The sequence below is a fragment of the Ochlerotatus camptorhynchus genome, unplaced genomic scaffold, assembly GCF_037179485.1.
Source record: "Ochlerotatus camptorhynchus isolate MF236.1 unplaced genomic scaffold, CSIRO-AGI_Acam_v1.1 ptg000781l, whole genome shotgun sequence".
Taxonomy (NCBI): Eukaryota; Metazoa; Arthropoda; class Insecta; order Diptera; family Culicidae; genus Ochlerotatus; species Ochlerotatus camptorhynchus.
The window spans coordinates 30,339-102,427 of NW_027041246.1; the positions used below are offsets into that span (position 1 = coordinate 30,339).

At 39.3% G+C, this 72,089-nt stretch overlaps 2 protein-coding genes and 1 pseudogene across 2 annotated transcripts; 1 reads left to right on the forward strand and 2 right to left on the reverse strand.

The window, feature by feature from the left end:
- The first annotated feature begins 7,279 nt into the window (after window positions 1-7,279).
- Window positions 7,280-17,122, forward strand: LOC135715016 (homeobox protein 2-like). The gene is made up of 2 exons (XM_065238427.1): window positions 7,280-9,490; window positions 16,853-17,122. Exons 1-2 carry the CDS (start codon window positions 7,371-7,373, stop codon window positions 16,929-16,931), a joined length of 2,199 nt encoding a protein of 732 aa, XP_065094499.1. The 5' UTR covers window positions 7,280-7,370; the 3' UTR covers window positions 16,932-17,122.
- A 15,252-nt stretch (window positions 17,123-32,374) lies between these two features.
- Window positions 32,375-40,792, reverse strand: LOC135715019 (uncharacterized; annotated as a pseudogene).
- A 27-nt stretch (window positions 40,793-40,819) lies between these two features.
- On the reverse strand, window positions 40,820-44,993 carry LOC135715020 (uncharacterized). The gene is made up of 5 exons (XM_065238430.1): window positions 44,934-44,993; window positions 42,041-42,136; window positions 41,846-41,976; window positions 41,378-41,779; window positions 40,820-41,308 (listed from the first exon to the last, which is right to left on the reverse strand). Exons 2-5 carry the CDS (start codon window positions 42,105-42,107, stop codon window positions 40,820-40,822), a joined length of 1,089 nt encoding a protein of 362 aa, XP_065094502.1. The 5' UTR covers window positions 42,108-42,136; window positions 44,934-44,993.
- Window positions 44,994-72,089: the final 27,096 nt, after the last annotated feature.

A 72,089-nucleotide genomic window follows, 5' to 3' on the forward strand; every position in this document is an offset into this window, starting at 1 on the left:
AGTACTTGGCACTGATGAAGTCTGCAAGTAGTAGACGAAATGCGCGTATCTGTCAAAAGATAAGCACTTATAGCGGAATTATAGGAAATAAACCAACACTCTCAAAGCTCCACTTATATAGGGGTAAGAGAGGCATAGTGAACAGGTGGGGCATAGTGAGCATCCCGTGCACCAGCTTGGACTTCCGGCCGTTCGGAACAAATGGGTTGGTAGTATGATCAATATAATGATATTGAACCTACTGCCAGTCGGTTTGTTTCATGCAGCTAGATATCCAGGGCCAAATTGCGGGATGTTCACTATGCCCCACCTGTTCACTATGCCTCTCCTCCCCCTATTTATATTTAATTACTTTTAAACCAAAGATTAATTTAAAAATTTAATTATTAAGTTTATTAATATACATGTATACAGGGTGTTTGGTTCCGGGTTTTACATATTTTCAGGGTAGATAGGGCTCCTAAAGTTATGAAAAAATCCCCATGAAACATAGGGTCGGAAATGACTGCTAAGAGAGTTATTCAACATTTTATATTTTTTTGTATTGCCAACTTTGGTTAGCTATATTTTTTTTAATCTTAATGTGGTTTTCTGATTTCAACAAACCAAATGAAAGACTAAAGCCTTAGCTATCAATGCTCTTTCGAAAAGAACTCGATTAAAGTTAATTATCATACATTAAAATTGAAAAGTATGTTGAAAGTACCAAAAAAACTGGTGAAATTTCATACATTTTAGTGTTTTTAAGTTGAAAATTTTCATTTCTGTTTATTTAGTTGTTCTACAAAACATTTTCCATGCAGTTCCCTAGATTTGTGCCTTTGGTAGTAACCTTGTAGGCTTTATGGTTTCTTTGTAATTATTGATTTAAAACAGCCATAAAAACTTGTGACGTTTTCATAAAATGCGCTATAGTCACCCTATTCGTTCGTACGTTCGGCTGTTGCAGTGGACTACGCACATGAAAACTTGGTAGAATGTTATTGTAAATGTTTAGATACATTCTTAACTTTTGATTACCGCACATCTCCTGCGCCCAAAGAAAACATAACTGCGGAGATGTTTCGCGGTATCGAATATAGCTCAGTCTCAGCAGAAAACACAACGAGAGACACCGAATCGGCGAATTCTGAGAGCGGAAGGGAGAGAAGTAGGTAGTGGTAATAAGTCGATGTCCTTTTTATTTCATAGCACTCGCAGCTCAGCTGCGGTGCTGTTTCGATGGAGGAGTGTGGAGCTCCGCTGCTTCTGTATACACACTTAGCTTTTTTTACAGGAGTTAGTATTTTTACTGGATTTTTGGATTACTGACTCGGTTAAAATTCAAATGACTGTTATTCGTAAAGATTGGATGAAATCGAAAATTTTTATTTTTCATCATTACACGTGGTTAACAGAAGTTAGTCTGTAAATTTTCGTAACACATTTTCTCAACTTTGAATTTTTCACTGATTTTTTAAATTTTACCGAAGAGTTCCGCAATTCAAAAACTAGGTAAAAATTACTGACTCGATAAGTGTGTACTGATGTATGGTTGGTGAAGAGGTTGGCAACTGGAGGGTATTCTCGGGCTAGTGAATGCCACCCATCCCCACTTATAATTCAGTAATACACTATTCATTCATTTCTGTTTGATATGTTTGCAAAGTTTGCAAACAGAAATGAGCATTGCAGTTTAGTTACCAATTTTCCAAGTCATAGACTTCAGATAACTGTTCAAAGTCCCAGATTTTTTTATAAGGAATCATGAACAAAAAAGAAAGCAAAGACCACTTTGACAAACGCGATCGGTCTGAAGGGATCTTTACATAGAAATTGTTTTAAGGTGATACGATTGAGAACCTCGGGCTCTGGTTCCACTTCGCTTTTTTCAGGAGTCCATTATCTGCTACCGGAAAACATACGATAACAAAACTGTGATGACAATTGAGTGCCTCAAATCACAATAGTGTCCGAGATTAACTCCCAAGAAAACTCGAAGTGGCAGTGAAAGTGCCTATGATTTGTGGACGCTGAACCATACCACCTTAAGAACTCAGTATGCCTTAAGAACTCAGTCACAGTAATTAATTGAAAGCTTTCTATGTCAACCAATCACTATGGGCAAAAATGGGTCCAAAATTACCCAAAATTCAATATCTCAACAGCACGCTGAATTCCGGCCATGAAAAACAACTTTTCCGAAGGGAAATCGTCCGGGGAATCGATTGCACCTAGTCCCATAGACCGGAGAGCCTTGTAGGTATGTGTTTTGGACCATTTTACCCCATTTTCCCCTACTTTTTGGAGGAAATGTTTTTTCACAGCTCTATTTTTCGTGAAACATAAGTACTTTATGCATGGTTTTAGAATACTATGTCTTTAAACAACAGTTCATGAGATATTAGGGGAATACGGGGTACACTTTATAGGGGAGTAAGGGGTAAAATTGAAAAAACAATCAATGTTTTTTAATACAAAATCCTTTTTTTTAATATCTTAATATTTTTTTCTTATAAATACATTTAATTTACTTTCATTTGGTATTTTGAGTTCCGTCATCGGCCAAACAGTTTAAAAGTTATATTTTTTTGCAAAATATCGAAAAAAAAAAATTTTTTTTTGACCGCCCTAATATGTAATTAGTTACCCTAATGACAAAATAAAAAATAAGGGTCTAATATGTTGCGATAAGGAACAAAACTACCAATTTTTACAAAATTCTGAGAACCACTATATCGTTTTACTGTATACAGACAAAAAAATTGAAAACTCTTTTAAAACAGATAGCAGTAAATTAAAACTTATTTAACCCCAATTAACCTTAAAATTTCAAAAAAAAATCTCATTATTGCAGGCAACCTTTGGGTTCATTCAAACAATCGCATCGTTCAACATTTTTATGACTTAAAATAAATTCAGCGAGGGTTCACTTTTACCCCTTACTCCCCTATAAAGTGTACCCCGTATTCCCCTAATATCTCATGAACTGTTGTTTAAAGACATAGTATTCTAAAACCATGGATAAAGTGCTTATGTTTTACGAAAAATAGAGCTGTGAAAAAACATTTCCTCCAAAAAGTAGGGGAAAATAGGGTAAAATGGTCCAAAACACATACCTACAAGGCTCTCCGGTCTATGGGACTACGTGCAATCGATTCCCCGAACAATTTCCCTTCGGAAAAGTCGTTTTTCATGGCCGGAATTCAGCGTGCTGTTGAGATATTGAATTTTGGGTAATTTTGGACCCATTTTTGCCCATAGTGCAATGTATGCATTTGTATTTTTACAAGCACAGTGATACCATAGAGGTAACTCTAAGACCACTGGGTCCCGAAGAAAATCATTATTATTTTTGGCTCACTCAGTACCAGAACAACGGTCCCAAGCAGTCCCAAGCTATTTCACTCACCCCTGCATGTTCTGCATGAATCCACACTCCCCTGATGTTATCTGTCAAACTTTCATAGCGAATCAAAACAAACATAGTGTAGTAATAGAATTTCAACTAGAATAGGGTACGTTAATCGTTTGCTTGGGACCAATAGGCTACTAAAGTGGTGAGCCAATTTAAAATTGTTAGTTTCGTATTGATTGTTGGTGATACTCTATGCCCAGGGAAGTTGAGAAAATTTCCAACCTGGGAATGGAACATACTGAGTTCTTAAGGTGATACGATTCAGTGTCCACAGGCACTTTCACTGCCACTTCGAGTTTTCTAGGGAGTTAATATCGGGCACTATTGCGATTTGAGGCACTAAATTATCATCACAGTTTTGTTATTGTATGTTTTCCAGTAGCAGATCATGGACTCCTGGAAAAAACGAAGTGGAACCAGAGCCCGAAGTTCTGAATCGTATCACCTTAAAACAATTTCTATGTAAAGATCCCTTCAGACCGATCGCATTTGTCATAGTGGTCTTTGGTTTTTTGTTCATGATTCCGTTATAAAAAATCTGGGACTTTGAACAGTTATCTGAAGTCTATGACTTGGAAAATTGGTAACTACACTGCAATGCTCATTTCTGTTTGCAAACTTTGCAAACATATCAAACAGAAATGAATGAATAGTGTATTACTGAATTATAAGTGGGGATGGGTGGCATTCACTAGCCCGAGAATACCCTCCAGTTGCCAACCTCTTCACCAACCATACATCAGTACACACTTATCGAGTCAGTAATTTTTACCGAGTTTTTGAATTGCGGAACTCTTCGGTAAAATTTAAAAAATCAGTGAAAAATTCAAAGTTGAGAAAATGTGTTACGAAAATTTACAGACTAACTTCTGTTAACCACGTGTAATGATGAAAAATAAAAATTTTCGATTTCATCCAATCTTTACGAATAACAGTCATTTGAATTTTAACCGAGTCAGTAATCCAAAAATCCAGTAAAAATACTAACTCCTGTAAAAAAAGCTAAGTGTGTATACAGAAGCAGCGGAGCTCCACACTCCTCCATCGAAACAGCACCGCAGCTGAGCTGCGAGTGCTATGAAATAAAAAGGACATCGACTTATTACCACTACCTACTTCTCTCCCTTCCGCTCTCAGAATTCGCCGATTCGGTGTCTCTCGTTGTGTTTTCTGCTGAGACTGAGCTATATTCGATACCGCGAAACATCTCCGCAGTTATGTTTTCTTTGGGCGCAGGAGATGTGCGGTAATCAAAAGTTAAGAATGTATCTAAACATTTACAATAACATTCTACCAAGTTTTCATGTGCGTAGTCCACTGCAACAGCCGAACGTACGAACGAATAGGGTGACTATAGCGCATTTTATGAAAACGTCACAAGTTTTTATGGCTGTTTTAAATCAATAATTACAAAGAAACCATAAAGCCTACAAGGTTACTACCAAAGGCACAAATCTAGGGAACTGCATGGAAAATGTTTTGTAGAACAACTAAATAAACAGAAATGAAAATTTTCAACTTAAAAACACTAAAATGTATGAAATTTCACCATTTTTTTTTGGTACTTTCAACATACTTTTCAATTTTAATGTATGATAATTAACTTTAATCGAGTTCTTTTTCAAAAGCATTGATAGCTAAGACTTTAATCTTTCATTTGGTATGTTGAAATCAGAAAACCACATTAATATTTAAAAAATATAGCTAACCAAAGTTGGCAATACCATAAAAACATAAAATGTTGAATAACTCACTTAGCAGTCATTTCCGACCCTATGTTTTATGGGGATTTTTTGAAAACTTTAGGAGACCTATCTACCCTGAAAATATGTAAAACCCGGAACCAAACACCCTGTATATATACTTTCACTCAGAGTTGTCAAAGCTCACGGAAACTCATGGTTTAAACAATTCAACTATTGGTTATTATCTGCGCTTTATGCTCTCGGAACCCAACTATGGCGGTTTATTATGTTGTGGGAGAGCTTGGCATTAAACCCACACACTTAGAAAAAATTACCGACTTCGGTAATTCATTTACCGAATTCTCAACAGCTGAACGGTCGGTAATGTTTTCGGTAATCGAGAACATTACCGAAAAATCTGTAAACTGAATCAGCAAAATTAGCTGTCAAATTTACCGAACGATCGGTAACATTTACCGAAAAATAAGCATGATTTGTAATCGACTTTACCGGAGAACTGTTATTTTGAAGTCGATATGGAAAATGAAATTTACCGAAAGATCTGTAGTTTTTTAAAAGGTTACCGACTCAACTGTAATTCGCTTAAATATTGTTTCAAGGTATTTTCTTGGTTTTATCAATTGAATTAAATAATTTTTCCTTATCCTTTATTTTATTTTATTTCTACGGATATGCTTTTCGTAAATCTAAAAACCCAAAACTTACTCGTAGCGCTGGCGGTCACTGCAATCCATGCAAATATTTGGCTCCAGTTGTGGTCAATGTATTAAAGTTGAAAATTGCTGCCGGTATAAAATGTCTCTTCTTATATGGTCATTGATATGTCGGTGCAGTCCGGTAACATAGCCTGGTACTTGCGACCGACAGAAAAAATCGGCCATCTGTAACAATGGGTGTTTATTTAGATAACGAAATACCATTACTTACGGAAAATATCTACGATTTGCTCATCTTTATGCGTTGCAGCTGGTCCATAAAAGCCTCCATCATTTCACTTTTTGTTTTTCATAACATTTTCCACTTACACACTTTTTTTTAAAGGTCGAAAACACATTACGGCGGATTTGACGTTTCTCGCTGTGAAAGCTACCGAACTCGGTAATGGAACGCTTTGTTTACCGAAACTTCAGTAAAATATTTCACCGAAGTCAGTGATTAAGCTGATTTACAGATCTGCCGGTATTTTTTTTACCGTTTTCGTTGAATTGAAATGAAATCACCGAAATTCGGTAATTTTATTTACAGTTTTCAGCAATATAGCGAGAAAATACCGAAACATCTGTAATTTTTAGGATTACCGATTTAAGACGGTAATTTTATTTACCGAACTCAGGGTCTCTGTTTAAGTGTGCATGATATTCTGCTCATTAAGCAAAACCGATCCCTCTAGGGTTATCGAGCATCTCATAACCACAACACTCCACGGCAAAACATTATTAAGTTTTCACTTGGTATGTAATGAACAACAGAAATACGCTATAATTCATATAGTTTCAGTGGCTGATGGTTAATTTTAAATATATTGCACATCTTAGTCCTTGTTACTTTTTATGCCTTGTTGATAGTGACAAGACTCGGATTTGTCCACCGAGGATGATCTTGAAACAAGGAAAAATGAGTTAGTTAGTCTTCATCTATGTGATTCCTAATCTTCTATTCGTTGTTCCCTAGTTTGAAGTGGTTAAGACTAGGGTTCTGATGCATGGTAATTAACTGGGTCATTTCTTAATTTTGTTGCTAAGGAATCCCATTTTGACTGACAAAGGGGCGCGCCTTTGGAGGGTGTTTCAACACTCCGAAGAGTATAAAGAGGACCTTTCAATTAGAGTCGAATCCTTGCGATAAATGCGAGAATGACAACTGTAAAAAAATCGAATACTTCACCAGTTCTCAATAGTGATGAAGTAATACGACATGCACTAAGGATCATACTCGAATACCATTCCCTCAAATTTCGATACCCCGAATGTTCCTTTAATCATGGAATAAACCACAGTGTTTTTGGTGAATATTTTTTTGTCATTGAAATTTCATACAACCATACCTGAAGGATTTTTTGTTTCTGTTAAAAAATATGTTTTATTTATTAAATTAATCAGAATATAGAAATAAATAAAAGTTTAAATTAATGTACATATTCTTTTCACAGTGTCGCCACCTCTACCCAAAGGCAGTATCCTATCGGCATAACAGAAACAGAGGCTTCGCAGAATATAACCGCGAATACAACGAACCTGATCAACATTAACATCAACAATGGCGGAAACATGACTGCAATCGCCACTGGTGAAAATCATGTAGTAGGTAGCGAGCCAACCTCTGATATACAAACTGAACAAATTGATACATCATTAAACTCAAATATTACCAATACTAACGCTAATATGGAAAACAATGAGTCATGTGCGACATTTACATCTAATTACTACACCATTCCCTTAATTGCATCCGAAGTATGCACAAATCAAAATTGTGATTTAAATGTTGGGAGCACCTGTAACTACTTAATGTCTCATGTCCCGAATGTTCAAACATATACTAGTCACAATCCAGCAATAATAACCAGCTCAACGGTACAAAAAAAAAGAACTTCAGAAAGTATTATGGAAAAAAGCGAAAACATTAACAATCGTACGGTTCTGCCACCACCAGTATTTGACAGTATTACAAATGAATTAAGCACTGCCAGCGATAAAACAGCTTCTGCTACCAAGTACCGTACTATCGGGAAGCGTTACCACAGAACTATTCCTAGGCAGTTTGCGGCTGTGGATCCGATCATTAATCCACTGAAAAGTAGTCGTAATAATATAATGTCATCTGCCCCAAGTAATATTACATTCAACAGCGAAACTAACAGCAAACCTGAACGTTTAGATGCAGCATATAACGGAAATAAGCGATTATCTTGCCAATGTCCAGTGCAGCATACACCTATGACATACTTATCTTCTCATTCTCTAGGCGTAGGGCAAAACGAGGTTACGTCGACAGTACTAAGTGGTACTCAAATAGGTCAGATGCCTACGATGAAAAAGCGTATTTCTATCGATGCTGTAAGACATGTTAACATACCGCATCATGCTGCGTCAGTTCAAACTAAACCCGTTCAAGCATCTTCTGCTCACTGTAAAGGAGGGACTCTGAGGAAAAATTATGATAATGGTCAAATTGGTGACAAAAATGTTTATTCGAATAGCAACTTTAGTAAAATGCAACTTTTTCTGGCAAACGACAAAGCTATAGTTGATGATCAACCACGCGTAGAGAGTCAGCCAAATCTAAAAAAGCAAAATTCGCTTCCTAGGAGTGCAACTCTACATGATACAAACATTAGTTTGGAATCGATACATAGAAATGAAACAGAACAATGTGAACACAATCAAAATGCTGTCATGATGGACACAAGCATGCACATTTCAACAATTATGCAACAATCGAGCTCTTCTAACGATCGTGAAGTGCATAGAAAATCTTATAATTCAACAAAGTCTGAAATGTGTATTGAACCGAACCCCGAGCTTCCACCGAAAATGTACAAGCATAATACCAGTCGTTTATCTGGAGCACATCAGAAATCATATTACAGTAATTCCAAAACGCATGCCATTTCTAAGCCTTCGAGCGACAGTTCTAAGTTTTCGATTCCCAATTCGAATGCTATAAATAATTACAAAAACGCGAATAAACTGCGGAAAAATAACTATTCCAAGTCATTGCCAAGACATGTTATTTCAGCCAGTCACGATTATGCACAAGCCTCTAGGAGCACAACACAGTTTAATAATAGTTTACAGAATAGCAACTCTTGCTTCAATACTTTGCCAAAGAAAACAAACAAAATAAGTACTCGTAGTTCGAATTTACTAACAGAAGTAGTGAATAAAGTTCCATCAGTAATTAATATACCATCACAATTACAACCACACCAGCGATCACTTGTTGGTCACTACGTTCCTGTATCTGCAGATAGCATGCCGACGCAGCTTACATCTATAATTTCTAATAATAGAAGATCACAAGAGACAGCCACAAGAAGATCATCAAACCAAAATCAGTCGCGTAAATTGCTCGATCAAATGAACATAAATGAACATTCAATGAAGAGCGAAAAGCCTTTGCCCGTTTTGTCTACCTATACAAATTGTGCTAACCCAAAAGAACATTTTCTCCCAAACGATAACAGTTTGGACGATGACTATTTGAGCGAGTGTGAAAATTGTAAATCTGCACATGGTTCACGTTACTATCTGGAGGAAGAAGAAGACGATGTTCCACAGGAAACCATGACACTACAACGGAAAATGCCAGAAAACGAAGACCCAGATCAACAAAATTACTATCGTGTTTCTTCTACGCTTCCAACGAATACAAGTAGAAAAGCACCGTAAGTATAGAGATTTTCACGTCCGGTATTGGTGCGATATGTGAGAGCGTGTTAGTGAATATCTGAGGAAAATACATAACAAATCGATGTCAAACTAATTTTGACAGATCTATTTTCATACATTTTTTAGGTTAGCTAGAGGAAAATAATAAACAACTTTACACGGCGTTGCTCCCGCTAGTGTGCGTGCGTTAAACGTCACTTATCTCTATGGCTGTATTACTAATACAAACACTATACGGCAGGGGGATGACACACATGAACTGGATTAGGTTTTGCACCGTCGGGGTTAACCTCAATCTGATGACATTTCAATTGTACTATTTACTTGGACTTAGTTGATTTTTTCTTGGGTCGATTTTCACGACAATTTTTCAGACTGCAGTGAGATGTAAACCACACTTCTGCACTGTCCACGAGCAACATCCTTTCAGTTTCCACTGGTTGGTACCACTGAACTGTCATCAGATTGAGGCTAACCCCGACGGTGCAAAACCTACACGAAACGAAAATCAATTATTTTATTCATGTGTTTCACTTATACATTTTTGCCATTACATCAGCATTATACATTCCATAAGACAAACCACATAGGTCCTATAAGAATGCAGAAAAGGTATGTGTGACCGCTTATACATCTCATTCAACACATGATCTTCATTAACTTTTTGCAAGGCGTCTGCTTATTAGTTGACTTATACATTTTATGAATAATCAGCAATAGAAATTTGCCAAAAGGTATAAGGAGATTTCTATCCGTGTAATAAGGTTTTGCACCGTCGGGGTTAACCTCAATCTGATGACAGTTCAGTGGTACTGTTTACGTGGACTTAGTTAATTTTTTCTTGGGTAGATTTTCTCGATAATTTTTTAGACTGCAGTGAAATGTAAACCACATATCTGCAATGTCCACGAGCAACATCCTTTCACCGCGCTTTTCCTCGACAATTTTCAAGTTAAAATTCGGAAATTTTAGATTTTTTTTTTAGAAAACACGACTAAGTGCTTGTAAACAGTACCACTGAACTGTCAAAAAGGTTCAGCCGATTAACCACAAACGAAGTGACAGACGACTAACTGGCGAAGAAATCCATTAAAATAATGTGGTTCACTGTAATAGAATTTTCTTGGAAGCTTGTGCCATCATCCACCAGATGGGTTAGTTTTTTTGTTTTGATTTGAACAAAGTTGATTTTGTGTATAATGATTCTTTGACAGCACAAACGAAGTGACAGACGGAGCGGCTCGAAAACTTTGGTGACTAACCTGCTATTTAAATTTTTCAGTGTACCACATGGTAACACCACTACTACTGGATTGTACCACATGGCAACCCTACTACTGGATTGTACTAGCATTATCACCAAATGTATTAGAATGTTTTGTTTCTATCTTTTTCACTCTACTCAAAACTGAAATGCATAAAAAAATGACAAAATGATACACTCTTTGCACACTGTCAAAGAATCATTGTACACAAAATCAACTTTGTTCAAATCAAAAAAAAAAAAATAATCCATCTGGTGAATGATGGCACAAGCTTCCAAGAAAATTCTATTACAGTGAACCACATTATTTTAATGGATTTCTTCGCCAGTTAGTCGTCTGTCACTTCGTTTGTGCCTATAGTAACGCACACGGTTCCCGCGCTGACTGTTCCTTACTTTCTCACTCTAATCAAAACTTCCTTCGATGAGTGAGAAAACAGCTCCCCGTCAACGCGAGCGAGAACGCGAGTTGCCAGATCATTGCACACAAAACCAACTTGAATTAATTCAAAACAAAAATAGTAACGAACGAAACTGGCGGTGAGGGGCGGAAGTTGGACTAAAATTCTATTACCACAAACGAAGTGACAGACGGAGCGGCTCGAAAACTTTGGTGACTAACCTGCTATTTCAATTTTTCAGTGTACCACATGGCAACACCACTACTACTGGATTGTACCACATGGCAACACTACTACTGGATTGTACTAGCATTATCATGAATGTTTTGTTTCTATCTCTTTCACTCTACTCAAAACTGAAATGCATAAAAAAATGACAAAATGATACACTCTTTGCACACTGTCAAAGAATCATTGTACACAAAATCAACTTTGTTCAAATCAAAACAAAAAAAATAATCCATCTGGTGAAGCTTCCAAGAAAATTCTATTACAGTGAACCACATTATTTTAATGGATTTCTTCGCCAGTTAGTCGTCTGTCACTTCGTTTATGCTTGAACTCTATTATATCTACTACTTCAAAAAGAACTATGTTTAGTCAACTGTGTTCAAAGTTATTAGCAAATGAGCAGTTCGTGAGCTCTCGAGAATTAATCAAAAATTCGTGAATGAAAAAAAATACACAATAATTCATCATTACTCGTCATTACTAAAAAAAAAATTCGGAAAAATACACAAATGTTTAACTAATAATAAAAATACACGATAATTCGTTATTTGAACGAAAAATTCGAAAATATTTACAATCAAAATGCTGAATTCGAACAAAAAGCGTAAATTTATTATTTTGTATTTTAATCCGATCTCGAATTACATATGAATCAAGTTTATTTTAAACGTATTTAATGTTAAGCATGATTTTCTATTTATTATTATAACTTATTCTCGAATGCGTGATGAAACAAACAAAAGTGCGCGATTAGGTTAAATCACCAATCGTGCGCTTTTATTTGCATAATCGCAATCACATGATCCGGATGCATTCACATTCGTATGCAGGGATCCTTCCTTCATCCAGGGACCAGTCCTTCACCATCTCCCCGGTAACAACGTGCGAATGTTCATTATTCATCAGCTCCAGTGTCGCTCGACCACTGCGCCTTTATCACCGCCAACCGTTCGCGCTTGACCAGGTCCCACCGGACAATGATTCCATTCTTACATAAACTGATCATTGTCAGTCAAACACAAACACGTCTGTCGTGACCGGACCGAGGTTTCCAGTCTCGGCCATGGTTACACGAATTAGCGAGGCAGCTCCCACGGGTGCGCTGCTTCTATTGCGGATGCTGCTGCTGTTTCTGCTGCTGCTGGTGGTCCGTCACCTTCAAAATTCGTCACAAGAATACCTTCTACGACATTTTTTGACATTTAAATGATCATTATTCCTTGTATTTGTTTGGTTTACATGTATGGATTATCAAGTGACACAGATGCGTCCTTTCAACTTGACTAGTCTTAATGTCATCAATTTTGAAATCTAATTTTGGAATGTTCGCCTCTTGGTGGAGGTCTGAAATTCTTGTGTCAAAGGGACGATCAAGGATCATCCTAAGCACTCTGTTCTGAGCAACCTGGATTTTGTTCCTGTGAGACTGAGCACATGATTCCCACACCGGAGCTGCGTAGAGAATCGCAGGTGCTATGATTTGTCTGTAGACAGCCAGTTTGTTCACCCTTGAGCGGCGGGATCTACGGCAAATCAGCGGATACAGAGACCTAACCAAGGCGGAACACTTGATTACGGTTTTCTCCACATGCGAGCGGAATAGGAACTTTTCGTCAAACAACATCCCGAGATAGGTTACTTCGGCGGACCATTCAACCCTTGTGCCATACATGATTACAGCACAAGAAGGAGCTGGTTTTAGTTTGGGAGATTGCCGATGGAGGAACATTATTTTTTGGGTTTTGGATGCATTTATTTTGATTTTCCACGTGGTGGCATAATCAGCAAAGGCGTCAAGGCATCGTTGAAGCTTGTTTGTTATTTCACGAGGCATCCTTCCCTTGACGGTTATAGCACAAACGAAGTGACAGACGACTAACTGGCGAAGAAATCAATTAAAATAATGTGGTTCGCTGTAATAGAATTTTCTTAGAAGCTTGTGCCAACATCCACCAGATGGGATAGTATTTTTGTTTTGGTTTTGCACAAAGTTGATTTTGTGTACAATGATTCTTTGACAGTGTGCAAAGCACAAACGAAGTGACAGACGGAGCGGCTCGAAAACTTTGGTGACTAACCTGCTAATGCAATTTTTCAGTGTACCACATGGCAACACCACTTCTACTGGATTGTACAACATGGCAACACTACTACCAACAATCAATACGAAACTAACGATTTTAAATTGGCTCACCACTTTAGTAGCCTATTGGTCCCAAGCAAACGATTAACGTACCCTATTCTAGTTGAAATTCTATTACTACACTATGTTTGTTTTGATTTGCTATGAAAGTTTGACAGATAACATCAGGGGTGTGTGGATTCATGCAGAACATGCAGGGGTGAGTGAAATAGCTTGGGACTGCTTGGGACCGTTGTTCTGGTACTGAGTGAGCCAAAAATAATAATGATTTTCTTCGGGACCCAGTGGTCTTAGAGTTACCTCTATGCTACTACTATTGAACTAGCATTTTAACCGAATGTACTAGAATGTTTTGGTTCTATCTCTTTCACTCTACTCAAAACTGAAATGCATAAAAAAATGACAAAATGATACGCACTCTTTGCACACTGTCAAAGAATCATTGTACACAAAATCAACTTTGTTCAAATCAAAACAAAAAAACTAACCCATCTGGTGGATGATGGCACAAGCTTCCAAGAAAATTCTATTACAGTGAACCACATTATTTTAATGGATTTCTTCGCCAGTAAGTCGTCTGTCACTTCGTTTGTGGTGCAAAGAGTGCGTATCATTTTGTCATTTTTTTATGCATTTCAGTTTTGAGTAGAGTGAAAGAGATAGAACCAAAACATTCTAGTACATTTGGTGAAAATGCTAGTTCAATCCAGTAGTAGTGTTGCCATGTGGTTCAATCCAGTAGTAGTGGTGTTGCCATGTGGTACACTGAAAAATTGCAATAGCAGGTTAGTCACCAAAGTTTTCGAGCTGCTCCGTCTGTCACTTCGTTTGTGGTTATAGTGGTATCATCTGCGAACAGAAATAACACGCAACCGTTACCCAAGGGAGGAATGTCGGAAGTGTAGATGCTGTATAGCAAAGGGCCCAACAGACTTCCTTGCGGAACACCTGCTGCGATGGAAAATTTGCTTGAATTGCAACCATTCAACGTTTTTGGCTCAGCTCTGGTATTATCTTCGGTCACAAGCTAATCGATGCACCCCTCGAAACATAGGAAAATCCACGAACCCCTCATTTTATCTGTCAAACTTTCATGGCAAATCAAAACAAACATTGTGTAGTACTAGAATTTCGACTAGAATGGGGCACGTTAATCGATTTACTTGAGACCAATAGGCTAGTCAAGTAGTGAGCCAATTTAAAATCGATAGTTTCGTATTGATTGTTGGTTATACCATATACCATGGACTTAACAAGCAGTTAACGATCGCAAGGAATAATTAAAGTATTTTTTTTTCCTTTTGTTTGTTTTTTCCGTCGATCTTGTTTTCCGTGCTGAGCACCAATGCTACCGACGTGCCAGGAAGGCAGCTCCCACACCTGGACCCTACCTATCGACCCATCAACTCATGAACCGGGGACCAACGGCTTTACTTCCCATCCGAAGGAAGGCGTGATCAGAGATGTTATGCCTCAGAACATCCCGGCGGCGCCGACTGGTATTGAACCCAGGCCTGCTGGGGTGAGAGGTAATCACGCTTACCACTACACCACCGGCGCCGTTAAATAATTAAAGTAGTTAAATATGTAATTAATCGAATAACCTTAATTACAGTTATTGCGTGCCCCTTATTATGCTGTCACTGCACCGAAATATCCCATAACTAAGTGTCAACCTTTGCGTGAAAATACCATGTCCGCCATGTTCCGTAGTCGCGAAATCTCATTCGTCACCGTTGCTTTCTTTTTCACTTTCTGAAACATTCCTAACTCGGAACTGAGAAATCTTATTGCCCATCCAATGCTCATGTAAATCTCGATGATTATACCACAGACAAACAGACATAACTCTTAGAAGAAAATTCTACAAAAAATATCGTCAAGCGTATTTTGCATGTGCACTAGCACCATCTATCATCCACATTCCCAAGCATTGATGTGCAACCAGAGCATCCCTCGTTCATGCAATTTTTCCACCAGTTGCTTTTCCCTCGTTCTGTCAACGCATCAGCTGTGTTCAATAAAAACAAAACAGATGAAAGTCAGTGATGTCGGTTCTACGAAATTTTCCATAGATGGAATTCTGCAGAAATACGGATCCGTAGGAAAAATTCACAAAAGCTAAGGACTATTTTCAGGGATTGTTTGTTTAGTGTGCTTTTTCTTTTGCTGTAAACAAGTTTTTAAACGGGGTAATGCATCACTGATTATTGCCCTTTCTACCACCGCTCATCACTTTAACACAGAGAACAGACGTCCAAGCTCGGTCAGAAACTTGTGTAAGTTAAGTGGAAACGTCGCCGTTACGTAGCGCTAGCATATCCTGATTTCCGCTATAAATTTTGCACTTTCGGTCAATTTGGCACTAGTATCGATAAATTTTCTGTTGAAAATTGCCACTTGGCGCTACCAGCACTTAGTGTCTAGTGTAAGTTTTGCAACGCCAGTGTCATCATGTTGTCAAAGAGGTTTTTTAAGTGGGGAAGTCGCCGTTAGTGGCGCTTAAGTCGAATAAGAATCTTTACACAAGTTTTTAGAGAAATTTTGTTCGAGCCTCAATGTCTGTTCTCTGTAACTTTAATGTGTGTACAGCAAAAAAATATAATATGTATCAATCAAAGAAATTCATGGTGAAGTATGGAACTTCAATAACTGGTAAAAGGGGTAAAAGTTGATAGAATATTACAGTCATCAACATGATTTGCTCTCGAATTATGTGATAATCGTCCAGCGTAATATTAGGAACGGAATGACTAATGTGCAGCACTTTTGATGTAATATTCAACAACTTTTTTTCTGTATTCGTCAGATGTGGTATGTGTCTCCAGTGGGATGCCTTGACCACTTATCATTTTCAAGAGCTGACATCTACTAACTAGACGTGAAAAAGAACTGGCATCACTGATAAGTTCGAAATGGGGTGGCTTGCTCAATGCTTCAGTGGCGCCACCATGACAAATGCAAGCACATTCCCAACTAAAACATTATTTGCGATGAAAGTGATTGTGAGTGTTATGTCTGGTTGTCTATGATTATACTGTGACGAACAGACGTGATATGTTGGCACAGCGTTTATCCCGTACAATACTCCGAATCAATTTTTGACAAATTAAGGGGACCCTACACGACTGTTTGTATTGACAATAATCGTATTGTCAATATATTCTATATTGACGTCAATACATCGGTATTGACAATATTTCTGTATTCACATCATCAGTATTATTGTCAATACTTGTAAGTATTGACAATATTTCTTACCGTGTGGTGTTTGCTTTACGACAAAATCTAACACTTCATATTAAAAAATCATTTTCAGGAACACCAAAAACCGAGAAACATGGTTTACCACAATACCGGCTAGCTCATCGTCCGACGAAGAGGACATGGTAGAATAAGGCCTACCAAAGATGATCAACAAAAACCGGTTTTCTGTAAGTGTTCATCTGATACATGGATTTTTTCAGTACTCACATTTTTGTGCTGGTCACGTATGTTATATTTTGTGTTTATTAGCTTACTTTATTATTACCTTGTAAATCAAAAAATTGAATTTAACTTTAACTGATAATATATGTGACAATTCGACATTCCACAAAGCGACTCTGCTTTAAAGAAAGAAAATCCAAAAAAAATAAAAATTTAAATAGGGGAAATGCAGGTAATGTCGGCCTAAGTGTCCCTAATTTGGGCCCATACATAAATTCATCAATCGACTAAATTTTCAATAGCAAACAAAAATATTCATTAGTAACGTCCCAATAACGCGTTCATCTAGATAAAATTGATAAATAGCAAATTTTCAGCAATGGGCCAATCTTAGATCCATAGGCCAAGATTAGAGACATTTCCCTACTCTGCCGTTGTTTTAACTACGGGTAGATTACGAGTAAGAGAGGGTAATTAATTGAGTACTAGCTATACTGAAGATCCGAGAGATGTCGCCCCTTCAGTGGTAGGAAAATCATTTTTGCAGTATGGAGAATATCAGAAAATCCACGATTTGTGGCTAAACATGCATTCACAGAAGGAAACAAATATACGAGTATTTACTACCCCTACTCTGCCGTTGTTTTAACTACGTCGAGGTAGATTACGAGTAAGAGAGGGTAATTAATTGAGTAGTAGCTATACTTCAGATCCGAGACATGTCGCCCCATCAGTGGTAGGAAAATCATTTTTGCAGTATGGAGAATATCAGAAAATCCACGATTTGTGGCTAAACATGCTTTCACAGAAGGAAACAAACGAGTATTTACCTTATCACCATAGTAATGTACTCGTGCATTTTTTGTGCATCTAAAACTGCCCATAAATACGATAATGAATAAAAACTAAAAAATTCATGCATTTCCAAATGGTTTCCTACCATTCCCATACATTCGAAAGTGACTGGCCCTCTGGATGTGGATGATGTCAAAAACAACAAAACATTAATTGTAGTTGCAGGATATTAAAAAAAAATGGAGAATGAAGCACTTTTACATTTTTGCTTCTAGATGACGCTGCACACTCATTCAGGATTTAGGTGTTCGGTAATTATTTTTACTGACTCTGGTTTGTAAAGCAAAATTATAGCTGAAACATCAGTTCAGACGTGACTTGAAACCGACAATCGGTATTTAATAACTGAATATCAGTTAAGTTGCCAAAAGAATACTGTGTACTGCAAGTATTTTTACGGATTAAACGGTAAAGTAGTATGTTTACTGAACTGTACTAATTTTCAGTACAAAATATTACCGAAGAAACAGTTTTATATAGTACTAGCTGAGTGTGCTCGGTCTTGCTCGGGATTCAATATATTAGCTTGAGTTTATGCGCCGATTTAAAAAAAAGCATGCTATATTGTACGTAGCCCCCCCCCCCCCTATTATCTAAGGGGCTACCCCCTATGATTATCTCCTTATACCCCCACACTCGCCCCCACATGCCTAATTTGGTTCCATTTGCTTGATTAGTTCTCGAGTTCTGCAGAAATTTCTGTTTCATTTGTATGGGAGCCCCCCTTACATAAGGGGGAGGGGTCTCGAACCATCATAAGAACCTTCCACGGCCCCAAAAACCCCTGTATACAAATTTTCACGCCAATCGGTTCAGTAGTTTCCGAGTCTATAAGGGTCAGACAGACAGACAGACAGAAATTCATTTTTATATATATAGATATATATATATATATATATATATATATATATATATATATATATATATATATATAGATAGATAGATAGATAGATTTACTGAATCCTCATCAATGTTGATGTGCATATAACTGATCATGAACAGTGCAATTTGACACAAGACACAATGCTTGGATAGTTTGGGCAAATAAAGTGCTGCCACGTAATTATGTACAGTTGACTGTAACTTTTACATAGGAAACTGATCGAACTCACGTAAGTAACTAATGTATAGATGATGTTCTGTATTCTCATTAGTTTTTGTTCAAATAGACGATGTTCGTTCTGTACGCCAAATGATACCGTATGCAGTTAAAAGTATTGTAGAATTTCGAAACAACATTATTGATCATGAGCCATATTGAAAGCGTTTGATGAATTTTATTTATTTTTTTTTTTTTCCTTTGGTTTGTTTTTTCCGTCGATCTTGTTTTCCGTGCTGAGCACCAATGCTACCGACGTACCAAGAAGGCAGCTCCCGCACCTGGACCCTACCTATCGACCCATCAACTCATGAACCGGGGACCAACGGCTTTACTTCCCATCCGAAGGAAGGCGTGATCAGAGATGTTATGCCTCAGAACATCCCGACGGCGCCGACTGGGATTGAACCCAGGCCTGCTGGGGTGAGAGGTAATCACGCTTACCACTACACCACCGGCGCCGTTTGATGAATTTTATGCTGCTGCAATCATAATCATTATATTCAATCAACATTATTTTGATCATATGTACTGAGCTCATCGGTTGATTCCCCGATAATGGTTTTATATGCATTACTGAACATATAGTATTCTTTAACGTTTCATTTCCATTTTGCTGCTACTGGAAGTTCGGTATTCAAAATTGCAACCGATCTAATAACTGGGTGGTCCGCAGTTCAAAAACCCAGTAAAATTTAACTGACTTCGGTAAACTAAAATGAGTGTGAAACTGGGTAAAACGGTACACGAATGAACAAAATAAATGTCTAGAGCCTGGTACGCAGCTGAAAAGTAATGACGTTTTTACGTGCTACGGGATAGGACACGGAATGCAAAAGAAATTACTTTTCTTCAGCATTTCTTGACCCAGTACGCAGTTCAAAAGAAATCGGTAAAGGAAAGATGATTACATTAGTATCGTGATCGTCATGAAGGTGGCGCATTCTGAATGCAATTTCACTTTCCTTGCGGAATAATGGTCTGATCAATTATTCCGTTAGGTAATGTTGGCGTTTATTGCAAAACTGATGTTTTGGATGCATTTAAACAACATAAACACTAATAAGTGTTGATTTTACAATTTGACGACATCTCCCTATAATCTCAAAATTTAGCAGCCTATAGCTGTCAAATTTTCTTTTGGGAAAAATCCTCAAAAATTACTTTTCCGTTTTCTTTTCAGCTGCGTACCAGGCTTAGTCAGTTAAACCAAAGATGAATACTAAGATGAAACTGTCGGAAGAAAAACTTTCTATTTTAGTGTCCTCTTTCACGGTCCCTTTCATCCAATGAATACCCCCCGTATTCAAGGTAATTTTGTGGTTTTGCTGCCCCCTCGGTAGAGATGAAATTTGACAGTGAGCATGCATAAGGGCGAATACGCGATGATCGATTCTCTTCATCGACTTTCTCTTTGCATTGCTACAGCTAAGCGAAACAATTTTCTAGAATTTGTTCAATGCAGAGTAGTAACAGGTTGTATTGGCTATCAAAAGCAACAGCAAACGCACCGAGAAACGTTAAATCTAGCGAGTTATTAACAAAAGAGAAAATCGATGAAGAGAATCGATCATCGCGTATAGGCCCTTATGCATGCTCACTGTCGAATTTTTCGCTCATTTTTATCAAAACAATCACACCAAATTCAGAGATGTCCCATTTTTCAATTGCTCGATTAACAACTAATCGAGTATTTTTTTTTCGCTGTGCTGTCATTTTTCCACCAATGAGAGTGCAGCACATGTTTGAAACGATGGGTGATGATCCTCTGGAGATGTTAATGCTTATATCGGCATGATATAACCGATTACAAATATTTTACTTATCGGTTTGTTAATCGATTAATCGATTAAATCGACAGTGAGCATGCATAAGGGCGAATACGCGATGATCGATTCTCTTCATCGATTTTCTCTTTGCATTGCTACAGCTAAGTGAAACAATTTTCTAGAATTTGTTCAATGCAGAGTAGTAACAGGTTGTATTGGCTATCAAAAGCAACATCAAACGCACCGAGAAACGTTAAATCTAGCGAGTTATTAACAAAAGAGAAAATCGACGGAAGAGAATCGATCATCGCGTATAGGCCCTTATGCATGCTCACTGTCGAAATTTTTCCTGATGTTAGAATCAAACGTTTTTGGATGTTTTTGGATGTACATAACGTTAGAACTAAACTTTGTTTGGATGTTTTTATATGTAAATGTTTTCTGATGTTTTCTAATGTAGATGTTTCCTGATGTTAGAATCAAACGTTTTCGGACGTAAAAAATGTTAGAATTAAACGTTGTTCGGATTTTTTTAGTTGTAAATGTATTCTGATGTTTTCTAACGTAGATGTTTCCCGATGCTAGAACTAAACGTTTTTGGATGTTTTCGGATGTACACAACGTTAGAACTAAACGTTGTTCGGATGCTTTCAATTGTACTTCGTGTTTGTTGTTCTCTGATGTTTTCAGATGTACAAAACGTTTAAAGTAAACGTTGTTTGAATGTTTTCAAATGTAGATCTTTAATAATGTTTTTAGATATACAAAACACTAGAATCTTACTTTTCAAATGCTTTCAATTAATTATATGATTTGAGTAGTAGCTATACTAAAGATCCGATAGATGTCGCCCCTTCAGTGGTAGGAAAATCATTTTTGCAGTATGGAGAATATCAGAAAATCCACGATTTGTGACTAAACATGCTTTCACAGAAGGAAACAAATAAACGAGTGTTTACCTTATCACCATAGTAATGTACTCGTGCAATTTTTGTGCACCTAAAACTGCCCATAAAAACGATAATGAATAAAAACTGAAAATTTTCATGCATTTCCAAATGGTTTCCTACCATTCCCATACATTCGAAGTGACTGGCCCTCTGGATGTGGATGATGTCAAAAACAACAAAACATGATTAATTACATTTACAACACATTAGAATTAGAAACATGATCGTGTAAACACTACACACCATTGTTGTTAGATAACATCATAAAAATGCGTACATAATAGTCAATGCTGAAGCTCCCGTTTCCCACCAGTCAGTTAACTGACCTTAGCTAACCTAATATCATTGCGGCAACTCTCTATGCGGCAGGGGAACTATGCCATTAGCGCGCTAAGAGTTATTAGACCACTGACATAGGCGCCTATTTGTGGGTGACGAGGCACTTGGTGACGATACAGCGAGCTTGGCGATTGTTATAGCATTTTTGAGTGAACTACCAGACAATCATGACAATGTGATCGCTGCGCCTCCAGATCTCCCTTTAAATCGACCCGCTGTGCCAATTTGTCAATAATGCATGATACTTTGGACGGGGTTGCTGGCTTGTTTGGTCCACTGTTCGGATATACAAGTGGCAAGCCTTCCTCTTCACGGATCGCTCCAAAAATTGCTGCCTGTTCCACAGATGATCCAAAAATGCGGAAAGTTTTGGGCTGCCTTATTGACGAACTGCAAATATATAATAAACAAAATTATTGTGCATGAAAAATATGTCAATGGACAATGCTTGAGGAGCACTGGGAGTTTTCGAACGACGCGTGCTTAGGACCATCTTTGGCAGGGTATATGAAAATGGTGTATACAGGAGAAGAATGAACCACGAACTGGCGTAACCTTATGGCGAACCCAATATCCAGAACGTCGCTAAAGTTGGAAGGGTACAATGGGCGGGACACATTGTAAGAATGCCGGACAACAATCCCGCAAAAATGGTGTTTTCCTCAAATCCGGCCGGTACAAGACGCACAACGTGCTAGGTGGTTAGACCAAGTGGAGCAAGATGTAGGAAGTGTGGGACGCTCAAGAAATTGGAGACAAGCAGCCAGGGACCGAGTTAGTTGGCACAACTTTGTTATACAAGTCAAATCTTGAGGGACGTCGGACCAGCAAAAGTAAAGTAAGTAGGTATCTTATACGTTTAATTGTTATCCGAACTTCTTAAAAGTTCGAAGAAATAGTTATTAGATAGTACAGAATTCTAAATCGGTATAATTTATGAAAAATTTACATTAGAATTGTACTTTCTTAAACCTCAGTTTTTCCCTGATTGCGAACCACACTTTAAATTTTATATAAACCTGTGGCCCATTTTGTGTACCATCATAAGGCTTGATGAAACTTATTCCGCCCGGAAACATGTTTTTTCTGAATTATGAAGTCATTATACGGTATGATGACATTTTGTATTTTTAAGTTAAAAGAGGACGTTGCAAAGGATGAGTTTGACGTATAAAACCTGTGCATTTAATTTTCAGAGAGTCGCAATCAGCGAATTCATTAAATCACTTATGGCTGTACACAGCACGATCAATGTAATTCAAGCTGATGTATGAAATAATGATGTAATTGCAAAAAGCAGAAACAATACTACCAATAATCAATACGAAACTAAAGATTTTAAATTGGCTCACTACTTGACTAGCCTATTGGTCCCAAGCAAATGATTAACGTACCCCATTCTAGTACTACACAATGTTTGTTTTGATTCGCTATGAAAGTTTGACAGATAAAATGAGGGGTTAGTGGATTTTCTTATGTTTCGAGGGGTGAATCGATTAGCTTGGGACCGAAAATAGTACCAGAGCTGAGCCAAAAAGTTGAGCACGTTTCTTCGGGACCTACTAGTTTCCCCATCGGGATCCGTATTCGGTTTCCCCATCGGGATTCGTATTCGGTATCCCCATCGGGAGCCTTGAGCTTTTATTCGCGAGAAATCGGTGATTGACGTATTTGTTTACAAATGCAATTACGCCCAAATCTCAAATCACTCCGGAAATATTTTGGGTAAATTTTTTTATGTTTTGTTTTCTTTTTCACTGATCATCCTTCGGAAGGGAAGTAAAGCCGTTGGTCCCCGGTTAATTAATTGATGGGTCGATATGTTGGGTCCAGGTGTAGGAGTACGTAAAAACAAGATCGACGGAAAAAAAATCAAGAAAGAAACAGAAAATGGATTATATTTAGCAACTGCAGCTCGAACTGCAGCATACTTACTTACCTCAAGTCTCAAGATTTTCGGAAATTTTGCACTTATTTCCCGAAATTTACAAGTTTTGTTATTGTTTACATTTTTGTCCGGGTGAAAACGAGGGAATGGTTGGTAGTTATTTTTGCATTCATGGCCCGGGGAATGGACACAGCAAATAAATGCTAAATTAAAATGAACTATTGTTGGATTAATAATAGAATATTGTTATTTTTACAATAGTTGCAGTTGAAAAGTGGCTTTAAAACAAAAAGAATCCTATTTTGAATTTATATGAATAAGTATTATTGAAACAACAAAATGCAATAACATTCCTCGCCGATAGCTAGAAGTAGCCGGACGTAGTTTGTTCGTGTCTCCGTTGCGGGTATTGGTTTCGTAGCCGGTGGAGTTTTTTTTCCCACCATAGTGGTTTTTTATATCGCGCGTTTTTCCTACCGTGGACGAAGTTCAGTGCCCAAGGCAACCGCAGTCAGCAGAGGAAGTAGCCACCTTTAGCGACGCTATAGGTGGACTATCATATCACCGTCATCATCTCATCACCACTCCAAAGCAGCAAGCAACAAAACAAAGGAGCAAACGGAGTGGCTGCACCAGCTCACACAGCCGGCACCGGCCGGTGTTAAGTATACAATAGTCTTCTCTAGCCCATTGCCGCGCTTTTGTTATTCAATTTTGTGCGTGGCTTTGCCCTCTCCCCTGATAGGGTTGTGAGGGCTATAGTGGCGCAACTTCTTGCAACTAATAAAAAGTTTTTTTGTTTTGTTTTTTTTTTTGATAATTTTTTTATTGTTTTTTTTTTTTTTGTTCATACACTGGGCAACAAAATATTAACAACTAGTAGTTAAGTAGATTAATTCTCGATGAACATTTCAAATGGTCCTATCTGCTTTGATCGATTCTCTTCATCGACTTTCTCTTTTGATAGCCACTGCGATGCAAACAGATTTTCCGCTAATTTTACCACATAGCTTGATAAAGGAGGTTCTTATCTGGCGTCCAGAACGTCAAATACAACAGGGAAATGTTTTGCAGCTTAGTTATAAACGAAAGAGAAAGTCGATGAAGAGAATCTATCAATGCAGATAGGACGTTTTGAAATGTTTATCTAGAATTGGTGAAGGTTTTTTTTAAGTATTTTTTTTTCCTTTTTAAGCGGTTGTGAACCGCTTTTGCGCAACACTTATGGCGTCTTCGGATGTCTACGTTGCGCGAACCAGGTACTACCAGCCGTCTTCGAAAGGACCATGGGTTATCTTTTTTCAGCCCAAAAATAAACCTTTGAAAACTCTCGACATTTCGAGAGATTTGCTGCGTAAGTATCCGGGAATCTTGGTACATAAAGAGAGATTCAATAAACTGCGTGTAGAAGCACCGACTTATGATGTGGCAAATAAAATTGCTGAACACGAGCTGTTTAGTGTCGAGTACAACATCTACATCCCTTCTCGAGATGTGGAGATAGAAAGTGTGGTCTCCGACGCGAGTCTGAGTTTCGAGGACTTAAAACGAGCATCGGGTTGCTTCAAAAACTCGAAAATCGGAGAGCAAGTACAGATACTGGATGTCAGGCAACTGCATTCAGTATCTTTGCAAGATGGCAAGAAAGTTTATCAGCATTCAGACTCGTTTCGGGTGACTTTCGCTGGTTCAGTTCTCCCAAACTTTGTTAAAGTTGATGGTGCTTTTTTTTCCGGTGCGGTTGTTTGTACAGAGGGTATATAATTGTACCAACTGCAAAAGGCTGGGACACTCGGCCAGCCATTGCGGCAACAAAACTCGTTGTGGCAAATGTGAAAACCACAAAGAGGATTCTTGCCACAAAGAATCAGTAAAATGCGCATATTGTGGCGAGAATCCTCACCCCTTGCAGGAGTGCCCGATGTACAAACAGCACTCCGATAAAGTGCAGCGTTCAATCTCTGGACGCTCCAAGCAGTCATATGCACAAATGGTGAAGGCTGCATCAGCCGTCCAAGATGAAAATCAATTTTCGATTTTGTCAGCTGAAGAATCGGACTCTGACTCATCCGATGAGGGTGACTCTACGGTGGTACACGCACCTTTGAAAACGAACGGATCCTCAAAACGAAAATGCCCCTCCCCGAAAGTGCGCCGTAAGAAATCTAAAGTCACTCCCAGAGGATTGCAAAATTCCCAGGGTAATGGGGATGAAAAAATTAAATCGAAGGCTCCCACTGCTCCCCTTCCTGGCTGCAGTAAGGATTTTCCGCCATTACCCAACAAAGATAAGAAAAACAAAAAAGCTGCTCCTCAAACTTCTCAAAAGAAATCCAAGTCCGAACGAGGTTTGCTAGCTTTTTCGGACATTGTGGAATTCATATTAAATATGTTCAACACACAAGACCCTCTTAGAAGCTTAGTTTCTGCCTTGCTTCCAACACTAGAATCATATCTTAAGCAATTGACTGTTTCATGGCCCCTCCTTGCATCAATCATATCTTTCGATGGATAATTCGTCGAACGAGGTTGAAGATATGATCACTGTGCTACAGTGGAACTGCCGTAGTCTAGTGCCTAAACTAGACTCGTTCAAATTTTTACTTCACAATTCTGATTGTGATATATTTGCTCTCTGTGAAACATGGCTTTCTTCCGATAAAAAACTCAACTTCCACGATTTTAACATTATTCGCCTGGATAGAGACGATTCTTATGGAGGAGTACTTTTAGGGATCAAAAAGTGCTACCCTTTCTACAAAATATCCCTTTCTGCTCTATCAGGCGTCGAAATCGTCGCTTGCCAAATAAATGTGAAGAACAAAAATCTTTGCATAGCTTCAGTTTATGTTCCACCAAGAACTTCCATTAGCCGTAGTCAACTCTGGAATCTTGTTTCGATTCTTCCATCTCCAGTATTAATTCTGGGTGATGTGAACTCCCATGGTACTGGGTGGGCGATCTATATGACGACAATAGAGCGGCTATTTTTTACGATTTATGCGACGATTTCAACTTGACTATTTTAAACACTGGTGAACACGTATAGCAAAACCTCCGGCTCGAGAAAGCCGACTCGACCTATCTTTGTGTTCAAGATCGCTATCATTGGATTGTCTGTGGAAGGTTATCAATGATCCCATTGATCCCCATGGTAGTGATCATTTGCCAATCATCATTTCAATTAAGTGTGTCCCTCACTCTGTAGAACCATCTCGAGTTCCATTTGATCTTACAAGGAACATAGATTGGCATAAATATGCAACGTCACCGCCGTGACGTTGGTGCCGAATCAATAGATACGCTTCTACCATTGGAAGAATATCGATTCCTCGCCGATTTGATATACAAAAGCTCACTGGAAGCACAAAAAAGAAAAGTTCCAAGTGCGCCCTTCAAAAGGAGACCAGCCACACCTGGATGGGACGAAGAATGCACAAAATTGTATGTAGAAAAATCTGATGCTTTCAAAGCTTTTCGTAGACACAAAACCTCCACATATGTACTTCGAGGAATATTCAAAGCTTGAGACAAAGCTGAAACAATTAGTCAAAGAAAAGAAACGCGGTTATTGGTGCAATTTCGTCAAGGAACTCTCACGAGAAACCTCAATGAACACCTTGTGGAGGGTGGCTCGGAACATGCGTAACCGCTCATCTTCCAATGAGAGTGAAGAATACTTCAACCGATGGATATTCGATTTCGCTAAAAAGGTCTCCGAGCGGCAGCTCGCTGGATAGACCATTCACAATGCTGGAATTCTCTATGGCTTTTCTTTCATCGAACAACTCCTCACCGGGAAGCGATATGATTAAATTCAATCTTCTGAAAAATCTCCCAGATATCGCTAAAAGACGCTTTCTAGACTTATTCAATTCCTTACTAGAAAACAACATTATACCGCCTGAATGGAGACAGGTCAAAGTAATAGACATTCTAAAACCTGGCAAATCAGAGTCTGACCATAACTCATACCGTCCGATTGCGATGCTTTCGTGCATTAGGAAATTGTTGGACAAAATGATCCTTCGGAGACTCGATCAGTGGGTCGAAACAAATAACTTGCTATCAAATACACAGTTTGGGTTCCGCAAGAGCAAAGGAACAAACGATTGTTTAGCGCTGCTTTCCACAGATATTCAACTGGCCTTTGCGCACAAGGAGTAATTGGCTTCAGTATTCTTGGACATGAAGGGGGCTTTTGATTCAGTTTCCATTGAAATTCTGTCAGTCAATCTGCACAGATGTGGACTTTCCGGAATTTAAATAATTGGAGACGAACCAGCCCAAGGCTGAAAGCCTCCTTAATAAAGCTAAATAATAATAATAATTTAAATAATTTCTTGTACAATTTGTTGTCAGAAAAGTAAATGAACTTTTCCCTTGGACAATTGACAACTTCCAGAATTAGCTATATGTGCCTGCCCCAAGGCTCATGTCTCAGCCCTCTTCTTTATAACTTTTATGTCAAAGATATCGACAACTGTTTGGCAGAACAATGCACGCTAAGACAACTTGCAGATGACGGTGTAGTTTCCGTAAGAGGTCCACAAGCCGTGGACTTGCAAAGACCATTGCAAAGTTCCGCAGAAAACTAAACTGGTAGTGTTTACTCGAAAGCGGTACCCAGCCCAAATGCATCTTAATCTTTTGGGCAGAAACATTACTCAATCATTGTCTTTCAAGTACCTTGGGGTCTGGTTTGATTCAAAGTGCACTTGGAATAAAAAATGTCAACAGAGCATCAACTTTCTCCGTTCAATTTGCGGCACATGGTGGGGTGCTCATCCGGGAGACCTCATAACGCTTTATAAAACAACTATTCTCTCTGTTCTAGAGAACGGCTCTTTCTGCTTTCTCTCGGCAAGAAAATGTCACCTAATAAAATTGGAACGAATTCAATATCGTTGTCTGCGTATTGCTCTTGGCTGTATGCACTCAACGCATAACATGAGTCTCGAGGTTCTGGCAGGAGTCTCGGCAGGAGTAACACCCCTCCAGAACCGTTTCTGGGCGCTCTCTATCAGAATACTAATCAAATGCGGAGTGACGAACACACTTATAATTGAAAATTTTGAAGAAATTCTTGGGCTGAACACACAATCTCGATTTATGAGAATCTACCACGACTACATATCGTCAGATATGTGTCTTCCTTGTTACACTCCAGACCGTGCTCACTTCACCAATCGCAGTTCCTCAATTGAATATGATCTGACCATGAAACAAGCAACTCATGGGATTCCCGATCAACTTCGAACTATTATTATCCCGCGTATTTTTACTGAAAAGTACCAACACGTATTATAGATATTTTACAGACGGGTCACGTCTCAATGGATCCACTGGCTTCGGTGTCTTCAATGAAAACTCTAGCGCCTTCCGCAAACTTCAGGAACCTTTTTCTGTTTATGTTGCTGAGCTGGCAGCAATCAACTTCGCATTGGGGATGATTTCCAACATGCCCGCAGACCATTACTTCATCTTTTTGGATAGTCTCAGTTCGATTGAGGCTATTCGGTCGATGAAACAAGGTAGGCACTCATCTTATTTCCTTTCAAAGGTAAGGGAGCAGATGAGTGTGCTGGTCGAAAGATCATATATGATTACCTTTGTATGGGTCCCCTCACATTGCTCAATCCCAAGCAATGAGAAGGCGGACTCTCTCGCAAAGGTGGGCGCGCAGGAAGGCGAATTTTATGACAGGCAAATTTCACACGATGAATTTTACCATTTAGTGCGTCAGAGTACCCTTTCGAGATGGCAAACCGATTGGGACAATGGAAATCTTGGACGGTGGTTACATTCAATTATTCCTAATGTTTCTTCGAGAGCGTGGTTTACAGGCTTGGGCTTAAGTCGTGACTTTATTCGCGTGATGAGTAGACTTATGTCCAACCACTACTCGCTAGATGCGCATCTCAATAGAATAAACCTCGTGGACAGCAACATATGTCGATGTGGAAACGGTTACGACGACATCGATCACGCAGTTTGGCAATGTACGGATAATGACACCGCCAAAGAGCGACTTTTGAATACCCTCGAGGCCCAAGGAAGACAACCCTATATCCCTATCAGAGACGTGTTGGGTACCCACGATCTCTGCTATATGCAGTCGATTTATGTGTTTCTGCAAATGTCTAGTATAAGAATTTAATTCGTTTGTCTTTTGTATCTCTTTATTAGTTTTTGTTTGTCTTGTTCCCCGTCTCGTTGAGCCTCGTCGTCGCCCACTGGTCATCATAGCCGGTCGAACTCCAGACGAATCTAGAACCACACTACCGTTCACACTGGCGACAACGCTCTGATGAGGCAACGATACCCTACTCCCAAGCTCCTCCCCTTTTCCTATCCTTCGACAATGTACCCCTCTAACCTCGAGTAAGCCGCGAGTATCCGGCCAACTCCTACTAGACATAGAATTAAGTGAATTTTGTTACAAACAAAGAACAATGAATTATCGGCTCCGTAAAGCTAACGCGATTGAGCCTTACAAATAAACGAACTAGATAAAAAAAAAACAAAATGCAATATAATTTCAACCGGAATTGTTTGTTTAAATACAACTAAAGTTTTGTTTGGTTCAATGCAAACATTTTTCTGTCCGTATACGAAATCCCCCTCAAGACCCGTATTCGGTTTTCCCTTTGGGACCCGTATTCGGTTCCCCCATCGGGATCCGTATTCGGTTTCCCCATCGGGATTCGTATTCGGTTTCTCCATCGGGATCCGTCTATGAAATCCCCATCATGATAGGTATTCGGTTTCCCCATCGGGATTCGTATTCGGTTTCCCCATCGGTATCCGTCTATGAAATACCCATCAAGACCCGTATTCGGTTTCCCCATCGGGATCCGTATTCGGGTTCCCCATCGGGATTCGTATTCGGTTTCCCCATCGGGATCCGTCTATGAAATCCCCATCAAGACCCGTATTCGGTTTCTTTATCGTGATCCGTATTCGGGTTCTCCATCGGGATCCGCCTACGGAATCCCCATCATGATACATATTCGGTTTCCCCATCGGGATTCGTATTCGGTTTCCCCATCGGGATTCGTCTATGAAATCCCCATCAAGACCCGTATTCGGTTTCCCCATCGGGATCCGTATTCGGGTTTCCCCATCGGGATTCGTATTCGTTTTCCCCATCGGAATCCCCATCAAGACCCGTATTCGGTTTTCCCATTGGGATCCGTATTCGGTTTCCCCATCGGGATCCGTCTACGGAATCCCCATCAAGACCCGTATTCGGTTTCCCCATCGGGATCCGTACTCGGTTTCCCCATCGGGATCCATCTACGGAATCCCCATCGGGATCCGTATTCGGTTTCCCAATCGGGATCCGTATTCGGTTTCCCCATCGGGACTCGTATTCGGTTTCCCCATCGGGATCTGTCTACGGAATCCCCATCAAGACCCGTATTCGGTTTCCCCATCGGGATCCGTATTCGGTTTCCCCATCGGGATCCGTATTCGGTTTTTCCATCGGGATCCGTCTACGGAATCCCCATCGAGATCCGTATTAGGTTTCCCCATCGGGATCCGTCTACGGAATCCCCATCAAGACCCGTATTCGGTTTCCCCATCGGGATCCGTATTCGGTTTCCCCATCGGGATCCGTCTACGGAATCCCCATCGGGATTCGTATTCGGTTTCCCCATCGGGATCCGTATTCGGTTTCCCAATCGGGATCCGTATTCGGTTTCCCCATCGGGACTCGTATTCGGTTTCCCCATCGGGATCTGTCTACGGAATCCCCATCAAGACCCGTATTCGGTTTTCCCATCGGGATCCGTATTTGGTTTTCCCATTGAGATCCTTTTACGGAATCCCAATCGGGACTCGTATTCGGTTTCCCCATCGGGATCCGTATTCGGTTTCCCCATCGGGATCTGTCTATGGAACCCGTCATCGGGATCCGTCTACGGAACCCGTTATCGGGATCCGTTTACGGAACCCGTCATCGGGATCCGCCTACGGAACCCGTCATCGGATTTCCAACGGGGTCCACTTCCACTTAGTATTTAGTATTTATTTATTTATTCGTCAATAAAAAAAACAGTAAACACATGCCACAAACGAAGTGACAGACGGAGCGGCTCGAAAACTTTGGTGACTAACCTGCTATTGCAATTTTTCAGTGTACCACATGGCAACACCACTACTACTGGATTGCACCACATGGCAACACTACTACTGGATTGAAGTAGCATTTTCACCAAATGCACTAGAATGTTTTGGTTCTATCTCTTTCACTCTACTCAAAACTGAAATGCATAAAAAAATGACAAAATGATACACTCTTTGCACACTGTCAAAGAGTCATTATACACAAAATCAACTTTGTGCATAACCAAAACAAAAATACTATCCCATCTGGTGGATGATGGCACAAGCTTCTAAGAAAATTCTATTACAGCGAAGCACATTATTTTAATTAATTTCTTCGCCAGTTAGTCGTCTGTCACTTCGTTTGTGCACATGCACTAACTTGCAAAGAGATCCGGCTTCATACTCCCCGCCGGGATCCAGCTTCGAACTTCCTACCGGGATCCGGCTTCGGACTGGTGCACTTTTCTAAAAAAAAACATAATTGCATTAAATACATTAATTCACATTTACTTACCTGAAAAACAGCCTTGCTGATTTACCACAACGTCGGACACCGAATCGCTACCAAAACTCGCGACAGACACATTATCGGCACTTTCCCGGACTAATTTGCCAAAAAAATCGATCTTTTCACACCGCGAAAAAAACTATGTGATGCCAATGTGATCGACCCAAATTTGAATACAGTGTAAAACCTCAAAAATCTTCCGGAAAATTAGGATTGACGAAAATCCACAGAATCCAATCTTTACTTTTCTTATATTCGGAAAAATTTTCCTGGAAAAACCTGGCAAACCTGGAAAAACAGAGGGAAATTAACTCAAAACTGAGTTCCTGTACTTTTTGCGATTTATGAGTGAACTAAACTCAAATTTGGGTGCTCTCATTCGCAGTGTAGTGCTGACTCAGGACAAAACAAACTTTGCATGCGCCAAGGACCTCAGGGACTCTAGTTTTCTTTTTGCGATTCAGCTAATAAACGCCAAATAACACGAGTCATTGACAGGTAAACATCAGTTTTTTGTAATGGAACGTCCATCTGACACCTACACCCTGAATAATTTTGATATACGCTAATGCAGCAGCGATGTATAGAGCTTTACTTAAAAAATGAGAACGACAATGACCTTTCTGTCGTTCATAACACGCACACTTGCGCAAACCCATTTTCAAGTGCGAAGTTTGTTATCCTCACTTTCGCTTCAGCCAGATATGCTGGTTTGTTATTGTTATCCTCACATTCGGACCATCAATACTCGAGCGCATAGAATGAACTAACCATATGCATGCAAGGTGGCCAGATGGTTTTCTTCGTTTGCCTTCACTCAAAATAATCCACACGTCAATGCTACGTGAAAACATACGTGACTTTTTTCCATTGCACTTTTCACGTAGCACTCACGTGGATCATAGGTAGCCCAAAATGAACTAATGAACTCTCATCCCACTGGAGTTCCACGTAATAGCTACGTGACTTCTCCCGAATCTTTTACGAAGTGTTTAAGTAGAACCTAGATGATAATCCAGTAAATTTTATCAAAAAATTCTCTGGAAAGCACGTTGTTTTGCGTTGATTTTTACCTTTCACTTTTTTATAATCTGATTGATTCACAGTCAATTATTACAATGATTGCATTATTTTCCAATTCGTATGTTCCTAACTAAAATACATAATTGGAAAATAATGCAACAGGTATTAATGCAATAAAACAATATGAATAATATATCAAATTTTATTACAAACTATACATACTTAGCTTCTACAGGATTAACATTGAAACTATTTTTAACTCGGAAATACATTTTAGATTGATCACCGATTTTATGTACTGATACTGGAGAACTATCAAATAACTCAATTTTTAGCACATCTACTACAGATAAACATCTTGTTACTTCATACGCCAGAAAATGTTCGCAATAATTTCCAACTTGCCAGTGTTGGCTTATTAAATGTAACTCGTCATTATGCATGATGAACTCGATGATTTCAAATAAGTACATTATATGATTTTCGAACAGAGTCATAAAATATCCAGCCCTATACTGAGTTCCTTTGTACTCGACACTACTTGCAATCTGCACATTTAAATCTGATTATATATTCAATGGTTGTAGTAGTTTATTAAAATAATTACGTAGGCCCAAATTAAACATTTTGAAATCTCCTGTGACAGGAACTTTAAAAAAAAAACTTTGATTGAACAAATCGTATGCGAATTGTAATGAAGCTTTTATACAAAGAGTATAACACACATTTTTCCTCGAAGACATGATATGAGCATACTACCTGTAAAAGCTCTGTGTTTAGCTTCATATCTGAAACACATCATATCTTCCACTGGTCCTGATGCAGTGATAACCGAAGGATAATGTACGAGAAAGTGGTGTTTAGGCTTAAGTTCTCTCTTAAACAGGTCAACGTACATATTATGATGCATGTTAATTAATCGTCGCAATTGATCAATCTGATTTGTTGAAAATGCACTTCTTAGGCAGAACTCAGTTAATTTTACTAGCGTTATGCAGTACTTCCACACCATGTCATCGTTTGGTACAAATTTGCCAATAATTAAAGTAATGTAATGTGTCAGTACACGCGTTTCACTAGAAGTTAGACGTATATGAACTGTTTTGCGCTTTTCCTTACTGTTATAACCTTCAACTATATCTGGCATTCGAGAAAGTTCGCTGTCTATACAAATTTTTCCAAAACTTTTTCTGTGCATATTGAAGTCATTAAGAGTGAAGTGGGGGAGGTTGTTCATTGAAACTTCCGGTCCGCTTCGTAGCATAGTGCTTGCTAAGAGGTACCAGGTGGCAACCTACTGATTACCTGACGATCGGCCAAATTTGGAAGACGTCTGCATTGAATTGTCTCACATTATAATATTCCGCCCACTATATCACAATCAATTGCGAGTAGCTGAGCGGAATGGAGACAAGGAAAGCATTTGGTACAGGACCAAGTCTCTCCCGGCTGGCGCCAAAACAATGAACCTGGAAGCAACTGGATCAAGTTGTCATGGGGCACGAAATGATCCTGTTGCATGACTTGGAGCTGTTGCAATCGAGGAAGGGGGGTTGGTGCTAATGTTTAATTTGTTTTTGTATAATTTCAGGTGTTAAGGTGGTTCGCTGCCTCTGGATAGTGGGTTTGACGGTGGTTCAGCAAGAATAATATTGAGACATACGGGAATGCAACAAACGTGTCAAATTAACTGCATTGGTAACGAAAACACAGAGGAGCGTACACCTGATGTCACACACTAAGGTGATGGTAATAAGGTCGGTGATAATATGACATTTACACAAAAGCCGAGATCAAATCAGATTGATCAACGCACCAAAACTCGAAACTTCGATTAAAACGTGGAATCTGTGCAGCACCAGTGGAGAACACTCAAAAGCTGCAGGTCTCATCAACCGCTGCCTGCGGTATATAACTTGTGGCTGGTGGCCTCACAAATGGATCTCAGATGTAAATGTCATCAGAAGCCGATAGCAATAGAAACGAAGTCTGCAGGCAAGCGTTTGATTATGAATTAAATCCGCCAGAACATCGCAGCAAAGGTAAATACTAAGGCGGCGGAGCGTCAACAAGGAAATTAAGCAAGCCGATAGGAATTTGACCTGGGCCCAGGTCAAGCAGCTGCCCAGAATGGAAGTCTTTCACGTTGGCCCTGTGCACCTCTGGAGGTTCCCAGGTATTTGAGTACGACGACGATGGACGTGTTGCCCCTTGGAACGGAATGAAAGCGAACTAACCTGATGTTGCACAACAAGCCGGCGTGTTTTTTTTTTGTTCTTTTCATTTCTTTTCAGCAAAACAACAAAATCCTCTATCTCTCTTCTTTATTCTTTTAATCTCTTACTTTCCCCTAATCGGACGCTAGTGGGACCAAAAAGCCTGCTAGTGAAAGGAAAGTCGTTATGCTATACGGTCTAGCATAGGCCACGACTAAATTTCCGTAGGTTCATGCCTGGCTTAAGTGCAGCTCGGTAGGCAGCAGCCTGCCAGGGTGTGAACTGAGCAATAACAATAACAATAACAATAACAATATTGAAGTCATTAAAAGTGAAGTACTTTTTACTGTAGATACAATAGTTTAAGACTTCAACTAACCCGCATTTACAAATACCCGAACTGTACAAGTCGTGCATCGCATCAACACTTAAATTTTCGGTAACATGGAAAGATGGAAGCTCGTTGAAAACCGTATTACCGTGTATTCCTGTTTCACTAGGCTGTCCTATTTCTAAATCCAAAGCATAATCTGACGGAGGCAATCAGCGTGTTCTTGACAATCCGACTTTAGAAGCACTTTAGGCCGTCTGCAAAAGCGGCAATAAAATGTAGCATTAAATCCATTCGCGAAAAGCAGCATCGAGTGATCACCCAAATTATCGCCTTGTATCAAACATAGCACAAATCTAACTAGTTTTGTTTCTCCATCAAGAACAATATTAATTCCTTCACTCTCAATTCGTTTGAATCTATCGACTAAAACATGCATAAGCATATTCATACCTACTACCTTAATATCTGATTTCTTAACCATTCCAGCCACAAATATGTTGCATAACCTTGATTGGAATTCCTTGGGTATTGTAGGGACTAGGGAATTTATAATATATACCACAAACACTGTGCCCATTACTGTGTGAACTTTGTGAATCGTTGATTTCATATTCATCGGCATATAACCATACAGGCAGCACGTATTCATTTTCATACTTTTGTTCAATAGCTTTCCATGTACTTCCATTTATTTAATTTGAGATTCCAGTCGATTTTTGTAGATTTTTTGTATTCTGTAACGTGGTTTTTAATATATCATTGCATTCAAAAAAAGCTTTGATTTGGAATTCAATAGGCATAACAATCAAGTAATTATTTGCATGTACTCTGTCCCCGTCGTTTTCGATACCTAACAATTTTGAAGCAGTATTGTCATTTTCCTCAATTGTGACTATCGTTGGCAGTTCAAATCCTACACTATTTTTTAAAGACTTAAAAAACTTATGATCTGTACTTATTAAGTCAAATATGGTTTTCATCTTATCAATTTCCCTGCGCTTTGGTCAGAGAGTGTATAGGGCGTCGTTGTGCCAATTTGGTCGTGGCACATTTCGAGTATGAGAGAGTGATTGCAGTTTGCTCAAAAGTGCCTGAGTAAAATGCAAGTATTTTCGATGATTACCCGTAGTTGTTACAGTGAAGATATACACCCATATTCTCGTTTATGTCTGGACGTGTTTGCCATACAGAAACATTTTTATTTGATTTTGTGTGGTGGATGGGTTTCGGGCGTGGACAGGCATATGGGTGATAATATTAAGTTTACGTTAGGATAACGTTGAAACATTGAGAAATGTATCGCTTCAGTTTAAGAAGCACTTCACTTCGCAACCGATGAACCATTCTGACGGCCCACATTGCCGTGCAGGCGCCGTGTGTTGGCAGGGTCCAATATTGGACAGTTTGACGTTTATAAAGTACCATCAGTTAAAACTGTATTTTTGAACTTTATCTCTATACATTATTAGATGTTTCTTAGTAGATTATCATGTTGGTGTAAGCTGATTCAAAGAGTAAATGGTATTAACATTGAGCTGTCCATAGTTGGGCGTTGTTGAACTTCTGGTACTTGCACAACATTTCATGTGAATACCAAAGTAACCATATAATCACAAAATAGCTTTAGTTGTGGGTTCAGTGTGGTACAATGTCACTGAGATATGGTTAGTTGGGTATTCAGATGAAACTATTACTTTAAAAAACTAATCCTGGTTGTATCTCTTTTTCGTTTTTTCGTTTGCATGTAACACTGTTTGATATTACTAACCGCACCGAGCCTTCATTCCGGGTGGTGAGCGAACCTGAAGAAGAAGAAGAAGACCATAAACCCCTTCTCGGAACGAGTGTTTTGTTAGTGGACCTGGTCTGCGATTCAAGGTTGGACTCTGTGATGATAAGTATCACATAACAGGTAAAGTAGGCAGGCAACAGGCAACATCATCATCAGACTGTAAGTATTATTGATAATCATTATAACTAAATGAAACATAAATGCATATTCATCAGCACTCATTCTCTACCAATTCTGTTTTTCAATACCTTTTTCTCTCCTTTCTCTTATCCTTCATCTATGCATCTACGCTTCTATGTTAAGGATCACCTAAACCCTCATTCAATATTCGGCTGATTTCAATCGACTCGCATAAGTCATTATCTAAGAGCCATCTCATCTTTATCTATCTGATTGCTGCATGGAAGGTGTATAATTGGTCACCAAAATTACACTGGTGACCAGGCTCAATGCCCCCTCCAGCATGACACAATAACAATAATAACAATAACAATATGGTTTTCATCTTATCAATTTGTTTTTGAAAGTTAAAACTATTTTCTGAATCAGGTATGTGTTGTTTGATTTTTTCTAACTTATCTGCTATTTCTGAAAACATGAGGCTTATTTCATTTTGAGTTTGATAGACATCCTTCGCGTGAAATTGTTATGTTTATGCATAAAAAGAGTAAGTTTTAGCGCCATTTAGTCGAGTATATTGATTGGATCTTGGTCCACATGAACTGGCTGGTCATCACCGCTTTCAATACACCTTATTTTCGACGAACTACCTTCGGAATGGTATGATAAAGAACCTTTCATATTTGTCGGAATATTTAGATACAGCGAAGACTGATCATGCTGACTTATACTGCTGTTTGCAAGGTCGGTTTTGCTGTCGTTCAGAATGATGAATAACATGTTTTTTGAATGGATATACCTTAGAGAAAATTTGGCGGCATCCGGATATTGTACATCTATATTTATATACGGACGGAACATGATGGTAGGCTTTAAGATGTGTAAGGTATTCACTTGGAGTTGCAGAAAGGATTGTGCATCCAGGTGCATCACTGTCCACTTTTTTCGTCTCGAGATAAGCCTGGAGTTTGTTTATGGAAGCGCAGGATTCTCGTTGTTTTATGCCGTAAATATAACCACTGAGAAAGTGCCAAACCAATTTCGAAATTTTTGAAAACGGAAGTCCAAGGACGGCACTCTGTTTAATTAATACGTCAACTGCTCTTGATGCCGATTGAAGCTCATAGCACACATCGCCGTACCAGACAAAAAAAGTTCCTTGCAACTGGTCCAAGTTTTCTCCCACTGCAACTAATTTTGGTACGATTGGAAGATTCAGCTCTGTGTAGCTCCGGTAGGTTTCTTGAATTTTTGATTGAGCTTTCTCTAAAGAATCTACGAAAATCAGCGTATCCTCTTGTCCAACCAACATGGTAGGTTTGAAACGAGATGCAACCGGAATTGGTGGCAGAACGGTACTTAGCGCTAGCAACAGTGTACAGATTTTCGTATCTATAAAAAATAAGGACATTAAAATGAATATGTATTACTTATTAACATCAACAGCTGGGATGTTTTACCATTACTTGCTCCTTCATCAGTCAATCGCTCGATTAATGATCCAGCCGATGGGTCCCCTGCCTTCTTGGAAATGTATTCTGTAATCTGCGGTACCAAGTGTGGTAATTTCATCAATCCGTTTTCAGCATTCGGAAAAGCTTCGTGAAAATCAATATCGATCTAAAATTAAATTGGAAACAAATACTTAATACAAGCTATTTTCAGTAAATTGAATTAGTCCCTCCACCACAGATAAACAGCCGCATACTTCAAACATTAAACGATCAAAACCATCGAGACGAAAATTCTATCTAATGAACACACTGGGTCATGCAAGGACTAGATGGCATTACTGTAGTGTTTTAATTTCAATAAACTACTATTTTTTTTTCCTTGATTCCTTTTCCGTGCTGAGCACCAATGCTACCGACGCGACGTTAGGGAGGCAGCACCCACACCTGGACCCTACCTATCGACCCATCAACTCATGAACCGGGGACCAACGGCTTTACTTTCGACGTGATCAGAGATGTTATGCCTCAGAACATCCCGGTGGCGCCGACTGGGATTGAACCCAGGCCTGCTGGGGTGAGAGGTAATCACGCTAATCACTACACCACCGGTGCCGCTAATAAACTACTGTTAGACCTTGTGTTAGACACGATTTAATTCCACTCGACGATAACGATATTTTTGGTTGCAAAATGTTTTGGGTGTTACGTCTGTTTATGTGTGCTATTACTTCAAAGCGATAGAGGAAGAACAGCGCTAGTGTTCTGATGCAAAAAATTGTTTCAACAGTGACTACAGGGCACTATTTTTTCTTAATAGATTATTAACTTCATTTACAAAACTCATCAGTTGAAAACCATGCTGACATTTGTATTGCTGATATGCCGTGAAAATTTGGGGAATACGTTTTCTGGATAGCAAGTCAATTTTGCGGGCTTCGTAGCTAATTTTCCACCTTTCAAGGACAACTGACCATGGTTCACTATTTAGCGTTAACCATTTAGCTGCTTCTTCGGCAACTACGTTTCGATTAGGCTGGGAATCGACTGTTGATGGCTTGGATGCTTGGTATTGGTTCTCTCTTGTTCCACGCTTCCGTTTCCTTTGTTTCAGGTTGCCTATCTTGTTTCTATCTTTTTATCTTATCAATCTTTCCACCGTGGTTTTTTCGATCCCCGCTCCTTGGGATAAAATAATTCTCCTAGAAAAACAAACATTCGTTTTGGTTGTTCTTATATTCTATGATTGTGACTTACCATACGTTCAAACTTAAAAAGAGATGTTACTGCCAGAGCGTATGTTCGGAGGTCATCAGTTAGTAGCTTGCTTCTGGTGATTAAATGGTACTTTGCAATAATGCTGGAAAACATTGCTCTCATGATGTGAAACCGTTATTGCTAAAGCGGTCGAAGAGGATTCGGCGAATTTGTTGGGATTGGTCTGTTTAAATGATGGAAGAGCACTTTTCTGCTGAATTGCTCTGCTTCGTTCAAACTGTTTCCAGATTCTGAAGACCGAATTGTATCGTCTGCTAACGATACAATGAGCGCATCCGTATAACTGTCAGTGGCTGACGATGTGGTTCCGATGGCATCAGAATAACCAGTTCCTGGTTGATTTACATGAGCAGATGACGTTACTATGACAAAGCCTTGGGCAAAGTAACCGGATTTATCATTCGTAGAAGTTGAAGGAAGTTGATGGTTTGGTTCGTTTAGGTTTGCAGCCTCATTAGAGGAAACCTGGTAGATCCGTTGATTGACCAGATTACTCCCTCTTGTGATCTTAGTCGACACAACCGAGGACCGAACAACATTTGCTTCACCGGAAAGCCGCAGACGGTATCCTGGCTCCAGTGACGTTATTAAACATTCAATTTGGGACTCCTACAGAAAAGTAAACAAAAAAGCGGATGAATTTTTATTTACATGCAAAATAGGGATTTATAAACTTACGTTTTGCGTTTGCTTTTCGTGTTTGTTTTCATTGGTTTCCACAGACCTACAGGTAACATCCGATGGGGGTTCATCAAGCGCATCCGTTTTACTGTGAACGGCTGATGATGTGGCTTGAATTGAAGTAGAAAAAACTGCTGCTGGTTTATTCAAACGAACAGGCAATGTTGTTAATACATATTCCGGAGTTGTTGATGTTGAGGTTAAACCATGTCCATAATCCGAATCGCTTCCTTTGGAAGCCTCGTTAGATGAGAACTGAGAGAAATTTTGATCGAACTGATTACTCTCGCTTGTGATCTCGGTAGATGCAACCGATGAAGAAGCAATATTAATTGCTCCGGTAAGTCGCAGGTGGTACCCTGGTTTCAGCGACGTTAGTAAACTAACGATTTTGGAATCCTGTATAAAATAGGAAAACAGTTAACGGATGAATTGTTGTTTTTTAGAATATTTAGATTATCTTACATTTCGTGTTCGCCAAGAGGAAATCAATTCATGCAACACTGGATATTTCCAAGGTATTTTTGTTGGTTCTAAAGACTTGCGAAGTTGATCAGTCGTAATCCTGAGCAAATCGACAAAATCGACTCCACATTCTATTCAAATGAAAAAAAAATACACATCAATATAGGATCCAAGCTCACATTAAAGCGTTCTTACCATCAAATATTTCTAACAAATGTTGCGTGACTAGCAGCTCTTGCAGTTTGTTTTCAACAGACGCCATTTTGCTTATTCTTCGTAGGGTAAACGCTCCTATAGTTGTGGTACGTTAGAAGCGTTAGGTTCCTATAGTTGTGTATGGAGACTCCGTACACAACTATAGGAACATAACGCTTCTAACGTACCGCAACTATAGGAGCGTTTCCCCTACACAGAATGAACGCGGAATGCAGCTGGCAAAATGAATTTAAAAAAGTACGTGATTTTCACGTAAGAGAGATGGGGCAACTGCAGTAAAAGTAACTGGCGCTTCATTTCATATACAACCAAAGTCCGATGATAGTTAGATAGTGTAGATTATTTTGAGTGTTGGAATTAATATTATCGTTTCAAATGAAAACCTCGTTGAAAACGTTCTGTATACGTTAAACATAACTGTCGTGACCTGGCCGAGGTTTCAAGCCTCAGCCATGTGTCTTAACAAAGACCAGTGAGGTGCACATCCGTGCGCTACAACATTAGTTAAATGACTGATTCGATCATGCCAAGCGATGCACACAAGGCTCAATTCGTTTCGTTCACGCATGCATATGTGTGGGTTTATTTAGACCATCGAATCAACGGTACACGCTAACTGAATCCAACTCAAATTGAGTATATCAAAACTTGAGGGGCCAAACTTTACTCTTTATTGTATTATATATACAAATGTAAATTGTAATCTTTCATTATCATTATTATTATTATTATTATTCCACGCCAACTATGTATACCACATTCTTCCCCTCCTCCACTCTCATAAGTACTAATAAAAGTCCTTTTTATTATTATTATGGGGGTTTTGACTATGCAGGATGGCATTTACAGACTAAAACAAGCTCAACAGATTCAAGTGCAAAGTTTTATAATCTAGTTTTATAATCCTTATTATTTATTTTTTAAATTTACTTCATCTTTTTCACCAATTTTGACAATATCCTTTACTTCATCATATCTACTAGTCTCAGCACAGCCATATACTTCCATGAACATACACAATTACATTTATGACAACTTCTACAATATTATCAAGTTAACCATTAACACCGACTTCAACATCATAAATATCACCAACTATAATAACTACATGAACTTTTAATATCATCAGATAAGTATTACCATCGTCCAGTAACTAAGATAGTATTCGGCTATCGTATCTAATTACATTTTCTTTAAAGTAACTCCCACTTAGAAACTCTCATTTCTCCAGTCACCATTTGATTTATATAAGAATAATTCTCAAAATACTTTCAGCTCCTAATTGTATAAGCTTAATAGACTCTTAGTGCAAAAAATATATCCAGAACTAAATAAACATCATAAAATTACTAATTCATCTTAGATTGAAGCATCTCCGACTTCAAAACTCTTATTTCTTATTACTCATTATAATAAATTTCTCAAAACCCTCAATCAAAATCTCAAATTACTAATTCATCTTCCATTGAAGTAGCTCAGACTTCAAATCACTAATATCTAATAATTCAGAATCAAATCAGCAACAACTTACTAGATATTTTTCCAATGAAGTATCTCTGACTTTCAAGCTTGCATTTCACGTTATTTCTAACTAATTTTCTTTTAAAGTATCTTCGACTTAAATGTTTTAATTTCTCCAGTCTCCATTTAATTTATTTAAAATAATTCCTAAACTACACTCAGCGACTATATGTACGAGCTTACCAGGCTTTTAGTGCAAAGAATAGTTCCTGAACTAAATAAACATCATCGAATTATTAATTAATCTTCCATTGAAGCAAAAACTATAATTTCTTATATCTTATTTATCATTTCTCAAAACGCTTAATCTACATATCAAATTACTAATTTATTTTCCATTGAAGTAACTCAGGCTTCAAATCATTAATTTCTCATAACTCAGAATTAAATCAGCTTCAAATTACTAAATCATCTTCCATTGAAGCATCTCCGATTTTCAAGCTTTCACTTCACGTTATTTCAAACTCATTTTCCCTCAAAGTAACCCTGATTCCAGCATTTTAATTGCTCCAATCACCATTTGATTTATTTAAAATAATTCCTAAACTACACTCAGCGACTAATTGTTTGAGTTTACCAGGCTCTTAGTACACAGAATAGTTCCAGAACTAAATAAACATCAGCTAATTATGCATCCATCTTCTATTGCAGCATCTTCGACTTCCAAACTCTCATTTTTAATAACTCAATCTCGTTTCTCAAGACAGCACAATATTTATTTAAAATAATTATCAAACTACACTCAGCGACTAATTATTTAAGCTTACCAGGCTCTTAGTGCAAAGAATATTTCTAGAACTAAATAAACATAATCAAATCAACATTGAAGTAAAAAATTCATCTGTCAGCATTCCATCCATGGAGCATGGATGGTACAAGTGCCATCATGTTTTAGCATTCGTACCATTATATCATCAAATTCAATTTAGATTTTTTTTTGCCTCCTCCTCCGGCCTATCGTCGGAGACTTTATTTTTTTTTTCTATTTCAATTTTTTTTTGCCCCCTCGGCCTACTCCACTGCCCATTTCCGTCAGGGAGCCTACCGAGAGTATTTTCAAGTCTTCCGCCCTTCCGTCGGAGACTTTATTTATTTTTTCAATTTCCTTTTTTTTTGCCCCCTCGGCCTACTCCACTGCCCATTTCCGTCAGGGAGCCTACCGAGAGTATTTTCTCCTCCTCCGCACTCGCGTCGGAGAGGTTTTGTTGGTTTTTTTCTGATTATTTTGTCTTCTTTTCTTTTGCCCCCTTCGGCCTACTCCACTGCCCATTTCCGTCAGGGAGCCTACCGAGGGTATTTTTTTTCTGCCTTGCGTTGGAGAGGTTTGGCTCTCTTTTGTTTGAACATATACCTTCGCTCCTCCTTACTGTAAAAATAAATCACTACATGACACTACAACACAACTGTCGCTATCATTTCACTTGAATTTAAACTTAAAAAACAGCTACCGACTGCGCCATTGTCGTGACCTGGCCGAGGTTTCAAGCCTCAGCCATGTGTCTTAACAAAGACCAGTGAGGTGCACATCCGTGCGCTACAACATTAGTTAAATGACTGATTCGATCATGCCAAGCGATGCACACAAGGCTCAATTCGTTTCGTTCACGCATGCATATGTGTGGGTTTATTTAGACCATCGAATCAACGGTACACGCTAACTGAATCCAACTCAAATTGAGTATATCAAAACTTGAGGGGCCAAACTTTACTCTTTATTGTATTATATATACAAATGTAAATTGTAATCTTTCATTATCATTATTATTATTATTATTATTCCACGCCAACTATGTATACCACAATAACGTCGGACATAGTGGGCTGTATTCGTACACTGATGCGGTATACAGCACACTATGGCCGACGTTATGTTTAACGTATAGAACAAGAGTAAAATCGCGTTTCAATTGAAACGATAATAATCAATTAAAACACTAATTAACTCTTGCACTGTAACGTCACCAGGGCATTTGTTTTACATACAAATAAGCATTGCCCACAGGGCATGCCAAAATTTACTTCAGTGATTTGAGGCTATGTCAGTCGTGCAAGAGTTAATGATGGTAAGCTCTGCCTTGTAATCGCAATGTGCTATTTTATATGATTGCGTCGAGGATTGCGCATTGGGCACATACAGGGTGCGTGACGAATTTTTGCAGTAAATGGCATATTTGAGAAAAAATACACCAGTTAGTTATTCTAGCAATGAATTTTGTGCGATTTATTTTCTTTCGCAACATACACAGCAAAAAAAAAGTAATATGCATTAACGTAATTCACATGATGTACAACAAAACGGATGTAATCAAGAAAAGTAGATGTATAATAACATCCATTTGGATGTCATATTACATCGCTCTTTAAATTACACCGAAACAAAATTACCATTGTCCATTACGTTGCATCTGTGTAATATTCACATATTAATAACATTATTATTATTACACAGAATCAGATGCAACCAAGTCATTCCAAAATAGTTGTGTAATATTACACAAAATTTGTGTAATATCATATAATGTTGATGCTATATTAAATCTCGCAACACTGTAAGACATCGTTCTGGATGATCGGGAGTGAATGTACTCCACGCATTGCCAGAGGAAGCAGCAACCTGTAAGTTGAAATAATTTTTACAAATTTTAGTTGATTTATTGACGATTTCGCTTTTATCTTTGCAGAACATATGCGACGAGATTTTTTCATTGCCTTCAACCAGACGGTTAACTAAGCAGAGACGCCATGCTTTCTGGGAACCCTCAATGCCGACCAATACTGTTAGTGCTCCACGCAGTGCCGAAGGAAGTCCATCCAGCTAGCTGTACCTTCTACTTGACCCGAATTCAGTAGGAATGCTGATTGTCCATAGTCCATGGCTCCTACCACCCGGTGGTCAGCCCTTCAACACGGCGGAGACTAGTCGTTATGCTTTCTGGAAGTCTTTCATGCCGACCAACACTGCGCAGTACTCCACGCAGTACCAGAGGAAGCCGTAATCTGTAACTGAGTAACTGCAGTTTTTACAACTGATTAAAATTTATGTGAGAAAAAAGATAGCAAAGCAATTTAATCAACCACGTATACGTATATACATCGTTTTTTCCTCGGTTTTTTCTTTACATCGCATCACTATTACATCGCTTCGTTTACTTACATCGCATCTGTGTACATCACATATATTACGTCAGAAAAATTACATCGGTTTTGTGTGTCACATCATTTGATTCTGTGTACATCGTACAATGTGATATTACACAACCGATGGATTGACCTGGTTGCAGCAGTTTCGATGTAATATTCAACAACTTTTTTTTGCTGTGTATGGAAGTTGTAAGTAAATTTATTCAAAAAAATTGCCTTCCCTTTCAACGACTGTAGTTAGACGCTTCCGGAAACTGCAGTATGCACGTTTTAAAATGTTTCGATCCATAGATGTCATCACTGCCTTGATTTTAGCTTTGAGCGACTTAAGTGTGGTGTGAGGGGTTCTATTGGTATCCCGTTGGACGACGCCCTATACAAAATAATCCAACGGATTGATATCGGGACTGCTTGGGGGCCAAATTTCTTCCTCCCAAATTTACGAAATATTTTCCGTAAGCCATTTCTGTGCTTTATTAGCAGTATGAGCAGGTGCTCCGTCTTATCACTTTCCCAAGCCTTTTTTAATATTATACACTGTTCTTTCAGACACATTTACCGACCGAATTATTTCTTTCATGCATACTCCGGCGCGCAACATAGCGACAACGGCGGACAGATTGCTCTCTTGTATCGACATCTTTACGTTTACTCAACATTGTTTGTTTAAATCTTACACCTAACAGTATAAGCTATCCAGTGCTGCCAAATATATCTAAATCATGATGCACAAGCATGAGAAATTACTATTTGAAATTTACTGCAAAAATTCGTCACGCACCCTGTATATGAGATTATGAATGCGGAAACACTCATAAAAGTGCGGTTTTACGTTAAATTGTTGTTGTGTCTTCATCGCACTTATTCCTTGGTGAATGAAGAATAAGTGCGCAGAAGGCGTCAAGACGATACAACGTCTAAGTGTACTTTTATTAGCGCCTCCACTCTTCTAAAGAGTTCAATTTTATTTGCAATTGATAATGTCACAAACTATGCATAGGAGGCACTGCAAGGCACTTTTTATTGTTGTGTCATAGGATGTATTCTAATGTTTTATGCGTGCAACAATTTACATCGTGATGAACTTTGATTCTAATGTAACGTTAGGTTCTGTTGTCATTGGATGTATTTTGATGTTTATGCGTGCAACAAATTACATCGTGATGAAGTTTGATTCTAATGTAACGTTTGGTTCTGTTGTCATTGGATTTATTCTGATGTTTTAAAGGGTGTCCACGATGAAATTGCCACACTATGAAATTGCTCTAACTTTTTAACCGTTGGGTAGAATTTAATGAAAATTTGGGTGGATTTAATTCATAGTGCATTATTTACATCCAGCAAGTTTTAAAGTCCTGTGATCAATACTCGCGGAAATGGAGTCGAAAGAACAGCTCGTGCGTGATAAAATCTTGCGCATTCATCACGAGAACAAGGATCTCTCGCATCGTTCCATCGCTAAAACGTTGGGAATCGCGAATTCCACGGTGTCGCGAGTGATTAAGCGGTTCGAGGAACGGTTGACCACCGATCGGAAGCCCAGAAGTGAAGGAAAAAGTATTCCGTACAACACCAAAAATCACAACCGCGTAGTTGGGGCCTTCAACCGAAATTCGAACGCCTCCGTTAGGGATGTGGCTAAGAAGCTGCACCTAAGCCGAAGTTTTGTCCAGAAGGCCAAAACTAAGGCTGGGCTTCGAACGTTCAAGGTACAAAAGGCCCCTAATCGCGACGAGAAGCAGAACAAGTCCGCCAAAACCCGTGCCAGGAAGTTGTACCTCAACATGCTGACGAAAGTTGAATGCTGCATCATGGACGACGAAACATATGTGAAGGCCGACTTCAAACAGATCCCCGGCAACCTGTTTTTCACGGCCAAGGATAAGTTCAGCGTTCCGGAGCATGTCCGCACTCAGAAGATGTCAAAATTTGCGAAGAAATTCCTGGTTTGGCAAGCCATCTGCACGTGCGGGAAGCGGAGTGCACCTTTCGTGACCCAGGACACGATGAACGGACAGGTGTACATAAAAGAGTGCCTCCAGAAGCGACTGCTTCCTCTCCTGAAGGCCCACAACGTCCCAACAATCTTCTGGCCGGATTTGGCCTCATGCCACTACTCCAAGGACGTGCTGAAGTGGTATGCGGACAATAAGGTCAATTTCGTGCCGAAAATGTTCAACCCTCCCAACACTCCGGAGCTCCGCCCCATCGAGAAGTACTGGGCGATTATGAAGCAGCACCTTCTTAAACGACCTAAGGTAGTGAAGACAGTCGAGGAACTGAAGAAAGTATGGGTTTACATGCAAAAAACGGTTGACTCACAGGTTGTGCAGAATCTTATGGCCGGGGTTAAGGCCAAGGTGCGGGCATTTGCGTATGGACTGTAAATAAAATACGAGTAAAATGGTAAAATGAAGTTTAATAGTTATTTCTCAATCCCTGAAAATTTGATGGCAATCGGATGAAAACTCGAATTTTGCGAATCAATTTTGTGTGTGGCAATTTTATCGTGGACACCCTTTATGCGTGCAACAAATTACATCGTGATGAAGTTTGATTCTAATGTAACGTTTGGTTCTGTTGTCATTGGATGTATTCTGATGTTTTATGCGTGCAAAAAATTACATCGTGATGAAGTTTGATTCTAATATAAAGTTAGGTTCTGTTGTCATTGGATGTATTCTGATGTTTTATGCGTGCAACAAATTACATCGTGATGAAGTTTGATTCTAATGTAACGTTAGGTTCTGTTGTCATTGGATGTATTCTGATGTTTTATGCGTGCAACAAATTACATCGTGATGAATCTAATGTAACGTTTGGTTCTGTTTTCATTGGATGTATTCTGATGTCAAATTTTACATCGTCAAGACGTTTGATTCTGATGTAACGTTTGAGGCTAATGTATTTTTATGTACTTGGACGTCACACTGAAGTCTGAATACATTTAGGGTACAGCAATACACGTTAAAATTTAATGTATTGAAGATGTCTGCTGATGTTTCCTACATTACAATTTCTATTCGGGTAAGCACACCCTGCGCACCAAACACAAACTACACTACACACCTTTGTACGACAGACAAGAACAAGAATAAAACATTGATGTAAAATCTTTCTAGTCGCGTTTTTTTCTCTTCTCGGAAAGAAAAATCCGGATTCCAAATTCCCGATATAAATACAGTCCACTTAATCGAAGCAACAAATCAAGAGCAAATTTTCATTACGTCGAATGTAACAAAGGTAAACAAAGTCGAGCTATCAGTGTCAATCGATTCTCCTGCTATTACACTATATACTGTCCGAATATAGGATCAAATCCCATTTTTAAATTTATTTACCAGTCAAATTGCTTTTTGACGTAATCACCTTCCGATCAAAATAGTTTTCGATGTTACTTAAGTCACCCAATTTCTATGGAGATGCCGTTTGACTTAAGTAACAGCGCTGAGAAACCCGTGAAAAGTGTACGTTCGTCGTTTCGCTTTCTCATTATTAAAGTGAATAAATCGAACTGTTTGTTGCTAAGATGATTTCGGTGGTCCTAAAATGATGAATGGGCTGCACGTGAGGAGACGTAATTGATAATTCTCCCGAATATCCTGGTAAATACACTTTGACTTAAGTAACAATAGGGGCCACCAAACGACGTATAATAACTTTTGACTCAAAAACCAGTATTTTTTACCATGAAAGCTAGCGATTTGCATTTGTATGATTAAAACCCTGCTAAATATGTCAAACATTGCTATCACTATGAGATTATATGTGTTTACTTGGAAATAGGAATAACTTTTCGGTCATCAAAACAAAACTTTATTTTTCTCGGATTGATGCGAATGTTACTTACGACATAATGAAAATTTGCTCTTGAAATGTAACAATGTATTTGGGGGAGGTAGCTCATCGATTCTTCCGGTTCGCCTCCTAGCATCGTGCTATAAGGTACCAGGCGATAACCAGGGCAGTTAATCGATAGCTCGATGACGTCATTTCGTTGGCGTCTGCAATGGGAAATTCTCATAGGAAGCGTTGACGATGGTACGTTTTCGAGTTGTCGAATAGCAACTATCGTGGTAACTCACCGATTACCTGTCGATCTGCCAAATTTGGAAAGACGTCTGCATTGAATTGTCTCATATAATAATATTCCGCCCACTATATCACAAGAAATTGCGAGTAGCTGAGTGGAATGGAGATAAGTTAAGCATTGGGTACAGGACCAAGTCTCCCCTGGGCGGTGCCAGAAGATGAGCGCAATTTGAATCATCAAGTTGCCATAAGGCACGGAATGAGACTATTGCATGGCTGGGTAGTCAAAGTCTTCCATTCGTTAGTCATGTCAGGTGGATTAGAACAGGTTTAGGTTTAGGGTGGGCGTTGGCCAGATTTGGATTTTTCAGATATAATTCTAAATAGGACCTAGATTATTTAATACACTAGTAACCTCAACTTCTGTCACAATGTTTCATTGTGACTAATCAACACTCAATGGGTAAAAATCAAATTTGCAGTAAATTTGAAAAAAAAGGTAACTTGGAGTGTAGTGCGCACTGTCCACTGGACCATTCTGGGTTTATTTGATTGTACGTCATTTCCAAGTTATATATATAGATACATTCATACCATTGGCATTTTGTATTTGAGATAAGACAGAGACAGGATGCGGAGGGCCTGCTTAGGGGGAGCGTAACCCATGTTATGGCTTCCATTTCTTAAATAGTTCAGATAGGCTGGAAATGATAGGTTTATGGTGAGAAAATGTACCATATGGTGCCCGTTCACTGATCAAAATTAGATTCAAATCGTCAGGCCCTGCCCTGGAATAAGGGGATTGACGATGATTTGTCAAGTTTCATTTTGCATTTGCATATAATTGTAAGTTTAGGCTTGCTTTTGTAATTGTAAGATAGATAGTTTGCCTCAATTGAAACATTGAGTTGTATAAACTTGAAGAATCATACCTCTAAAATAGTAGTAGTTACAGTGTCGCATTAGCTAGCAACCACTGCCTGCAACTAATGTTGAGGGGTCGGCAGGGCTGATTACGGATCAAAACTAACATAACTCTAACACTGAAATGATCCCGAAACTAACGCTCATTCATTGCACTTTGAGTCATAAAGTAGTTTTATTTATTTTCCTACTAATCTATCTCCACACTTAGTTTTTTCTACCGAGCTCCGCTGTGCGGGTCTCGGCGGGGAGGGGGTTTCGCTGAGATTTCGGCGGGAGTGACATTTGATTGCTGAGTCTCGGATAATGCCTTTTCTAATAATCTGCCTACGTTTCTTTTCTTTGTTATCTACTTTATTCCCTTTTTATTTTTCTGCTCTTCTTTCCTCTTCTCTTCTTTTGTTTTGTTTGTTTACATATAACTAATACTAATACCAACAATCAATACGAAACTAACGATTTTAAATTGGCTCACTACTTGACTAGCCTATTGGTCCCAAGCATACGATTAACATATCCCATTCTAGTCGAAATTCTAGTACTACACAATGTTTGTTTTGATTCGCTATGAAATTTTGACAGATAAAATGAGGGGTTATTGGTTTTTCCTATGTTTCGAGGGGTGAATCGATTTGCTTGGGACCGAAGAGAGTACCAGAGCTGAACCAAAAAGTTGAGCACGTTATTTCGGGACCTTCTAGTCTTAGAGTTACCTCTATGCTAATACCTCCTTGTTTTCTCTCTAATTTGTCTACTATGTCCCACCATCACGATGAGAGATGAGCTACCGTACATGGTACACTCCCAAAATAGTATGCCGCAAGTAAGTATATCACAGAGGCAACTAAAGATCCAGAAACAAAAACCGATAACGCTTGGGACCGAAGAGAGTACCAGAGCTGAACCAAAAAGTTGAGCACGTTATTTCGGGACCTTCTAGTCGTAGAGTTACCTCTATGCTAATACCTCCTTGTTTTCTCTCTAATTTGTCTACTATGTCCCACCATCACGATGAGAGATGAGCTACCGTACATGGTACACTCCCAAAATAGTATGCCGCAAGTAAGTATATCACAGAGGCAACTAAAGATCCAGAAACAAAAACCGATAACGCTGAAGATAATGAGCTGTGGTGATTTATATGACTATAAAGTATTATTTATTTATACTAACCTAATCACAACGTGGGGTGACCCAAATCCAAACGATCACTAACCAAAATAATAGACTTATCTTTTTTCAGCAGGTGTAATTTCGTTTAGTTCTGTTTCTCTCTTTTCAGCAAAACAACAACAAAAAAGCCTCTATAACTCTTCTCCATTCTTTTAATCTCCTACTATCCCCTATAAATGTATCGGAAACTAGTGGGACTGTCTGTGCAAACAGAAACAGGCCTGCTAGTGGAAGAAGGTATACACTCGCTTAACGGCAGATTGGTTTACAGCGGTCGACCAGGGTGTGTGCTGATAAATTACAAAATTACAATTACATCATTATTTCATACATCAGTTCAGTGGCGTCACGTGAGAAAATTCACTAGTTGTGCACCTATTTTATTTATATTTTGTCTGTAACAGTAGAAGCCAATTTTGATGCATAAAAAATAAACGAAATGATGATGGGAAACAGTTCTGCTACCAGTTTTGCTTACTCTTGCATAGAAACATTGATTTTCTTTTTAAGTCTCATGTTTATGATATTTGTCATTGTTACTCACCTTCAGGCAAACGGTCTTTTCAGGAGGTCATCAACAATATCCTGTTCCATGATTCCCATTTAATTTTGCACTATGCTATGAACAATATTCCATCAATGCTCTGAGGCTACTGAATGAAATGCAGACATGGTAGTGAGAAAATTTAAAAATTTAAAAATTCGATGTGTGCGTGTAGGTAGGTATACAACGAATGACGGCTCTCCACGATTCAATCAATTCAGAGAGAAACTCAAATGCGACGTAGCCTATACGTGCCAATTTATTCTCTTCTCTCTAAACTGTGCAAAGATAGAAGTGCACAAAATAAACACTAACACAGCGGCAATTATGCTTACACACTTAAATTTTTTCGCCGAGATTCCAACAGCCGAGTAGTTCTGCAATTTATTTTGCTGAGATTCAGTAAAACAATTGCCGAGACTCAGCTAACGAATAACATTTTGCTGAGATATCAGCTAACAAACAGATGTTTTGCAGAGATATCAGCAAAAGTAAATGCCGAGGTAATCGGCTGTTGGTGATTTTACCGAGCTAGATTAAGTGTGTACGGGACTTCAATACATATACAACTGATCTGGTTGTAAATACGAGCGTTTCTGGTGCACAAGCATAAGTGCTCAGACTGGGAGAACTTAGCAAGCGGTGGCTTTTGTAGAACGAAGGCATATTTTCCTTGCTTGTTTTGTGTCGCTCATTCGCCATAGAAGCCCAAAAAGAGTGTTGTCTGCACGTGGTAAAATCCCAGTGTGCCCGTACGTGAAAACAAGATCGCTATGCCTCGCTTCTGTTTTAGGGTAAACGCTCCTATAGTTGCGGTACGTTAGAAGCGTTAGGTTCCTATAGTTGTGTATGGAGACTCCATACACAACTATAGGAACCTAACGCTTCTAACGTACCGCAACTATAGGAGCGTTTCCCCTACGTACATTTCTTTCAGTGGTAGGTAAAACGGAGGTTGAGCAGCGATGTGGTAAACAATTCAGCTACTATCCAGTGATGTGGTGGGTAATTCAGTTACTATCCATATGAAACCAATAAATAGGGCGGACAAAAATGGTTTTAATTGAGTATTAAATTTTTGCCTCTTAATTTTTATGAAATATAAATTTTACTTTTTGAAAATTTGAGACTGTGCAGTGCACGAGGTGTACATACGGACGAGACGCCACTGCATCAGTTTGAATTACGTTGATCGATATTACATTTTTTTTTGCTGTGCACTACACCAGCCAGCAAAGTTCAACAATCCATCGTTGCTTATGCCTTTGTTGTCGTTTGGAACCAGTTTTGCGAGGTAGGCGACGATTGTGCGTATTTCTCGCGTAACTTTTGAAAAGGGCCTATTTATAGCCTGAACAATACGTAAAGAGCAAATTGAAACATTGAACGTCGCGTGAAAGTGGAACTTAATGAAGGCCTAAGTACTTTTTATGTAGTTTTTAGTTTTCGGATTTGAAAGATCGTCGGTTACAGTGGCCTGCTTACTGAGCAGAAAAACGCGGTCCCTACATATCAAAGAGATTTATGGTAAAATCGCTTGTGTATCGTGTATTTTGCGAAACTTGTTGTTGTCGTTGGTTCCGGGTTTGAATGGATACAAACATTTGAGCAACGGTATTATGTGATATAAGGGGCTCGGTGGCCTTAGAGCAACCGTTTTTGCTTACTGAGCAGAACATCTTGAGTCTAATCTCAGGCCCATCCTCATTCAAGATTCGTCAATCGTTTTATTTGTTAATATGACTACATGGTAATAACAGCAACTCGGTGATTAAAAAGGTGCTCGCCTGCCTAGTGGCAAACGTTTTTGCTTACTGAGCAGAAGACCGTGGGTTTAGTCCCAAGCTCCTTCGCGTTATATGATCGTTAGGACATCAATTCAGCTTATCGTTTACCAAAACGAACTCTGCTGCAAACCCAACCCTCTTATCCAACATCCCAGTGATTCCTCGTGGAAGTGCAGAGGTGTTCTCGGCTTCCATCAAAGCGTGTGTCATGTCAACACAATCCTTCCCATTCCTTTCTTGACCTGTGTTCGGGCGCGCTGGCGCTGGTATTGCCTAATTTAAGATCACCAGTTTTTACACATTGACGATGATTGCTAGTCCCAAGCATCGTCTATTGGTTCTCTGTGTAATTACAGCTGATCTGGCAATAACAGAGTAGCTACCGTGGGCGGTCAATCAAGCTCAAGCTCAAGCAAGCTCAAGCAACAAATGTATCAATGTATTTAAAAATATGCGATCAACTGAAGCCATCATTAATGCATTTGACGAATATAATTAAAAAACTGAGCTTATAATAAAGTCCTGTCCGAATAACTTCTTTAATTACGAAAAAACCAAATTAAATTCTGACAATTTCATCATCTTGATGAAAATGTCGGCAATAACATAAAAAAAACTGAAATCTATTTGCAATTTTTTTTCTGAAGAAGAGCACCAAGAAGATTATTTTGAATTTTATCCAGAATTTTCAAGGGGCATTGGCGTCAATCAAGTTCAAGTGCATGATGTTTTGAAGGCTTTAACAAATTTAGACGCCTCAAAAGGTTCTGAGCCTGACGGAATTCCTTCAGTATTTATGAAAACTCCAGCAATGGAAATCATTTTGGCTTTTTAATATGTTCTTTTGAATCCGGACCTTCTTAAAAATTTGGAAAAAAAAACTCATCTAGTGCCTATCTTTAAATCTGGTTTAAAATCTGGCGTCCGTAATTATCGTGGAATAGCCATCATTTCTTGCATTCCTAAACTTTTCAAGGCAATTGTCAAAAAAAAAAAAAATTATTTCTCGCGATTAAAAATAGAATTACTGACATGCAACACGGCTTCTTCAAGGGTCGTTCGAACTCGACAAATTTACTTGAATTTGTATCCTGATGAATGTGGGCGTCTTAGTGGAATACCTGTATAATGAGAGAGAGAAGGATTAGTATTTTCCATTAAATCCACTACTTTATTTGCTTATCCTTGACAGATACGCGTATTTCGTCTACAATGTGCAGACTTCTTCAGTGTCTTGTACTAATACTCCACTGAAGAAGTCTGCACATTGTAGAAGAAATACACGTATATGTCAAGGATAAGCAAATAAAGTAGTGGAATTAAATTGAATTTGTAGACTTGAATGTAATGGATAATGGAAACCACGTATCGACGCCGAGCAGGAAAAACGTAGCACAGTCGTCCAAGCTGCAGTAGCAGTTGACGATTCCATCTTCGAACGGTATTCCGAGCTGGGAAAGCTGCTGAAAGTTGTGGCAATGTGTATTCGTTTCAGCAACAATTGTCAGCGTCCAAAGACCGAGCGATTTTCCGGAAGCCTAACTCCAGCGGAAGTGGACGGAGCACTGAAAGCACTGATACGACTAGTTCAGGTAACTGTTTTTTTAAAGATATTCATCAACTCCAACATAACAAACTTGATTTTGACAGCAAATTTCCGTTGAAAAGCTTGAACGTATTTCTCGATAAGCAAGGCCTACTGCGCATTGACGGTCGACTTAAATATATAGCTGGTCCCTTTGATTCGAAACATCCGCTAGTGTTACCGGCGAATCACCTATTCGTCACTTTACTTGCTCGGTCCTTACACTTGAGCTTTCGTCGACCAGCCGATTATCATCAACAGATGGCACCACTACCCGCAGTCAGGGTAGTCCCAACAATCAATACGAAACTATTGATTTTAAATTGGTTCACTACTTGACTAGCCTATTGGTCCCAAGCAAACGATTAACGTACCCCATTCTAGTCGAAATTCTAGTACTACACAATGTTTGTTTTGATTCTCTATGAAAGTTTGACAAATAAAATGAGGGGTTAGTGGATTTTCCTATGTTTCAAGGGGGTGAATCGATTAGCTTGGGACCGCAGATAGTACCAGAGCTGAGCCAAAAAGTTGAGCTCGTTTCTTCGGGACCTACTGGTCTTAGAGTTACCTCTATGCTCGCCTCTATGGTAGTCCCATCACGAGTTTTCTCGAAAGCCGGACTTGATTACTGCGGCCCATTTAACGTTCGTCCTTTGTATGGGAAGGGGGCAAACGTGAAAATGTACCTCACGGTTTTCGTCTGCCTGGCGGTAAAAGCGGTACATTTCGAAGTTGCTCCTGATCTCACGACCGCCGCGTGTATTACGCGATCAAACGATTTATAGCTCGTCGCGGGCGGATATATAGAGCTACACTGTGATAACACTACAGCTTTCGTCGGGGCTGATCGCGAGTTGAACGCGTTACGTCGTCAGTACCTCGCGCAATTCAAGTCGGATGAGTGGGAGAACTACTGCATCGAGTCTGGAATTAACTTCCGCTTTATTCCGGCCCGTTCTCCACATTTCGGGGGTCTGTGAGAGGCCGGGGTGAAGTCATTTAAGCATCATTTCCGTCGTATTTTTGGTGGAAGTTCCTACACTTTGAACGAATTTTCCACGGCAACAACCCACATCGAAAGCATCCTCAACTTCCCTCACAGACCACCCAGATGACCTCGACGTGCTAACACCCAGCCACTATCTGATCGGCGAACCAATGTTCTCGATTCCTGAACCAGATATGACGGACACCACAATAACCCGCTATCTCGCTTACAGGAAATGCGTAGATCTGTATAACATTTCTGGAGTCGTTGGTCCAGAGATTACATTAGCCAACTTCACCAGCGATCTAAGTGGAGAACATCAACGCCAAATATCAAAGAAGGAGCAATGGTTCTTCTAAAACAGGACGGTCTTCCACTGTTCATGTGGAACTTCGGACGTGTTGAGCAAACCTACCAAAGGCTCTGACGGATTGGTACGTGTGGTCCTAGTACGTACTGCTCGCGGCTTCTACAAACGGGCAGTTATGGGGATACGAGTCCTGCCACTTAGTACCTCGGACGATGGTAACCAGCACCACAAGGATGACATCGAAAGTTGAAACGGACGGTTTCAACGGGGCCCGGGTATGTTTACGATTGAATAATGAAGTGTAATATTTGAATTTGTTACTTTGAATTACCTACCTTGAAATATGAATTACGTTGTTCGCTATAAATAAATGTAAGTTAAGTCAACTAGAGAGTAGCAAACCTACTGATGCCAGGATTTGACAGTTGGCAGGAAATGAATATATACAGGAGAAGTAGAGGGAGAGTCAGATATGTGGAGGAGAACATGAAGTTAGTTAAAATAGCATGGTTGAACGCCCAACAAACATTGAATGTTCAATAAGAGCTTATTCAGGCAAAAATAAGCTTCTTCAGCTAAAAAATAGCTTATTCAGCTGTTAATCAACTCAAATTGTTTGTTGGGCGATTAACTTGAACCTCGCCTCGTTTGTCCCTTGGGACAATAAAAATCCGAAAGTCTCGTTGAGTTTGGTCGCGAGTGATCTACCCAGAGCGTGGAAAGCAAGTGGTCTGTCGCGTAATTCGAGTGGACGTCGCGGAAACCCTCGAACGAAACCACAACCTTGAACAAATTTATGTCATTTGACCGCATTGACATCGGTACCAATGCTACTCTTTAAATTGCAAAAAAAAAATGGCTTGAACCAAATTTAACTATCCGCCAACAATTAAATTCAACAAAAAGAAATCGAACCCAATTCAAGTCACTTCACGCGTCCCCCAAGGCTGTCATTTGGGCCTCTTTTTTATTCTATACGTTAACGACATGTTTCATTCTCAAAAAACTAAAATTGCCAATATAATATATATATACTTTAGGAAATAACAAATGATGAAGACATCAATATATTCCAGAATTAAATACACATAGTGTAAAAAAAGTCTACTTGATTTGAATGTACAAAAATGCAACTTAATATCATTTAGCAGAAGAAGAACAACATCAAACATTTCAATTGCATTAGGAAATCAAAATGTAGAAAAATGTGAAAGAGTTAAGGAATTAGGAATTATCTTAAACTCCAAACTAATTTTCATAGATCATTACAACACAATTATTCACAGGGTAAATAATATACGTGTTTGCTGTAACATGCTGTAACTATCAGGACCCATGCACAATTAAAATACTATACACTAGTGGAAATTAATATGAGGACACTTTAAAAAGCAGGCTCCTCCCAAATCTAAGAATCAGAGGAATTCTATATCATGTGTGTTTGGAAGCTACAATATAAGCCTACCTACAAAAGAACCAATTGCATCAGTACGTTGGAGAAATAAATGGAAATGTGATTTTCTCCTTCGGAAATAAATATAAGGACGCCATACAAAAATGTATGGGAAATTGGTAATTTTCGAAACATTATTTAGCACGCCAACAATTATTGTGGCACCAAAATAATCAGAGTTAGTTCACAGACAAGATATGAAAGTAGCGTAAGGTCGCCATTCACCGCTCAAATTACCGTGTGATGCTGTGTACCTTATGCTATCAATATTATTAACAATAATTCCCCTTCGTATCAACACAGTTCGAAAAAGGAATGTAAATTTCTGATCAATATGATGCACATAAATGGAGCGTCACATATCATATACGTTTACATTATATATCATGTAAAAATCTAACACATTTCATGCAATGTAGCAAATATTGTATACAAAAGCCCATCCTTGTAAACAACATTGTTTGTAAGTTGCTCGGTTGCGTGAAATAAAATACAAGTCTACGTGAATGAATGTTTACATCACAATTAAAATTCAGAATTTTTATCTGTGAATATATTGAAGCGTAACAGCAAAATTAAATTTAGTGTAACAAAATTATCAACCCTACATTGACTTCTGCGTTACTCAATATAAGGCAGGCAATAAAAACAAGTATTTAACCCAGGCTTGTAATAGCTCATTACAGCTAAAATATTGCTATTCGGAATTATTAAGTTATCAGATATTATAGCATTTTTTTAATTTGTTTGATGCAAGAAGAGGTTTTTTTTTTATATAGTCACTTTAACTTGTCCGGGGTGAGATTTGAGCTCGTGACTTTGGCGTGAGAAGTATGGATGCTAACCACTACGCCGGGGTCGCCCCCAAAAGAAGAGAAGGTAAAGTTTGTGTATGAAACATAAAATCTGTCAATTTTGCTTCCAGAGTGTCACAATTAGCGATTAACTATATACCTAACAATTAACGCTCACTAATCGCGATTGCTCATAACAGCTAAAATCGCAAATTTTGACTCTCTGAAAGCAAAATTTACAGGTTGTATGTGTCATACACAACTTCAGCATCTTACATATAACAATTATTATTATAATAGGGGAATGGATCTAAGATTGGGTTCATCGTTAAAAATCTGCTATTTATCAATTTTATCTAGATGAACGCGTCATTGGGACAATACTAATGGATCTGTTTGGTCGCTATTGAAAATTTAGTCGATTGCTGAATTTATGTATGGGCCCAAATTAGGGTCATTTACGCCGACATTACATCAATTTCCCCTATCACGTAGTTTCATAATTTCGAAAATTAGCATTTTAACTGTATTGAGCAATTGTAAGCCTGATTTTACCAAATAGGTAATACAATAAAAGAGGATAACGATGAAATGTAATTTACATTTTTTTTGTTTAGACTCGACAGCTCGGATTCGTCACATCCAGACGCTGTTTCTTGCGTATTCTATTTATCGCGCCGTCGTGAATGTTTTTCGTAGTGATTAGCTGTGAAACACATCGAGTCCGCTTCTCGGTCAACCTGGGAAGCGTTCTACAGTGGATTTCGGCCTGAGGGCAACGCGGTCAGTTGAAAAACTATAATTTAATTAGTGCCATCAACAGCACAGAGACGGTATCTTCGTATCAGCCATCGCTGCTAACGATCATACGATCGTGGTGAAAAAGCTTTTAAGTCTGCGATCGATATAAGTGAATTTTACGGACTGCCTATCGAAAGGCGAAGATATTTGAGGTGGTGATTCCATAACCGTCGCCGTGCGTAGTGTCGCACTGCGTGTTATTCTTTCCTGTGTGGTGCGGTGCTAATCAACCGAAGAGTGATCGTCACAGGGATGATTGTACGACTTTTCCCCGAAAACCAGTCCCCCGAAAACACTTTCCCCGAAAGTTATTTCCCCGAATGTAACTTTTCCCCGAAAAATATTTCCCAGAAATACAATTCCCCGAATGGAACAGTTCCCCGAAAATAATTTCCCCGAATCTGCGAATCTTCGCTGGTTAACTAATTGTTCCGAACAATACCACAATAAACATATTAATGTGTTTCGAATAAAGATAATAGTTTGACTTTCGTTAAAACAAAATGTAAAGGTCAAGCTCCTGAAATCGATGTAATCCTATTTTAGGAGCTTTTGACCTTTACATGTAGTTTGAACGAAAGTCAAACGGTCAAACTATTGTCTTTATTCAACGAACACTTGGTTTTTTCGAGCTCCATACAATTTTATATTCACCCTATGAGGAGTCGCCATGTGACTAATATGTATATCATGGGGACGCATGATATCTTTTCTTTGTTTGCATGGAGTTTTTTTTAACGTTCGTACCTATGCAACAAACACACATTGTATGCAATTAGCTCCATGGATCATAGCAAATTATACGTCAAAGAATGAACTATGATTCAAAGAAGGAAAATTTCTTGCGACGCCTTCTTTGTATCACAGCTCGTTCTTTAACGTTTTGAAGAATAAATATCTAACTAATTTATCAAAGCGATATCTCAATGTAATAAAATTGAACAACGAGCCATGATACAAAGAAAGGAAAATGATATCTCTTTGATAAAACCAATTAGATAGTTATTATGTGATACGTTAAGGAACGAGCTGTGATACAAAGAAGGTAAAATTCTTGAAACAAACAAACATTTTTCTTCTTTGTATAAGGGGTGATGTACAAATTATGTCACGCCCTAAGGGAGGAGGGATGTGTAGAAATCTGTGATTGGTTAATTTTGCCTCAATTTCGCGTCACATAATTAATGTATGGCCTCTAACGGCTCGTTTTTTTTTTTACTTTGATTACGATTAGGTATCATCTCACTGCGTCCTAGCAAGAAGAACGGTCGACTTGTTTCGCGCTCCGTTAATTTGGAAGTTTTCTCGCTATTATCTGACGTAAATAATCAGTTTTTTCTCGCTTAGTGATTCCTGGCATAATTCCCGATAAATTTATCAAAAAGTGAGTTTTTTTCTGAGAAGAAAGTGTGTTTTCGGCATCATCGGAAGGAAAATTGTTTTTGCGATTGCCAATTCGCCAACCATTTTGCGCACCATCGGTGCGTGGTCACGCATACCTGTGCACACGGATCATCGTCATCGAGTGTCAGCATCTGCCTCCACATTCAAACCGCTCATCCATCTCGTGTGTTCAGCTGAGTGCCGAGCTTCATACAAGCACACACCAACGAAGACCGCCCGCACACGCGGATCGAAGATCATCAAAGCTGCGCGTCGCTCCGCTGCTGCTGTGTAAACGCTCGGTGGTAGTAGTATAGGATTATCAGATAAGTTTTTGTTCTTGTTTCTTTCATTCTCCCATCAGTTAAATTTTAAGTTTGTGTTTCTGTGTTTGTATTTTTTTTTTCTCGTGTATTGTGTCCGAGTAATTTTGATTATCGTTGCAGTGGTAGAGCGTTTTTCGCTCCCACTAGTACGGCAAAATGGACATTTTGTCGGAAGACGAAATGGACGTATTGTCGGAAGATGACACCTTTTTGCCACGCGATAGCAAGAAGGGTCGAAAACGTCTGTCATCCCAGAAATCAGATGATGTCATCCCTGGTTCGTCATCTCAGTCTGGTAATGGGCAGGGACAGATAAGCCCCCGATCGCGAGCCTACCCAGAAGACTCGACTGGCCCATGGGTTGTTTACTTTCAGCCCAAAAAGAAACCTTTGAATGTAATGCAAATTACTAATGATCTGACGAAGCGGTTCTCGGCCGTGACCGAAATCTCGAAGGTGAGGTACAATAAACTTCGCGTTGTCGTCTCTAACCTGAAACAAGCTAACGAGATTGCTGCCTCCCAGCTCTTTACACTCGAGTATAGAGTGTACATCCCAGCTCGTAATGTGGAGATCGAAGGTGTGGTCACCGAAGCGAGTCTGACCCCCGAGATCTTGGCGAAGCAAGCGGTTGGCCGTTTCAAAAACCCCTTGCTTCCCACGGTTGAGATACTGGAAGTCCAGAAGCTGAACTCAGTATCTTTCAGCGAGGGTAAAAAGAGCTTTACCCCCACAGACTCGTTTCGAGTGACCTTTTCTGGTTCAGCCCTTCCTCACTACATCGAGTTGGGAAAACTTCGGCTACCTGTGCGTTTGTTTGTTCCTCGGGTCATGAACTGCCAAAACTGCAAACAGTTGGGACATACGGCCTCTCACTGTGGCAGCAAGGCACGCTGTTCTAAATGCGGGGAGAAGCACGAGGATGGCGCCTGCACAGTCACTGCACCAAAATGCGTGTACTGTAAGGGAACTCCTCATGGTCTCTCATCGTGCCCGGCGTACAAACAACGCGGGGAGAAACTAGAACGCTCTCTTAAGGAGCGTTCCAGGCAGTCTTTTGCAGCAATGCTAAAAACAGCCACACCATCAACCAACGACAAAAATCCCTTTGCTGTTTTGTCTGATGACGAGTCTGACTCTGACTTGGCTGAGGAGGGAGTTTCTTTCAGTTTTCCGGAAGGTTCTGCACGGAAACGAAAACGCATCCGTTCGCGGAAAGTTGCAGATAAGGAACCCCAAATCAGCTTGCCCAAATCAAGGAGTGATGGAAAAAAGGAAGTTTCAACTCCTCCTGGTTTCCGCAGAACTGACTATAACCAGAACTTTCCATCTCTCCCGGGGACATCAAAAACCCCTGATGGCCCATTTTTAAGAACAGAAGCCCCTTCTTCATCCGGGTTGTTCTCATTTGATAAAATTGTGGACGATATTCTCAAGTACCTCAATATTTCTGATCCTCTCAAAAGCATTGTTCTGGCAATGCTTCCTTCTATGAAGACCCTCTTGAAGCAATTGACATTGAAGTGGCCCCTCATTGCAGCAATCATTTCCTTCGATGGATAATTTTCCAAACGAGGTCGGGGATTTGATCACTGTTCTACAGTGGAATTGTCGAAGTCTCATTCCTAAATTAGATTCTTTTAAGTTTTTAATTCACAATAATGATTGTGATGCATTTGCTGTTTGTGAAACTTGGCTCTCTTCAGATATCGATCTTCCTTTTTATGATTTTAACATTATTCGACTGGATCGTGAGGATTCGCGTGGAGGAGGGGTACTTTTGGGGATCAAAAAGTGCCATTCCTTCTATAAAGTGAATCTTCCACAATTTCCAGGTATTGAAGTTGTTGCATGTCAGGCTATTATTAAAGGTAAGAGCCTTTGTATTGCTTCTGTTTATATTCCTCCTAAAGCCGTTGTTAATCGCAAACAACTTTCAGATATCTGTTCGGTACTTCCTGCTCAACGGTTGATTATGGGAGATTTGAATTCCCACGGTACAGGCTGGGGGGAACTGCATGATGACAACCGTTCTACTTTGATATATGATCTCTGCGACAGCTTTAATATGACAATTCTTAACAATGGAGAAGTAACACGTTTGGCTGGCCCATCCTCGAATGGAAGTAGATTAGACCTCACACTTTGCTCTAACTCATTATCGTTGGATTGCACGTGGAATGTGATCCAAGATCCCCACGGTAGTGATCACTTGCCGATCAAAGTTTCAGTTGCCAGTGGGTTCAATCCGTCGGAACCCGTTAACGTCGCGTACGATCTTACCCGTAATATCGATTGGACAAAGTTCAAGAATGTGATAGAAGATGCCCTAACGTCGGTAGAAGGGCTTCCACCGTTGGAGGAATATAACTTCCTCTCCAATCTGATCTTGGACAGCGCGCTTCAAGCTCAAACTCGGCCGGTTCCAGGAACGTCTTTCCGTAGGAAACCTCCTTCCCCTTGGTGGGACCAGCAATGCACTGAGGTTTATCGTAAAAAGTCCGACGCGTTTAAGCTTTTCCGGAAACGTGGAACACCCGTGTATTTCGAAGCGTACTCGGCTCTTGAACGCGAACTCAAGAGCCTCATCAAAGCCAAGAAACGCGGATACTGGCGGCAATTCGTGGACGGATTATCGCGCGAAACGTCGATGAATACGCTTTGGAATGCGGCGCGAAGGATGCGTAACCGGTCTTCAAACAACGAGAGCGAGGAGTACTCCGATAGTTGGATTCTCAAGTTCGCGCGAAAAGTATGTCCTGATTCTGTGCCGGCACAGATGATTCCTCGCGAAACGACGAATTCGGTAGACGAGATCAGCCAGCCTTTTTCAATGCTGGAGCTCTCACTCGCGCTCCTTTCGTGTGGCAATTCGGCTCCGGGGGCTGATAGAATCAAGTTCAACTTGTTGAAGAACCTCCCAGACGTCGCTAAGAGGCGCATGTTGAACTTGTTTCGTCAGTTCCTGGAGCTTAATATTGTTCCGGATGATTGGAGGCGGGTGAGAGTTATAGCCATTAAAAAGCCTGGAAAACCCGCGTCAGATCACAACTCGTATCGTCCCATTGCGATGCTATCGTGTATTCGAAAATTGTTGGAGAAAATGATCCTTTTTCGCCTGGACAAATGGGTTGAGTTGAACCACCTACTCTCAGATACTCAATTTGGTTTCCGTAGGGGCAAGGGAACGAACGACTGTCTCACGTTGCTTTCCACTGAAATTCAGTTGGCTTTTGCTAATAAAGAGCAAATGGCTTCTGTCTTCTTGGATATTAAGGGGGCTTTTGATTCAGTATCGGTTGAAGTCCTTTCAGACAAACTCCACGCTTGTGGCCTTTCTCCATTAATTAATAACTTTTTGTACAATTTGCTGTCAGAGAAACATATGAGCTTTTCTCATGGAAACTCTACAGCTTCACGATTTAGCTACATGGGTCTCCCCCAGGGCTCATGTTTAAGCCCCCTTCTGTATAATTTCTACGTCAGAGAAATTGACAATTGTCTAAGGGACAACTGCACGTTGAGACAACTTGCAGATGACGGAGTAGTGTCTATGACAGGACCCAGAGAGGCCGACCTGCAAGGACCCTTACAGGATACCTTAGACAATTTGTCTACTTGGGCTATCCAGCTAGGTATCGAATTCTCCACGGAGAAAACTGAGTTGGTCGTTTTTTCTAGGAAGCATAGCCCAGCACAACCAAAGCTTCAACTTTTGGGTAAACCGATCACTCATTCTATGTCCTTCAAATATCTTGGGGTCTGGTTCGATTCAAAATGCACCTGGAGATCCCACATTGAGTATCTGAAGCGGAAATGCCAACAAAGGATCAATTTTCTCCGAACAATTACCGGAACGTGGTGGGGAGCCCATCCGCAAGATCTTCTAACGTTGTACCGGACAACGATTTTATCGGTTTTAGAATACGGTAGTTTTTGTTTCCAGTCGGCGGCTAAAACTCACATCATCAAACTGGAACGGATCCAGTATCGCTGTCTTCGTATCGCGTTAGGATGCATGCACTCGACTCATACGATGAGTCTCGAAGTGTTAGCGGGCATGTTGCCACTCTCTGATCGGTTTTCGGAATTATCCCTCAGGCTCCTCACCCGTTGTGAAATTATGAACCCACTGGTGATTGCAAACTTTGAGAAGCTTCTTGAGCTAAACCCTCAAACTCGTTTTATGTCATTGTACTACGTGTACATAACACAGGATGTCAGCCCTTCGCAGCATAATCCCTATCGTGTTTACTTCTCCGACTTCGACAGTTCTGTTCATTTTGATTTATCAATGACGCAAGAGATTCGCGGAATCCCAGAGCATCATCGTTCCATGATTGCTCCGTCAATTTTCGCTGCAAAGTTTGGCCAAGTTGATTCCGCAAGATCGTTCTTCACAGATGGATCACTAATAGAGTCGTCCGCTGGTTTTGGTATTTTTAACGAATTTCATAGCGCCTCTCGAATGCTTCAAGCTCCTTGTTCCGTATATGTTGCTGAGCTGGCGGCAATACATTATACGATAGAAACGATCGCCTCACTTGCACCAGATCATTATTTTATTTTTACGGATAGTCTCAGTTCTGTCGAGGCTATTCGCTCCATGAGGCCGGTAAAGCACTCCTCGTATTTTCTCATGAAAATACGAGAGCTTCTAAGTGCTTTATCTTTAAGATCTTTTGTCATCACCTTTGCATGGGTCCCATCTCATTGCTCGATTGCGGGCAATGAGAAGGCGGACTCGCTTGCAAAGGTGGGCGCTATGGAAGGCGATATTTACGATCGACAAATCGCCTACGACGAATTTTTCTTCATTTATCGTCAACAGTCACTCGCCAGCTGGCAAAATAAATGGAGTGAAGGGAGTTTGGGACGATGGTTGTATTCAATTATCCCTAAGGTGTCGAAGTGTCCTTGGTTCAAAGGTTTGGAGGTGGGTCGAGACTTCATTCGTGTGATGTCTCGCCTCATGTCCAATCACTATTCACTAAGCGCTCACTTGTTCCGTGTTGGGCTGGGGGACAGTAATCTCTGTGAATGTGGACAAGGTTACCAGGACGCAGATCACATTATTTGGTCATGTGCTGAGCACCGTGGAGTCAGATCCGAGTTGTACGATTCCCTTCGGGCTCGAGGTAGACAACCTAATGTTCCAGTTCGGGATATTTTGGCTAGACGCGATCTGGAGTTTATGCAACTCATATATGTTTTCTTGAAGAATATTAACCATAGATTGTAAGTTTGATTAACCTTGTGTTTAGTTTGTGTTTTGTATGTGTGTGTGTTATTTTTTTTTTGTAGATTTGTTTCTGTAATAATTGTATAATTACAGAGTTGGTATAACGTCGATAGGATTAAGTATATGTTTTAGAAATAGTGGAATTGTTTAATCATAAATCATATTCCAAATCTCCTTTTCCCTCTCCCGATCCAAACAATTGTCATCCACTAACCTCGAGAAGACCGCGAGTAATCGGTTCCAATCCTTTAATTTTAGATTTAAGACATTTATAATGTATAAAGAAAATGATAACTTGGCTCTGTAAAGTTTATTCGAATGAGCCTGTACAAATAAAGTAATAAACAAAAAAAAAAAAAAAAAAATACGATTAGGTATCACTTTGATAAATTAATAAGATATTTATTCTTCGAAACGTTAAAGAACAAGCTGTGATACAAAGAAGGGAAAATTTTGTTTGTTGCAAGAATTTTTCCTTCATTTTATCTTAGTTGATTCTTTGACGTATAATTTGGTAATTGCATACAATGTTTGTGTGTGTGTGTGTTGGATTGGTAGGAACGTTCAAAAATCTCCATATGTACTAATAAATAAAAGATACTATGCGTCCCCATGACATACATACTATAGTCACTTTGCGACTCCTTACAGACCGAATCAAAATGCTAGCTATCCAGCTAGGTATCGAATTCTCCACGGAGAAAACTGAGTTGGTCGTTTTTTCTAGGAAGCATAGCCCAGCACAACCAAAGCTTCAACTTTTGGGTAAACCGATCACTCATTCTATGTCCTTCAAATATCTTGGGGTCTGGTTCGATTCAAAATGCACCTGGAGATCCCACATTGAGTATCTGAAGCGGAAATGCCAACAAAGGATCAATTTTCTCCGAACAATTACCGGAACGTGGTGGGGAGCCCATCCGCAAGATCTTCTAACGTTGTACCGGACAACGATTTTATCGGTTTTAGAATACGGTAGTTTTTGTTTCCAGTCGGCGGCTAAAACTCACATCATCAAACTGGAACGGATCCAGTATCGCTGTCTTCGTATCGCGTTAGGATGCATGCACTCGACTCATACGATGAGTCTCGAAGTGTTAGCGGGCATGTTGCCACTCTCTGATCGGTTTTCGGAATTATCCCTCAGGCTCCTCACCCGTTGTGAAATTATGAACCCACTGGTGATTGCAAACTTTGAGAAGCTTCTTGAGCTAAACCCTCAAACTCGTTTTATGTCATTGTACTACGTGTACATAACACAGGATGTCAGCCCTTCGCAGCATAATCCCTATCGTGTTTACTTCTCCGACTTCGACAGTTCTGTTCATTTTGATTTATCAATGACGCAAGAGATTCGCGGAATCCCAGAGCATCATCGTTCCATGATTGCTCCGTCAATTTTCGCTGCAAAGTTTGGCCAAGTTGATTCCGCAAGATCGTTCTTCACAGATGGATCACTAATAGAGTCGTCCGCTGGTTTTGGTATTTTTAACGAATTTCATAGCGCCTCTCGAATGCTTCAAGCTCCTTGTTCCGTATATGTTGCTGAGCTGGCGGCAATACATTATACGATAGAAACGATCGCCTCACTTGCACCAGATCATTATTTTATTTTTACGGATAGTCTCAGTTCTGTCGAGGCTATTCGCTCCATGAGGCCGGTAAAGCACTCCTCGTATTTTCTCATGAAAATACGAGAGCTTCTAAGTGCTTTATCTTTAAGATCTTTTGTCATCACCTTTGCATGGGTCCCATCTCATTGCTCGATTGCGGGCAATGAGAAGGCGGACTCGCTTGCAAAGGTGGGCGCTATGGAAGGCGATATTTACGATCGACAAATCGCCTACGACGAATTTTTCTTCATTTATCGTCAACAGTCACTCGCCAGCTGGCAAAATAAATGGAGTGAAGGGAGTTTGGGACGATGGTTGTATTCAATTATCCCTAAGGTGTCGAAGTGTCCTTGGTTCAAAGGTTTGGAGGTGGGTCGAGACTTCATTCGTGTGATGTCTCGCCTCATGTCCAATCACTATTCACTAAGCGCTCACTTGTTCCGTGTTGGGCTGGGGGACAGTAATCTCTGTGAATGTGGACAAGGTTACCAGGACGCAGATCACATTATTTGGTCATGTGCTGAGCACCGTGGAGTCAGATCCGAGTTGTACGATTCCCTTCGGGCTCGAGGTAGACAACCTAATGTTCCAGTTCGGGATATTTTGGCTAGACGCGATCTGGAGTTTATGCAACTCATATATGTTTTCTTGAAGAATATTAACCATAGATTGTAAGTTTGATTAACCTTGTGTTTAGTTTGTGTTTTGTATGTGTGTGTGTTATTTTTTTTTTGTAGATTTGTTTCTGTAATAATTGTATAATTACAGAGTTGGTATAACGTCGATAGGATTAAGTATATGTTTTAGAAATAGTGGAATTGTTTAATCATAAATCATATTCCAAATCTCCTTTTCCCTCTCCCGATCCAAACAATTGTCATCCACTAACCTCGAGAAGACCGCGAGTAATCGGTTCCAATCCTTTAATTTTAGATTTAAGACATTTATAATGTATAAAGAAAATGATAACTTGGCTCTGTAAAGTTTATTCGAATGAGCCTGTACAAATAAAGTAATAAACAAAAAAAAAAAAAAAAAAATACGATTAGGTATCACTTTGATAAATTAATAAGATATTTATTCTTCGAAACGTTAAAGAACAAGCTGTGATACAAAGAAGGGAAAATTTTGTTTGTTGCAAGAATTTTTCCTTCATTTTATCTTAGTTGATTCTTTGACGTATAATTTGGTAATTGCATACAATGTTTGTGTGTGTGTGTGTTGGATTGGTAGGAACGTTCAAAAATCTCCATATGTACTAATAAATAAAAGATACTATGCGTCCCCATGACATACATACTATAGTCACTTTGCGACTCCTTACAGACCGAATCAAAATGTATGGAGCACGAAGAAAACACCATACACATGTAGTTTTAACGAAAGTCAAACTATTGTCTTAATTCGACACACATTGATATGTGTATTGTGGTATTATTCGATACAAATAGTTAACCAGCCAAAGATTTTACAAAACTAACACAAGTTTCACTTCTTTATATCAAAGCTCGGTCTTTATGCTCATTACAATCAGATATCAATTTGATAAACCATTTCTTTATTTCGTTTTCGATTAATGAAAAGGCGTTTGTGTTGCTTATCGTTTTACATCTCCGTTTAAAAACTCATATTGCTTGTGAGACATACAATACGAAAAGTATGTTCTTTGTACATTTTAATTGGAACAATAATTGTACAAATATACTATTTCCCTATCATATCGCCGCAATGCAATACCTTTAACGCCGATAGCAAATTTTATCCATTTTACAGGATCTCGTAGGCTATTAACATAGAAAAAAAGTTGTAAGTTTCACACGCTCACGGTATATAAATGTATTGGACATGATTATTTTCATTCTGTATTTTGGCCAAGAATATACTGGTCCGCATACGTCTTGAAACGTGAATAAAGGCTCTTACGGAAATTCAGTTTCGCGGTATATTTTACAAAGTTTTTCTAACAAGTCTTCATTATGAAATTATTCGATAGGAACCACTTTGTTCGTACACTTTACATGCTGGTCAAACAAATACAAATGCAAGCTTTTAACGAAGGCCGTCGCCAAATTTCATATCAAGTCATAACCACAAACTTTATCTAGGGTGTTGAACGACTTTGTAATGTTTATCAATATTCAGCAGAGATATTTTTCTCAATGTCATATAGATAAGTTGTAACATATTTAAATAGATCGTACAGTGTAAATTGTATCTTTCGGGGAAATAGTTTTCGGGAAAACGTTCCTTTCGGGGAACTGGTTCATTCGGGGAATCGTATTTCGGGGATAAAACTTTTGGGGAAAGTGTTTTCGGGGAACTGGGTTTCGGGGAAAAGTCGTACAATCCACAGGGATAGTTTTTTCTCTCCCCTCCAGCCATGGAGCTGGATAGGCATTTTCCTCACC

Bases quoted from the DNA above. Each gene is read 5' to 3' on its own strand.
- LOC135715020 (XM_065238430.1), bottom strand. From the start codon at position 42,107: ATGGCGTCTGTTGAAAACAAACTGCAAGAGCTGCTAGTCACGCAACAT. The intron at 41,977-42,040 runs GTAAGAACGCTT...TCATTTGAATAG, and splicing joins TTTGTTAGAAATATTTGATG to AATGTGGAGTCGATTTTGTC. The intron at 41,780-41,845 runs GTAAGATAATCT...TATTTTATACAG, and splicing joins CCTCTTGGCGAACACGAAAT to GATTCCAAAATCGTTAGTTT.
- LOC135715016 (XM_065238427.1), top strand. From the start codon at position 7,371: ATGACTGCAATCGCCACTGGTGAAAATCATGTAGTAGGTAGCGAGCCA. The intron at 9,491-16,852 runs GTAAGTATAGAG...AATCATTTTCAG, and splicing joins AATACAAGTAGAAAAGCACC to GAACACCAAAAACCGAGAAA.